Here is a 72,089-nt window from a genome sequence, read left to right on the forward strand (position 1 = left end):
AAGAAGACAAGCTACAACAACTTATTACAGCTCAAAGCAATACCAACAACAACTTTACAAAGCAACACCAACAATAACTTCATAACTATGCTCTATTTTGAGCTCAAAGTCACAGTAATATACATATAAAACATGCTTCAAACGGCTCGATTGTTTACTGCATACACTGGCATATTTAAGGCCAGATTTAAACTAAAGAAGTAAAGGCCTTGTTAACTGTTATACACTGCCAGATTTAAACTACCAAATTGTCTAATACAATATGTTACATAACAAAAACAAAAAATACCATCAAAATATACTACTTCCTCTTCTTTTTGTTTGCCATTTGCTGCAATTGATTGGTGGTGATAACATCTTTACTTTTTCATTTCAAGCCTCTTGGCTTATAACCAAGATCAACACCTTTAGAACTTGTATCCTTGTAAGTCGTACCACTTTGTAGGATCCTTTGGTTTGATGTCCCCGGTTTTTTTTTTTTTTTTTTTAAAGAAGGAACAATAATTAATTTATGTACTTTCTTGTTAAAAATCAATGGTTGAGTTAACTTACATTCAATATTTGGGTTCCCCTTGGACGTGTGTAGATTCTAAATTCAGCATTCTTTGACCTTTTAGATCCACCATAATCAACATTTATTGTTGTTTTAACTCTACCTCTCTTGTGCCCAACAGTTTTTCTATTTCTAGGAGGTAGTTTGTTTTTTATTCCTCCTGTAACAGGGATCCTAGTATCTCCACAAGAGGTAGATGTTGCAGCTACCTTCAAACTCCTAACTCTGCTTGTATCAGCACAAACGGTTGTTGAAGTTGCAGCTTGACTTGGTGCAGACTTACTTGAGCTACATTTTGCTAATTTTTTTGAGGTTGAACTATGACCACTAGGCTGGAACCCTTGGCTAAGAACTTGTTCATTTGGATCAGGAATCTATAAACACATACACAACAGTTAAATCAATATTCAATCAACTTTTAAAATTAAATTAAAAGTCATTGTTTTACCTTACAATATCTTCTGTTATGGCCATGTTGATGACACTTGGAACATGTTATTTTCACCATTTGTTTTGACAGCTTTTTATATTTCTTCTTTGGTTCACCTTTACCTCTTCTTCTATTTCTTGCAGGTCTGCCAGGCATTTTCTTAGGCCCAGGAGGCTCAATCTTTGGATTGTTTGTCTCAGGCCACATCTTCATATTGGAGATTAGTTGTATAAAGTGACTGTAAGCCTTCATGAAGGTTTTCTTTTTATACCAATGCTCCACATAAGGTTCAGGCTCTTGTTCAACATGATACAAAGCACAAATAGTATGTTGACAGGGAATGCCTCTTAACTGCCAAGTTCTATAACTACAAATCCTACTACTCAAGTCCATTGTATGCCTACACTCTCCTTCTCCAATTTCAAATCCAACATCAGTATTCCAAAGGACCTTGCAAGCCCTAGCCCTTTCCTTATTCTCCTCCAATATAAGTATAGCCATAGGTGCAATATCACAAATCCAAGTATTGACAAACTTAATCATATCCACAATTCTAGTCATGATTTTTCTCCTAATGTCCTCCAACATGATAATGATAGATTTGTCTCTAGGAATTAAGATTCATGAGTTAAAGGTCTCGCACATGTTATTTCCAACAGCATCACACTTACAATTTTCTTTAAAGAATGCCCTAACCCATGACTACCTAGGATAATGCAATAAATCACCAACAATATCCTTACCTTGCATACCAAGTTGTCTCATGTAATCAAGTTCCTCTTTGAACTTCACTTCAAAGCTTGCCTTTGAGCATTTCCAGAACTGTTTTCTCCTTTCAGAACTATTTTCTTCTCTTTTCTCCCTTTCACTATTGACTCTAATTGGACCAAATATGTCTAGCATATCTTCTTACTTCAGCATTTGGTAGCAAGTAAAAAACAACAGCAAGAAAACCCTACATACAAAAAACAGTTAAAGTACTAGACAAAGAAATCAAGTATTTCAATTATTGGCAGTTAAAAAAATAAAAATATTACCTTTCGCATATCAACCATCACAGTAAGACCTGCTCCAGTACCCAATTGCAAATCCTCTTTCAAATACTTGATAAAAAAAATCCCAACTATGCTTAGTTTTCTTGTCCATAACAACCCAGGCTATAGGAAACATCTGATTGTTACTATTCTTCCCAACTGCTACTAGAAGTTCACTCTTACAAGCACCCTTTAAGAAATATTCATCAAACCCTATAATTCTTCTACGTCCTTCCATCCACCATTTCTTCAATGTATCAAGACACATATAGAAATACACAAATAAATTTTTATCAGGGACAATTTCTGTATCCATTCTCAGCCAAACAGAACTATCGAGATTGATTTGTTTTATCATCTCAGCATAATCACATAATCTTGTAAACTCCAAGTTCCAGTCCCCCATGGACTCTCTTAGGACCTGTAATCTAGCCTTATAACAGATTATTCTACCTACATATAATTTTAATTTTTCTCTGAACAGTTTTTGTATTTCCCAAATCCTCAGAGATGGTTGTTTAATTATGTCATCTTTAAATCTATCAGCAACAAATTTAGTTGTGCACATCTTGTTCTTGTTTGATGTTGTGCACTTATGCACTGGATTATAGTTTTTAATCATGAAATTATCAGAATTTCTGTCAATTGCACCATAACACAACCAACTGCATTTTGGCTTATATTTGCACTTAGCCCCCACTCTACGAGTCTCATTAGGTCTTAAAATAATTTGAACTCTGTTTTCTACTGCATACCTCCTCAATGCTTTTCTAAATTCCTTAGGACCATTAAAAATCATCCCAAGTTCAAAAACAACAACACCACAATCACATCAAATCTGATTTTACTACTTCTTTTTCTCCTTGGTAAGTCAGCACCCACAACAACATCCTCATCTACCAAATCAGTCCTATCAATACTATTACAGTCTGAACTATCAATGAACTCTTCATCACCTCCTAATCTACCCACATATATGTCTTTCTTTTTTCTGAAAATGTCCTGAAAACCTTTGTTAATATCAGTTTCACCTACAGGTATTTCTTCTCTAGCTTTTACTTTTTTTAGAGGGGAGGGAGAATTTTTTTTGCTTTTCAGCCCTAAAGGCTCTCAACTCTTCATCTATGTTTGAACCATCATCATCAGGGATTTCAACATCTGAATCAGTACTGGGCCATTCAGATCTTCATCAAGACCCCTACCTTCATTATCATCATTGCCTGTATCATCTTCCTCAATACACACGGGAGACCCTTCTAAAAGAAGGAAAGACTTTGATACAACCTCAATAACTTCATCAATGTCATGAAGAAGAAACACATCAAGCTCATCACCATCTTTCAAGTCCTTCACAAAGTCTAATAACTCCCTATCAGAATTAATTGAAACTAACTCTTCACCATATGTATGTTGACAGTAGAACCCCTCAATATTTAAATACCCAAGATCTTTGGCGTAGGAAAAAAACTCAAAAAGATTATAGTGGTCTTTATCAATAGCAACAACAAAGACATCAACCTCACCTTTATAACTAAGCTTAGGGCTGACTACAACATTTTTCCTGTGATGAAAACATGTCAAAATATAGTTGTCCATTATATTTCCTTAACAGCCTCCAGAAGATTCTCAACAAAAAAAAATACCCAAAATATCCTTGAACCAGAAAAATACCGAAATAACCTTGTATTTATTAGTGAATCTAAAAAATAACACAGAAATTAGTCAAATTCCCAAAAAATCCACACAAAATTCTAACTTTGTCACTGAAATCCCTAAAAAAAACTAATAACGAAAATTCAGAAAAAAACTACAAATTATTGGGATAGAATATCCACACAGTAAGAAAAATAGAAAAAAAAAAAGTAAAGAACAACTTTAGTTGTAGCTCAAATTTCGTCAATTTTTAAAAAAAATCTTCAATTTCGTCGATGAACATTAATCAATACTTCATTGCATGCATTGTACCTACAAAAAATACCATTATTAGCTAGATTTCTCTACGAATTAACGAAAATCGAATCAAAAGTAAATATAAAAAACAAAAAATTACCGGAGCTCTTCAATTAGGTTTGAGAAATGATATGGAAATGAAAATTTTGTGGAATTTTACCTCTTAAATTTTGATATGCTGATGTGTAAAGTAATTTCTACCGTGATAAATTTTAAATTGCTTATAAAATCTACATAATGCATTTGACACACATGCACCTCACCTTAATTTTAATAAATGTAAAAAATATCAAAGTAAGACACTTTTAAAATGAATATGATGTTTCTAAATTAAAGATGGTGCAAGTTTGGAGGCACCGGTAGGTTTGACCTTAAATAAATGATAGGAAAGGTAATGAAAACTCACTTATTACGCCAAAAAAAAAAAAAAAGTAAAGAAAGAAAAAACAGAAACAAATACTACTAAAAATAAATAAAGAAGCAAATAGTAATGAAAGGGAAAGTTAAAAGTCGTCTTGTTCTTCCTCGTCCTTGCAGTCCTTTCATTTGTGTGGTTACCTTTCCAAATCCAAAATTTTCATTCAACTTTCTTTAAGGTAACTTGTCAGTAGTATTACAATTTTGTGAATTTGATCAATTTTACTTATTGGGTGTCGCGAATTCAGCTTCTTTTGCTAATTAAAGCAATGTTTTTTATTTATTTATTTTAATAACTACAAATTGTTTTCTTTTTCCATTTTTCTGTTCAGACTTTGAGTATCTGTGAAGCTCTGATGTGGGTGGGTTGCAATTTAAGTTATTGGGTGTCGGAAATTGAGCTTCTGTTACTACTAATTGGAGTACTGGGTGGTTGTTTAAAACAAGTTGTTTTCTTTTTCCTTTTTGTCAGACTTTTTCGTATCTGCGGGACTCTGATGTGGATTGCAATTTAATTTGTTTGATCAATTTTAGTTATTGGGTGAAATTGAGCTGGGGTGTTTCATTACGGTGGGGTTTCAGTGCTGGGATTGAATTGTTATTCACAACTCTGTTTAATGTCTGCTTTTTATTTTTTGTTATTATTAGTTGTTTCTTGTGCTTATGTTCTTGTTCGAAATTGCTATGGACTGTTTTTTTCTTGAATTGAAGGTCTGCCTACACTCTGTGCTCCCCAATCCTCACTTAGTGGGACTACACTGGGTATGTTGTTGTTGTTGTAGTAACTTTGCTTAACAAACATGGAAATCATGGGGTTTAGTCTCCTATATGTTATTCTTCGAGCTGCTGCTGGAAGTTTATTAATCAAACTGGGAAAACAGCTGTTATTCTGGATACCATATTAAGCCAAAAGAATGAGACATTGTGTTGTCTGTGTAGCATTAGATTCTTACCTGTAATTAATTAGTCATAGTATCAGTGAAAGTGAGAGAAAGGTAATTATCTGATGTTAAGGGCTTTCGTTAGTTTTTTTTTTTTTTTTTTTTCAAATTTGCGTATGAGATTAGAAGTCAGCATGCTTGTTGCTTTTTTGGTTCCTTAATTAAGGTTTGGCTATATTTAAAGGTTTGATCTTTTGACAGATGGAGGAGGGCAAGATGTCTGAGGATATTTTAACTTCAGCTGCAGCATTTGTGGAAGGTGGAATTCAGGATGCCTGCGATGATGCTTGCAGCATATGTCTTGAAGCATTTTCTGATAGTGATCCTTCTACTGTACGTGTTGTTGGCATTACCCTGTGTTAGTATGAACATAATTGGCTCTGTCATCGAGTAACATAATGTTTCAATTTGCAGGTGACTGGTTGCAAGCATGAGTTCCATCTTCAATGTATTCTTGAATGGTGATCTAAACGATTCCCTATTAGTTAGATATCTCAAGTCTAAACTGTTCTTGCACTTATCTCTATGATGCATAATGCCTTACGACTTGCCGAAAAGATGGAATTTTTGTGGACATTGATGGCTGTCTTATGGCCTTTATTGTTCCTCTAGTTCTATAATGATGAGAGTTGTAGGCATTCTTGTGGAAAATTAGAATGCCCTATAAAGTGCCGCTGGTGGGAACCCATAAAATAGACAGAGAGTATTTTGACAACGTCAAAGATCAAGATACTGCAATGAAGAATGACATAGGGCTTTTGGAATTGTCTTTTCATGTGATATATTCCTCTGTTGTCTGATTTTGTATTGCATGGTTTTCTTGGAAGATCATATGCTCCTCTTGGAGCTTGAAAATGTAAGAGAGTGGTGGTGAATTGATTTCAGCATTGTGATTCTTTCTTTTAAGTAGCCCGTCCATAAATAAACTGTACTTTATGTTGCTCATACTTGTGATTGGATGATGTGGAACGTAATCACAATTGATGATGGAGAAACGGGTGTCACACCCGTAGTTTCTTCCATGATTTTATGTTTTTATCTCATCTATTTACCTTTTGTACTGGAATTCCCACAAAAGAGGTGCAGAGAGCAGGAGGAGGGGGGCTGTTGTTACTGTAGGTTCCTTGCTGGGTCTATTAGGAACAATAAAAAAGAGCAAAATAATAGAAGTGACTTGATGAATCACCAAATATCTCCTATTTACCATTATTCCAACCAAATCCATTTGGAGGTTAAAATTATGTGGCTCTGATCAATTGATCATGACTATATCCACTATTTCTGATACTAAAATTAAATAAAAGATCAAGTTGGAGAATTTTAATAATTTTTTAATTTCTGAACAAAGTTTTATTCCTTAGAAATGGTAATTGTCACTGAAGATTATCAGTTGATGGAGATCTCCGGTTGTATATGCTGCAAATACTGAGGCTAAAAGGCATGAATGAAGCATTATTTGACAGCACTAACATCTTGAATAATTCTTGAATGTATGTGATGTAGGTGCCAGAGAAGCTCTCAGTGCCCCATGTGTTGGCAGCCTCTCAGCTTGAAAGACCCTAACAGGTTCTGTCTTGTTTTTAGATCAGCCACTTGTTTATCTTCCTTAGTCCTTCAAGACTGTTGATAATGTGCTTCTCTCACAGTCAGGAATTGTTGGATGCAGTAGAGCACGAGCGGAACATCAGAATGAATCCTCCTAGAAACACCGCAATCTTTCACCATCCAACTCTAGGAGATTTTGAGTTGCAGCATGTTAGCATTTTTGGATTCCGTGAAAGTTTTTTCTTCTTATAGCTGTTCATGGTCAATTTTGTGACAAAATCTTGTGGCACGATTCCTTCCCAGTTACCTGCAAGTGCAACTGATTCTGAACTTGAAGAGCGGATCATTCAGCACTTAGCTGCCGCCGCTGCCATGGGAAGGGCACGCCACATTGCCAGAAGGGAGGGTCCGCGAGGTAGGTCATCAGCTCAAGGCCGTCCCCATTTTCTGGTGTTTTCAACTCATCCAAATGCTCCTCCTCCTGCTGGTGCTTCAACTTCTACTCAGAGGAGTGGTGGTGAAGCCACTCCTGAAGTCTTGGTATCTGGTCCAAATTCTGCAAATGTTTCTGGACAACCAGTTGTTTCCTCTTTTCCAGCTGATCCGGTTCCTGCCTCTGGGTCAGGATCAAATGCTGCTGTTAATCAACTTGGAACTTCCTCAAACAATAGGTAGGTCTCTGTCTCAAGCTTGGTTCGGAGTTTTGATGGTTTCGTCTTTTCTTTTGCTCCACATGAATTACACTGTTACATATTCACTGAATGAATCCTTCAAAAATGCAATGAGTTCACAATTACTACCACAAAATACCTCTGTCCTCGCCCTTTCGTGATAGGGGCACAGAAAAATTGCCTTCTCGTGGATTTTACACTTTTTGATGGCTATCTCATGCGCCTTAATTGTCATTCACCAAGAATGAGAAGTGGGAAAACCAGATGAAAACATATCATAAATGTTGAATCTTAGAAAAGTGGGGGGACGGGTAAAGTATAAGCCAAAGAACTAAAGACAAATATGGCCAATATATTCCTCTTACATTTTGCTTATTCTTGAATTATGGTATTGTAGGAGGACTCCTCAATCTTCTCCTAACAATCAAGACAGAGCCGGATCATCAGATTTTCAGTCGTTTTCAGAATCTATAAAGTCTCGACTTAGTGCAATGTCAATGAGGTACCTGGAAAACTCTATTATCTGCTCTTTAACTCTTCAGCCGACTCCTTCAACATCAGAAAATTATTTGCTTGTAAGCCTTATTTATTTATTTTGATTGTCATTTTTTAGATACAAAGAATCTTTAACGAAGAGTTCAAGGGGTTGGAAAGAGAAATTTTTCTCTCGTAATAGTTCAACACCAGACCATTGTCCCGAATCCAGGAATGAAGTCAGTGCAGCTGTCGCCACTGTAACAACCCTAATGGAGCATTTGGAAACAACAGATAGTAGAGCCAATTCTGCTGAATCAAATATATCACAGGGTACTTTAACCGTCGGACGTGCTGAGCAGCATATACCTGAGATTGATGATTCCCATTCTTTAAATGAGGACAATAGGCAAGCCCCTTGTGCTGCAAGTTCTGGTTCAAACTAAGTTTTGAATGACTCAGCGCTTTCTCTTAAAGGTAACTTGTCTTCTTCTAAGAGTTCCAATTCAACTTGTCTTCTTCTAAGAGTTCCAATTCATTTTATTCTCCACCCTACTCCAACCCCCAAAAAATAGAAAAAGAAGAGACAGACCCAACATAAAACAAAAGGGGAGGCAAACTGTATGAGAAAACGTGAGGGTTCTCTCCGTGAATATTATATGCTGATGGCTTTTGTCCTCTCCTATGAGTTTGGCACTTCTGCACCAGTGATGATAGGAGCTGCCTATTGTATCTAAAGTGCATACTGATTAGTGACGGAGAAAAGCCTTGTTTCAAAGCTAGTTCGTATAGCAGAATACCGTTGAGCACATCCACAGACCTTAGTTGTTACGCAACTTCTGCCACTTTTTGGAATATCCACATGACTAGAACGTATCTCTGTTATGAGTTGTATATTTTTGTCGGTGTGAATAGAAAGAAACCATAGCTTTTTGAGATCTTATATACCATAGTTATTTTGGGGTTGAGGATTGACGAAATTTTTTATCTTTGAGAAGTTCAAATGCCCGACTGAACTAGTATTCGAGGACTTCTTTCATGTATTAAGTCCTATAATTCCCTGATCATTTTTGTAACATGTTAGTACCTTCTTGGTGCCAAACAGATCGATAAAATATACTTCGCCGAATATGCTGCACTTCTTTGCCTTACATTCTATTGTAGTTTCTGGTTATGTTGCTTTTGTCAGCTTAGTTATCTGTTTATTACAATGAATTTGTTCCTGCTGCAGGTGGATACCCCTGCCAACATCAATGAAACATGATTTGCATCTTATTGGATCTGTGGTGAATGCTAGTACGTTGAAGTTCATCACTGAGTGTAGCCTGCTTCAATAAAATAGGAGTGATGGATGTCATCATTTGGTCCAAGTACATATGTAATGATAATCTAGATGTAAATTGGTCCATTCGGGATAGTACTGATGAATGCTGACTGTTTCCTTTTGGTTATCAAGAATACAACTGTTTTCTTTTAATTTAACATGCAACCCTCTTTATAATCTTCGTTAGAAGTTGTTGATCAATTTGCTTTGTGGAGATCTAGTAGACACTAGCATTGTACGTTCACTTTTAACACAAACCTCGATCTCGAGTTACGTTGAATATGTACATTGGTTTATCATTATGTAGGTGCATTTACTTCTGTAACGTTAAAATGTATGATTGCATTATAGACGCTAGAACTTATCCTATCAAATCTAATGGATTCATTCCTTTGTCTTGCTAATTTTTTGTTGAGAGATCTGTGTATCACTTGCAGTGCGGTTACACTATAAAAGCAAGATGAAACTAGCGGTGCTCCCTCAGTCGTCGTGTCGCGTAATCATGCTCTTTTTTGTCTCAGACAAGCAAACACAACACCACTTGCAAATAGTTAAATAACGGCATTCCAGTGCTTGGATTTCAAGTAGGAGAGAAACGAAACTCCTACTTTGTACACGATGATCAATTTTAGAAAGAGAACTGCCAAAAGCTGCATTTCTACTATAATAATTCAGTACGGAAAGACAAAACAGTCGATTCCACAGTGACCGGTTACAATTTGAACACTCTTATTCCTCAAAGTTCACTGACATTTAACACCAAAGCCGAGCCTGAAACTGTCCTTTAACCCGGGATATGATACGAGGAATTACTGTCCTTCAACCTTGTTCTGCCACCATTCCATGAATTTAACCTGAGCAGCCATGGTGTCCAGCCTATATAGCTGCAGCCAGTGGTTGGCAACTTCCTGTCCAAAGGTCCATCCAAAGACAGCTCCGGCTCCAAGAGACAGTGCAGTACCTACCGGGATGGAACATCAATAAACAACAAAGTCGATCATCTTAATCAGTCCAAGACTCTCCCAGACAAAAATTTAATACATTAAAACAAATCTACTTTTTTCTCCACAAAACTTTCCATGAAATCTGATGTATGTTTAAGTACAAATAAGTAGCAGAGACATCAAATCAATTTCTTTACAAGGCACTGAAAGTATGTCCTAAATATCAACTTAGATAAAAAAGGATCATAATGATTAAAATAGTCAAAATACTGAATATATGTCCTAAATATTGAAATTGTGAGACAGTTGGTCTATGCAAGCTTTCTTACTTTCTTTAGGCTGATCATGTTTGAACTTTGTTCACAAGGAAAATACTTACTGTTTTTCAACTGAATATGGGCAAATATGAGCGAAGAAACCAGAAACTAAGATCGGAAGTGGCACATCGGTGGAACATAGTTAAGCTTCCACTGTAAAAGGAACGCAGATAGATTCGAAGATGGAAACAGTCAATTATAGCCCACAAGTATGCAGTCAGAGATAGTAAAGGGTAGAGCACGAGAATCATCACGTGTAAAGGTTTTCTTATGGGGGACACACTTTGGGAAGACGATGAAATGGAATCTAATCTAGAACTTTCTTTATTTGTGATTGGTGGAATCTAACATAGAACTTAACACGTCAAATATTCTTTAACTGAAACATTTCGATAGGAACACTCAGCACTCTTAACATATCAGTACCTAGAAAATACATAACCTATTTTCAAGGACATCGGGTGGCAAAAGCTTCTCGTAAAAACAGATTACCAAAACATTTATGAATAAAGTTACAATACAAACTAACTGGGACGGTAATGCTTCAAAGGACGAGGAGAGATGGAAGATTGTCCCAGCATGTATATGGTGGACAATTTGGAGAGAAAGAAACAACAGATGTTTTGAGAATGTGCAAAACAGCTTGCAGAAGATCAAAATGAATTGTCTAGGCGTTTTTTATTTTTGGTGTAAACTTGATGTATTAGCTAGACAGAAGAAATTTTTGATGTGCTAAATTGTTTATAGGCACTAGTTAGCTCGAAAATATGTAACAGTTTTTGGAGGGGAACTACACTTTTGGCTGTAGTATACCTGTGGATATATAGAGTAAAGTTACCAATTTTTAAAAAAAAAACAATACAAACTAACTCCTGGAGCCTCTAATGCTCAAACACTGGGCAATGAATCAATAATATTACGACAGCAATGTGGGTGGGTGGAGTGGGGAATTAAGTTCAACATACCATGCAAACTCCTGGAATACTTCCAAGCAACACCTGCAGTTGAAACAGCTCCAATAATGCCTCCTACAGCACTAATCTTTGCTGCTTCCCTAGCAGTCTTCAGCTGGAAAGAAAAATAGAACATAAGCTTGAATTGCTCTGACAAACAGAATGGAAGCAGCAATATTACGATTAGCAGAGGGGAAAAATAGAAAAGATATGCAACTTCTTATCATGTGACATTGTCAATATATCCACACCCTCCTGTACACAGTGACAGAGTGTCCAATAAGCAGTTAACATGCACAAAAGAGAGAGAGAAAGAGAGAGAGAGAGAGAACAAATGTTAGTTTCATTCCAAGAAGAAGTGGTACTACATCAATACTAGTTTGAAAACTGTGCCCAGTAGCTCAAATCAAGACATAGAGAGGAACGAGAATTAAAACAGATAAGCTGAGGTTGGGAACAACTTCTCTTCTTTTTCCTCGGGAGTTGCTGGTGTGTCAGGGGAGAGGAGAATCAACAGAAATTGGGGATAACCCCCAAGAAGCAAACTGGCAGAAATATTAAGAAGCTGGTTTCCATTTGTATGCCTACTTCTCTTTCTCATTCACCCGCTCCCTAACTCCTCTCAAACTATTTGGAATAAGGGAAAACGAGACAAACAATGAACAGTTTCAAATTTCAAAACTCTTCTTTTTTGTTTTACATGCATTGAAGAAGAGAAAAAGAAAATGAAACAAAGGAAGATACCTCAACAACCTACACTATATTTGAAAAAGATAGAAATGGGTAAGAGTTTATATTTCTCAAACAATAAGTAAAACAAGTGTCATAGTTAACTTATTCCCTGATTAGTTATTAACTGTGAATGCTCAGAAGAGTTATAAGGAAACATGGAAGGAGCCTGATGTTTGAGTGCTCTGTGGTGCAGGTATGTGGAATTATATTTCAGTATCCTTCCATATGTCTAAATGAAAAATAGTGTTAAGTATAAAGGGGTTGTCAATGTACTTGGACCCTGCAAAATCTACTCCCAATTATAAATTCACCAACTATTAAGACAAAGCTAAGCAGGTAGGTGGCAGCAAGAAAAAGAAAGGAAGCCATGAGATTCTCCTTAACATTGCTCAATTTCAGCAAGCACAATGAAGAAATGCATTTCAAATTTATCACAGGTGCATGCGAGTGGTGAATCATCTTATACACCAAATTCTAGAGAAAGCATAAAGAATATAAAGAAAGAATTAAGCACCGAGACAGACTACGACAACAACAACAACATACTCAGTGAAACCCACAAAGTGGATTCTGGGGAGGGTAGACTGTACGCAGACCTTACCTACCACATGGAGATAGAGAGGCTGTTTCCGAAAGATCCTCTGCTCAAGTGGAGCAAATCAAAGTACTAGAGAAAGGAAAAAGATAGCGAAGAAAACATGACAGCTCGCCGGAATGCAGTGCAGAGCATACATGCAAAGAATAGTGACATCAGCAACATAGTATGACCACCTAAACATAGTACACAACAAATGATAAAGGCATAATACATAAACATGCCTTTAACTTGGCCTCAATTCACATCTATGACCTCCAACTTTGGATGTGCACAAGTAGACACTTAAACTTGTATAAAATTGAACAAGTAGACACACATGTCCTATGTGACATTACACACATAGGACGCCATGTAGGACAAGAATTAGCCGTGTAGGATACCACATATGACACATGTGTCTACTTGTTCAATTGTATGCAAGTTTAAGTGTCTACTTGTGCACACCCAGAGTTGGAGGGCATAAATGCAAGTTGAAGCCGAGTTAAAAGGGCATATTTATGTATTATGCCAATGATAAACTACATGAGTAAGGTTAATATTAGGACAGACACAATCCTCTAGACTATCACCAATCCCTATCCCATCGAAAAGCAAGACAAACCTCGACTACCTACTAACCTTCTATCCTATTCCACGACCTCCACACCCCTCCTATCTAATATCATATCATCGGTAAGCTGGAGCTGCGTCTTGTCTTGTCTAACCAGTAATCACCCCTCCGCCCGAACTAATAACAATCACAAAATCACCCAACCAATCCAAATCGCGATACAACCCCAGCAAACAAAAACCTGCACAGCAATTGTCTCAAATCGAAAATCTTACACCATAAACCAAACAAATTAACCAAAAGTATGGATCAAAAGAGACGAATCAAAGAAGACCCAGATGGGTAAACGCCTAACTATAATGAAATGTAAGCATATGAGATAGATTTGAAAGAGTTAAAAAAAAAGGGGGGGAAAGAAATACAGTGGGTCCGTGAAGTGGGTCAGAAGCAATGAACTCTTCGACATCAGATTCAGACCAAGAAGGAAGTGGCTTATCGCGCTTGATGAATCTTGTATAGTTTTCCAAAAAGGAAAATCTTTCGCCCCAAAATTCCTTGTATCCTTCCCAATGTTTCCTCAAAAAGGACTGTGGTGATGATGATGAGTCCTCAGCCATTGTTGATTCAATGGAGTTGTTCTTCTTCTTCGCAAAAAAGTGGTCCTTCTAGAATTATTCCTAGGTTGGTTGGTGTGATGAATGATAGCGATAGTGATTGTTCTTGCATTTCAGCTGAGCCGAATCCGAATCCGACCCGACCCGGATCCTGACACGTGGATAAGGATTCGTTCGTCTGGACCCGGGTCGGCCTACTAAATTAATGTTCTCAACTACACCATCCGCCTGATATATAAGTCCACTTAACAAAATATAATTTATTTTATTAAATTAATCATAATTTAATAATAAAAATGATATTGAATGAACATAATAATATTTTTTTAATCTTATAAATTAAGCAACTAAAAAAAGTAAAAAACAACTAAAATGAAACGAAAAAAGCATCATGTAAGAAATCTGAAAAAAAAATTATTTTCTTCAAAGACATTTTTATAGCACTTTTTAAAATAAATAGCCCAAGTTTGAAAACTTTTCAAAAAGTGGTCAGTCGAATATACTATTTTCGCTTTATAGTCATTTTTCAATTTGGATCATTTTGACCTACGTAGTCCATATATAGTCCATATATTATACTGATACAGTCTATATATAATACTAATACAGTATTCAACTTGAGCAATTCGACCCTTTTAAAAATATTTCAATTTTTTTTTTGTTATAAATTTTTTAACTGATCAAATATTCTGTTTTTTTTATTGTTTAGAAATAATAATTAAATTATATAAAAACGATATAATTGTTAAATAGAATATGTATCTATATAAGATATATGTATAAAAATTGTATAGTTCTATCAAACATGCATATGTATAAAATATATATAAAAAATATATAGAACGTGCACAAAAATTATACAATTGTTGTATAAAACGTGTAAAAAAATATACAGTTATTGTGTAAATTGTGTATTAAAATTGTATAATTTTTGTATAGAAACTGTATAGAAGGTGTGTAGAAATGATATAGAACACGCCAGTAAATTAAAATAGCTAGAAAGTGAACTTTAAATTTCATGACCATTTTCAAGGAAATAGTTTAATTTGAAATGTCATTTCTGTCCTTTTCCCTAAATTATTTTCTATCTTACAATAATAACGATAATTAATCCCAGAATTAGTTATTCCCATGTATATGAGCTAACTCATCTCATCACTAGTGGGATAAATATTTTCAATACTAACTAATACCTCACATCAAACATAAAATAAAATAGTCAATCATTTTATTCCAAAACTATTTAACCCTTATAGCTCACTCAAAAAGATCCGGCGTGTCTTTTGGCAATTTCCCATCTTACCAAAAATAGACTCATTATGGAGTACATGATAATTTTTCACTACTCTTTTATCATTTTAACATGATGAATAAAAATAGTTTATGGCTTACGAAATATTCGCCAAAACTCACATGCACGGAGGGGTCCGTCAGTATGGGGGGAGCAGTTACTAACTTTACTACTAATATCATCACTTCACTCTCATGAAATAAAGAAAAAACCCCACAGCATTCAAGAATCAAGAAAGTCGTTTGCTGGCAAACTTTATGTGTAGCAAATCAAAAATCACCCTTATAGCCACAAATTTCCAGTACCAAAAATTCAAAGACTCAAACTGTTTTGTCTGCAATGAGTCCGGGGGGAGTATTTGCTGGAGTATTCTTTTTGTTGGCAGTGTATTGTGGGGTTGACCCTTTTAAGCATAGTGCAATTTATGATGTCAAAGATTTTAAGGCTTACAGAGTTGATGTCCCTCACTGGTCTGAAATTCCAGTGGAAAAGGATACTCAGAATTTGCTACAGAAATCGGAAATCAAGTTCTTGAATGAGATTCAGGGCCCGGAAAGTATTGCATTTGACCCCAAAGGGAGGGGACCTTACACAGGTATAGCTGATGGGAGAATTGTGTTGTGGGATGGTGACAAATGGATTGATTTCGCTTATACCTCTGCTAATAATAGGTGAGTTGTGTTTTTTTACTCGCTCAGTTTCAATTTGTTTATCTGATTCTGACTTGACATGGAGTTTAAGAAGCGAAGAAATACTTTTGTATCTCGTATCAACAACAACAACATATGCAATGTAGTCCCACAAAGTGGGGGAAATCTTGTAGCGAATGCGCTTCAAACTTGTGTATTAAACATGTCGTGTAGAAAATTAGGACTTAGGAGTTGCAAAAGAGGCATTTTTTTAAAATGAACTAAAAAGGGAAGTAAGATAAACAAATTGAAATGAGGGAATATTTCTCATATCCATTTTATTGATCCTGTAGAAATATGCTAATTTCTCTGGAAATATATGATACTTAATTCAACATGCAGATGCGGTATTTTTTTTACATACATTAAAGTTTATTTTGATTTTAAGGCCTACAGGATGTACTTGTCTATGGAAAAATTAATGTACGTAAGACACAGAGTTTCACCAAAGATTTCAAGTTCAATTATATTACAAATTTCATGTCGAATAGATTCATTAAGTTCATCCACATTAAAGCTAGTGTATCACTGTTTACAAACTATTTCAGGTTTTTAATAAATTCAGTGGCGGAGAAAAGAATTTGGTTTAAGGGTGTGCAAGTTTTCTTCCCAGTTGTGTTAAAGTGAGAGAAATTAAATATACTCTCACAATATCTAACATTTAACCTATGTACACCACATAATTTTCGGCGAAGGGTGATCGCTAGACCACCCTTTGCCTAAGGTGGCTGCACCCAAGGCTCTTATTGAGAACCAGCTACATAAGTATCCTTTCGGGCAAATGCTTGAATATATAACAACCACAAGTACCATAAACAGTAGGTATTAGATCTTCACTACTTTCTAAAACAAAATGAATGAAAGAAGATATTAAAGCCTTTAAAGAAGTGGACCTTAGTGTTGAGCATATGATGTATTTGTACATTCACTTGAGCTTTCTCCACCTTATTTATCTTCATAGTAGAACAAGCTTATAATGTAAGTTAACTTGATAACCTTGAGTCGCATTGAGGAAGTTGCAGAAAGATGAATTCCATCTCTCAATAGGTTATAAGCTTGTTTACCTATTATTGACTGATCTCCAACATAAATTTTATTATGGAATGTTGATTTTAATGAATTTCTTAGTCAAAACTTCAGCTTTTCGACTCAAGCTTCAGGTAGTTATGATTCGATTATCCTTTTGATTCCTACTTCTCACTTTGTTAAGGCAGCTTAAGAATTGGTTTAACAACTTCTAAAGAATGATTACTCACCTTATTACAATGATAGTCCTTGTTGCTATGCCCTTTTGATGAAAGCAGACTGAGCGCTGAGATATGCTGCATTTCCCTCTTAATTCTTATCATTTCTCTTAAATTCTAACTTCTAATTTACAACATTTAATGCATTGTTTGCTCAGTAATGTAGGTTCAGAGGTACGTGCTTAGAGCAAAATATTAGGCCACTTGAGCATACTAACTAGCGTGCAAAATTAAGTACCTAAAGTTCAAGGGGCATATCCACATATATCCAGCACTGAGATTGTTCTTGTTTAAGGGACTAGATGGAACATTCACAAACTATGACTAAGGAGAAGTAGAAGTTGTGTCAACCCACCGTTTACACTTATCGTTCCAGAGTCTATCAACATTATAACAAGGGAACATAGTATATGCTAACCTCGGCGACATTTCCATCCCAACTATTATGATTTGGCTCGATTAATATGCCTGTTCCACAAGCTTCAGGAACCCAAACCTCTACATAAAGCATGGTCTTTTTTATATGATGTTAGCGTATTTAAGCACTGGAATCAGATGGTAGTAAATCCCATCTTCACAAAGCTTCTTGCTTTGGTCAATTCGGGATAGTATGAGAGCACTGAGCACATCTGGAAATGATCTTCAGATTCTGATAACAGGAATTGAATTTCTAACAAAAAGCTACAAAATGTCTCAGTTTTCTAAGCTATCTGACTTGAAATTGTCAGGGAAGCTGAAAGGACCATAAGTTCCTGCTCGACAGAGAGAATTAATATTTAGTCCTGGACCTAGCATGAAAGTTTCATTCTTAATTTGACAATAGAGGGAAATGGCTATTGTTTCTTTATCTTATCGTTTCATCTGACTTAAGTTCTATGATCCTTGTTAATTCTGAACTATTATGTAACTGAAATTATAATTGTGATATGTTAATGATGGTCGATCTTCCATTCTAAAATTTTGTAAGACCGTTAAGCCAATCTAGTTAAATCAAATTTTAACATGCCATAACTTCTCCTGCTCTTGATGAAATTATCTTCTATAATTGTGCTGCTTAGTCATTGTATAAAGTCTCAACTTTCTCTGACTTTCTAATGCCTTCTGGTAATGTAAATTTTCAGGTCTGGCTTCTGTGACCCAAAACCATCACCCCTGAGCTATTTAAAAAATGAGCACATCTGTGGCAGGCCTTTGGGGTTACAGTTTGATAAAAGAACAGGTGACTTGTATATTGCTGATGCATATTTTGGGTTGATGAAAGTAGGGCCTGAAGGTGGACTAGCAGAAACATTGACAACTGAGGCTGAAGGAGTGCCTCTGGTATTCACAAATGACCTGGATGTTGATGATGAAGGAAATGTCTATTTTACGGATAGCAGCACCAAGTACCAAAGAAGGTAAATTGTGAATTTATTGTTTCTTTGTTTTTATGTAGATCTCTTGATATAATTAACCTTTGATCCCAACTCAAGAATGAAACTTTGTCCTAAATGCATTGGGCTATTCATAGATTTAAACGGCTAATGTTTGGCATGGTGAAACTTGAAGTTGTCTACATGATTTGAGAATGAAGAATGCCATTTCACTATTAGTTTTGATTAATGCCAAAGGGGAACTAGACAGAGGGCGTCATATCTTAGAGGGAGAAAAATGGTTTCCTTTAGAAACAATGCATTTAGTACAGAAAATGAAAGTTGATAATCATCAAGAAGCTTAGATTTCAACATGGTTGCACCTAACTTTGCTAACAGTTCTTCTTTTTGGTGAATAACCATCTCTACTAACATATAGAATATGTTTTATGTCTAGTTTCATTAAGACTTTGTGTTGCAATTTACTAGCATTTACTTCAGGAGTTAATATAACACAGTACAAGTCTCATAGTGTTCCTGCTTTGAATAAAATTTTAATGTCCACCCCATCATTCTCAGGAATTTCATGCTGCTGGTTTACTCAGCAGAAGATAGTGGGAGGGTTCTGAAGTACAATCCTAGTACTAAACAAACCACTGTTCTTGTTCGGAATCTCCAATTCCCAAATGGTCTGTCACTAAGCAAGGACCGTTCCTTCTTTGTATTCTGTGAAGGTGCCAAGGGCAGGTATGTTTCTTGACCTGTGGTGGAGGTATGTATACAGTATTAAATAGACATATATAAGGACCCAATACATTGTTATTTTTCTGAATTTGTAAACGAGTTGGTGTATCTTCAAGATCTATAGGAAAAGTTACCTAGGATTCTCTTTCCTGTTCTGTCCGCGGTTGCAACTTCTGTTGTCTTTTCAAAAATGATCTCCCAGACATGTTTGCCAAACAGTAAGATACATGCACAAACACATGAAGACAATAACTGAAGCAACACTGCATTCATTTTCATACACACACATGTGATGTCATGAAAAATTAAGGACATTCTTGTGGATTTAAACAGTAGAAGCTTCTGAGTTCAAATTTCTCTTTTTCAATCAACTTTTTGTCCTAGTTTCCGCTCCAACATCAGTGTTCTCCATTCTAGAAAAAGTTTTGTGCGCGCTGAACGTTTAGGCATAGACATGCCAAGTACATTCATCCCGTCTTTATTGCCTTTCTTAAAGAATCCTGTTGCTGACTTCACCTTAAAAGTTATGGTATTAACGTGTAATGAAATGATGTGTTTCTCTTATAGGTTACAGAAGTACTGGTTGAAAGGCGAGAAAGCGGGGACCTTAGAAGTGATGGCAGTCCTCCCAGGATATCCCGATAATATCAGTACAAATGAGAGAGGTGAATTTTGGGTAGCAATCCACAGTCGCCGTACCACTTACAGCATTATAAATTCCAAATACCCTCAACTTCGTCTGTTCTTGCTGAAGCTTCCTATCCCAGTAAAGCTCCGCTCCCTCCTGCAAGAAGGCAAAGCGCCGGCTATTGTTGTGAAGTATAGCCCTGAAGGTAAGTTGCTACAGATATTGGAAGATGGAGAAGGGAAAGTTGTTAGTGCTGTTAGTGATGTTGAGGAGATAAATGGGAAGCTTTGGATGGGAAGTGTCTTCATGCCTATCATTGCTGTTTACCAACTAGAATGAGCTAAAAGAGTTATCCTTTTTCTTTCTTTCTTTCTTACATTATTGATCACTTTCTCCTTTGGATACTCTCTCTCTCTAACACTCTGCTTGGATGGTTGTTACTTACGGTTTCGCAATGTATCGTATTGTATGGTTAGAATTATTCTGTTGATAACTCTCTTTCTAGTTCCCTAATAGTTTTGATGTTCCTGTTGATGACAAGAATGCATATAGGAAGTCTTCTCTAGTGGAGCCTCAATTCTTTGATATGTCATTTTTTCCAACTCTTGTTAATGTGTTTTGATACAGAAAATTGAACATGTCTCACAGAATTTGACAAACGAAAATGTACACGCCGCGGTAGAAAAAATGCCTCCAGATACACTTTTTGAAATAAGCAAAGTTTGGCGAAATAGACTATAATAAATTAGACATCTTAATTTACTATGCGCATTTGTTTTAGTTGATGGACTAATTCACAATCAGAATGTTCTCTTTAATTTCTGATTCCTATAAGGTGTCACAATAATTTCTCAAAATTGGAAGCTGAAATTTTCCTTCTAAAATTGATTTACATCACTCTCAAAATAATGTAAAGAATATAACCAACCCCTAGTCTAATCAATTGAACCATTACATACAAATTCTTCTCACTTTTCAGGTGACACATCCACATTGACTGTAATAGTTGACTTTTGAAAAACTAATTGTGTATAAATTCTTTATAAAAAAAAAAAAAAAAAAAAAGATCCTTTTCAATTCCAGTAGATAAAAGTTAAAAACTTTTTTTTCTCTTTAATGATGTGAAATTAGTGGAAATAATCTGAAGTCATTTTCATATAATCAATTATTAGCATTGTATGTCACTATGCATTACTCCCCCGCTCCATTTTGATTTTCGTGTTTTTCTTTTATTATACGGTGGTCCTTAAAGAAAATATTAACTAAAAAATAGTACTAATATATAATAAATCATTCTATTTATCCTTTAATCTCAGTTTGATACTATTTTCTTTTTCACCATATTTATTAAGTAAGCTAATTATATTTTGATTTTTTAAAATAGCCACTACTTGGTTGGGATCAACTATTTTTATTAAGCATGCTAATTATTACATATTAAAATGAATAAGAGGGAGTTAAATGTCTAATGTAATTATTTGAACAGTTTTCCTTACATGAACTAAAAGGGTCCTATATACCCTACTTCAATTGAAGTACTAAGCTAGATTTTAGCTCACTTTAATTAATTGTCTTCACATCATTAACTATTTAATTTTCCAGTGTTTTTTTTTTTTTTTTGTCATTATTAGAGTACAGAGAATCATTTGGAACATGATTCTTCCTATCTTAAGTACCATTTGCCAATCATCCTTATAGTAATAAATATTAGTAATAGTAATATCTAAGTGTGTGTTAGTGTTTAATTTTTGTGTGTGCAAAAGAATTTAATTGATTATGATGAGTAGCAAAATGATGCATTCATTTTACCAAATGCAGTACACAGTAGTGTCTTCTTCTTACCTATATGATTTGAACACTTAGACTTTTCATACCCAAATACAACTTACAAACAATTGAAGACTATATAATCATTGATCTTTGTCACCTTATTTATGGTAAATTAAATTGACACCTTCTTTTCTATTCTTTTATTTTATATCGAAGCTAAGGATGACAATGATGCGGGGTACGGTAAATTTAGTCATAATGCAGGTGCGGTGGGACGACATTACTAGCTACTAGAAATAAATTATTTTTTTCCACCGCATATCAATGAGAAATTTGTGTTGTAAACATACTTTGCCCATTCATTTCTCATCGAACCATCTTACTTATACGTGAGCATGGCCATCTATATATGTTAATTTATATAATTAAGACAAAATCTATATGACTTGGTTCCATCACATGATAAATAAATAAATAAAATAAAATAAAACTAAAGATGAAAAATGAAAAATTAAGAAAGGTAATTTTTGGGACAAGCATGTTGATTCTTGGAAAGCGTCACCATCGTAATTTCCAAATATGGAAACAAGTCAAAAGTAAGGGAACTCAAATTGATAAAATTCAATTTTCTAATCATTTTAAAACTATTATTAAATAGGTTTTTGTAATTATGTTTAATTAACAGGACTCCAATTAGAAAGCATTTCAAATTTATTATAGGTGGTTGTTTTCCTAATTTTTTGGCTTATTTGGCCATTTTAAAAATCAAACATGCAACACATGTGTAATAAAGAATATTACATTTTTTATTTTTCATTTTTCAAATAAAAAAAAATAAAAATGAGAGCCACCCTCCCCCACCCTTCCAAATTGAATTCACTATTCTACAAGAAGAGGAATTACAATGTCAAACAACTTTCGTTGCATTTAACCAATCAAAATTAGAATTAGTACACCTATAAGTAACAAGATTACATTTTTTAGTTTTCATTTATTTTGGAAACTAAACTCCAATAACCTTCAAGGTGACCTAGTAGTGTAGCGTACGTCCTTTACGCTATCAATGCATATATACTATATAGAAATTAAACTCAAAGTCTTGTTAGATGAAAATCTTTATCTCCGAATAAAATATTTTCTTTATTTTTTAAAGCTCTCACTTAGTGTTTTATATTTGTATTGAAGCCATGAACTGTCGATTAATTTGAGTTTGTACGCTGCTTATAAGCACATAAAAGAAAGAGATTAAACTTTATATTTATTGTTACTCTTCGATCTCCAAATACTTTCTCTATTTATTCTGATGTAATAAATTTTATTTGGTTAAAAAAAAAAAGAAGAAAACGATAACCCTTCTCAAGTTGATCAACGGATAAGAAGAAAATAGACTATACTAGTAGGTAGGAGATTGTACGGATTAAGATTTCTTCTGATCCTCATCATTCGGTGTTCGACACTCACATTGGATTCGATTAAATTTAAATTCAAGCACTGGAAGGCTTATTTCTGTAAGCGGTACTTTCAACATAATTCTCTTCATTTTCAAGAACCGAATTCCCTGATTAAGAAAGGAGAAATTCCAACCACCCCACCACAAATCACGTCGGTTCGAATGAAGATATATATAAACTAGGGTTAGTTGCATTTTGGGGTTAAGGTAGAATATAAAGGAGTACCAAAAGACTTGTTAAAGTGGTCCAAATAATAGTGGACACTTCGAAAAACAATGCACTACCTCACTGTTTCTATGCATGGTCCCTTTTTAAACAGTAATTTGTTTGCTATCGTAGGAACAATTCCGAGAATGTTGCGGGAGATCGATTAGATTGAAGAATATATATAATTTGCAAATATCTTCTTATTCATTTCAGACTTATCTATAAATATATATATATATTTTTTGCATGTCTTTTTGTTCATGAGTTTCTATATACTTCAATAACTCTTATCAGCAGTCCAAGATCGAGGAAGTTGTTCGGATTGTAAATATTTTTCAGCTTCAGCTTTGAGATTGTGGGTTCAAGTCACGCCGTTGCACCTTATATTAGCGCATCCCTTTTCTTCCAGGAGTGCTAACGCACAATCTACGTTTTCTTCTACTTGCTCTGCAGTACGAGCCTCATACAGAGTCCCGCTCCTTTAATATGATGAGAAGAAGCTAAGCTAAGGGGGGCTGGCCCAGAGAAACTTGCCATATGCACAGTTTGGCCAAATCGTTATTAATATGGATGAAATTTAGTTACTATATGTACAGTTTTATATTTTAATATATAAAATCTATATATTTAATGAATATTAGATCACCTAAAGATATTGAACTGTAATATTTAATCTTAATTTTAGGATTAATTAGGTTCTTTCAATCACTTTGGTTTATACGATGGTCGTAAACAGAGTTTGAAGGACTTCACTAAGATATAGTATATGTTAGCCGTAAGGTTGAAAAAATTAGCTCACAGAAAAATATGACCCCTTTAATCTTTAAGTTAGGGAGGGTCCACTCTATATGTTTAAAGTTGGCTATCAAGCTGCAAATTTGACAAGTAAATTAAAGTAATGTAATAATAATATGAACTGAATAACGGGAACCATAAAACTAAATCACAAGTCACAACTAAAGTTAAAACCAAAGGATTTTCTAATCAAACGTCCTTGTAATTAAGTAACGTGTAACATATGTGTGTGCTGTCAAAGTCAAATAAAAAAAAAACAAAATAAATTAATTTGCTATTTGCATGTATACTGAAAATACTGTCCTATGTTTGGTACAATTATACAACAATTAAAAGGTTTCAATTTAAAAGGTACTATAGTTAAAAAAAATAAATTATATTAAAATTCTATACATAGCTATTCTCTCTCTTATTGTAACAGTGTTTTAAATTAATTGGTTCTTTTTACATTCTAAATCTATTGAGATCGGCTTGAACAACTTGACATTATCAAAGTATCCCTTGTGAGAAATATGTTGAAATTTGGTTAATGGTGAAATTGTATTTCTTTTTAGAGTGAAGTATAAAAAAAAATACCTAAATTATTTCTGTTTTTTTAGTTTTATAACTAAACTATTTAGAGTGTGAATTTCATACCTAAATTATTACACATAAGTTTGAGAAACACATCTCAAGTTCTCAACTAATATGTGATGGTGTGTGTAATACATTAAAAAACTGGGGAATAGTTTAGGTCTTTTTTCATACTTCACTCGTATTTTTATCATTATTTCATATTTGTGCTGATGAAAGGTGTTATATTATTTCAATTTGTCTGTCTTAATTTAATTTAACACAAAGTTTTAAAAAATCAAAGAAGACTTTCGCACTATCAGAAATTCGCTATTTTCCGATAGAAAAAAGTAGTCGTAAATTTCCAACTACTTCAGTAGGAAACTTTACTTTTTTTAATTTATTTTTTACAAAATATTATTTCGATACTATTTGTGACTACAACCGTCAGAATATTTGGCGAAAAATTACGGAAAATGTATATTCTGACTACTATAGTCGGAGCTAAAAATGATTAAATAAATATATTACTAAATATATAATCTGATCCTTATACGGATATTAAATAATTATTTAAATAAATTATTAAATATTTATTTCCGACTACTATAGTCGGAAAGGTAAATAATTAAATAAATATATTATTAATCAGACCCTTATACAAAAATTAAATAATTATTTAATTAAATTATCAAATATGTATTTCCGACTACTATAGTTGGAACTAAAAATAATTAAATAAATATATTACTAAATATATAATCTGACCCTTATACAGATATTAAATAATTATTTAAATAAATTATAAATTATTTTTTTCCATCACTGTAGTTGAAAAAGTAAATAATTAAATAAATATATTATTAAATATATAATCAGACCCTTATACAAAAATTAAATAATTATTTAAATAAATTAATATTCCGACTATATTGGTCGGAAAGTTTTTATTTATTAAATAATTATTTTTAATTATTAATTTAATGTTTTCGATTGTAGTAGTCGAAAATTTCCAACAAATATGGTTGGAAGTATTTTTCCGACAAGGTATTTTCCGACTACCACTATACAGTCGGAATGTGGTCGGAAATACCTTATTTTCCGACTATATTCCGACTACATGTGCTGTCAAAAAATACTGAATTTCTGGTAGTGTTCAAAATTATAATTTTAATTAAAGATAATATACCTAATATATCAAAATGTCTTTTACATCTTGTGATCAACCAACAAAAAGGTAAGATCTTTATCATTCAATAAAATGCTGAAATAGTCGAGATATACACAATATGATTGAAATATCATTATTATAAGCAAATGCATAGTTTTTGAAACGATTAATTCTCGTTGCAATGACATGTGTATGTAATATACTTATTTATACATAGGTAGGAGCCTCTAGTAAGGAGGGTTTGGGTGTGGTGGGTGTCTTTGGTCTATGAGTGTATGTTGCTACTAGGTGGATGTCCTATTTCTTATCTCTTATTCCATATTGTGATTATTTATCTTATGTCGTATTGCTCTGATTTTTATTTTATTATGTCTTATTCCTTATTTATGTTATGTCATCCATCCTGCTTCATGTTTCAGTACGCTCTTATTTACTATCCTTTATCTTGAGTTGGGGGTCTATCGGAAACAACCTCCCTACTTCTTCGGAGGTAGCGGTATGGACTGCATACATTTTACCCTCCTCAGACCCTATTTTGTGGAAATACATTGAGTTTGTTGTTGTTATACTTAGAAATGTCACTCTAAATTCCTAGTTCATGGTAGAATAATTTATTTGAACAATGAGGATCAACTATATAGCCAATTTCAAATTATTAAGATTAAGGTGCGTTCGTGGGAACAAAAAAGTAGTCATTTTTTCCATTTGATTCCATCTTTCTTTCCTCATACCATTTGATTTTATAATTCTAATTTTAGAAAACCTTTCTAAAAAAAATAAAAAAATAAAATACAATTAATATGTATTGATACCTTAGAGTTTGACCATACATTGTACATCAACTTGTCAAATTGCTCCCATGAAATGAACCTCACAGCAAAATGACATCAGCTTAAGCCAAAATTGTGGATAATACTGTATAAGGCCACCATCACTCTCTTTCTCGTAGTTAATTTTTTTTCATTTCATTTTATTTGAAAATTAGTGTTTGATTATGAAATTTAATTTAAAATTTAGAAAAAATGTTCTGTTTTCATCCTTAACTATACACGAAATTGCTGAGACACACCCAATCCCCTAGACTAATTAAAACCGTATTTTTACAACGTTAGCGCCTACGTGGATCTTCAGTGTGTTGATTCATTGATGTGTCACGTATGTGCCACGTATGCACTAAGGTTGCAAAAAATACGATTTTAATTAGTCCAGGGGTTTAATAGGACCCTCCTAAAGTTCGGATGTGTCTCAACAATTTTGATAGAAACTGAGCATTTTCTCTAAAATTTATTTCAAATTTTAAAAAATATATTTAAGATTTTTGCAAAAAATTATAACTAAATATAACTCTATCTTCAATTTCGACTCCGGACTATTCAAATAAAGTGAAAACCTATGGGCAAACGCCTAGTAAAGGTAGCTAAACATTCCGAAAACGTTAATATATTATATCGCCCCCCTAGTCCGCTTCACATAAAGCAGAGTGGTCACTTAACCAGATGCCCTCCACCCACGCATTCCTTCAATCATAACACCCCCACCCCCACTCTCAAACCCCCCCACTCCCCACCCACCCCCACAAAAATAAAAATAAAAAATTGAAGAATTTAAGTTATATATAAGTTGATTAGGTAAAGATTTTTAATATGTCCGATATAATTTAATTTGTGATGACAAGAGTATTTACTGTTTTAACCAAGTTGAAATTAATGCAATTATCATAAACCTTTAATTAGTTGCAATTGTCTTGTAAATTAACCTGCTCGTTTAGTTTTTGTACTTTTAGCGCAGAAATTAAACTTTTCTTTTAAAATAGTGTATAAGAGTATCGCGTATTAGAGAGATTAAAATCATATACATTGTGCGGTTAAAGTTGTAAATTAATTAGTACTAATAATTATACTCATTATCAGAGCCAAAAAAAATTTAGAATTTGAAATGTATGCATGAGTTTTTAATCTCAAATTAATGTATGACAATAATTGTTCAATGTACAGTCACGTATTTATAAATATTTAATTGATATCTTAATGCATCTACAGAATATTAATGTTGATAATTTTTTTTGAATTGAATCTTTAATATTGAAGCAGCAGTTCTTTTTAATACAACTCAATTCTAAAAAGACATATCTATTACTACTAAATAGGGGTAATTTAATAAATTATATCTTAATTTCTTATTTTTGTTAATAGGAATGAAATGAGTTAAAATAAGAATAAAAATAAGGCGGAGAGAGTAATAAACTTGTGTATGATACAAATTTGTTTGGTTTCTCATCCGATGATTAATTTGATATATGTATTGAGATTAAATTAAATTTGAAATTCGCATTGCTAAATCCCATATTGAGGATAAAACACTATATGATAATGACAACTTCGAACCACTCAAACTTAAAATCTCTAATTAAAATGAAGTTGTATTTATGACTCTACTATAACCTAGTTAATAAAAAAAAACACATCTTGTAATCTTTTTGTGGCTGGATAATTAGGCACTTTGTGCAAGTAATTAATTTTTGATACTCCATTAATTACTCTAGGTATAGATATGCATGACAACAATAATACCACTATATATGATGAAGATGATCCCGTACTCCCACTACTTCCTTCACTCACTTCTCATCCTTCAACCCTACCCTACCACCCCAACCCCAACCCCAACCCCAACCCCACCCCTATCCCAACCCCACCACCCCACCCCACCCCTTTGCCCCAATACCGACCAGACCAGTCCAATCCCATCCATCTCTTCATCTCTAATATGTGTTGTTTTGTACTCTTTTCTTTCATTCATCTCTCCAAAGTCCAAACTCATACCCTTATTTATCATCTCCCCTTTTCTAGCCTTTTTCTTCCCCTTTCCCTTATCTTTTTTAGGTCTTTTCAACTCTTTCTAGCTAAGCTAGAATTTTTCATAGCATGATGAACATTGCATATATTTCTTGATTTGGACATCTTATTTTTAGCTCGATTCTTCTTCTTCTTTTTTTTTTTTTTTTTTTTTTTTCAGTTCACAGCTCCTTGTTGATCCGTCTCTTCTTCGATCCGTGATTCCAGGGCTAAAAAAAGAAAAAGAAAAGAAAAACACCTTTAAGAAAAATGTCACTAGACATGACATATTCATCTTCCTTGGAACGTGTTTGCTATGTTCATTGCAACTTCTGCAACACAATTCTTGCGGTACACTTCTTTTATTTTAATTTTTTCATCCATCTCCTTCAAAAATTTTAAAACCCTTTATATATGCTAAGCTGGTTTTCAAATGCATGATCGAATCGTTTGAAGAAATTAAGAGCCATTTTTCTGAGCTCTCATTTTGTCTATGATGATGAATACAAGTTCAAAGTTTAATTTTGTTCCACTTTTTTCTAGATTTTTTGAAAGCAAATCTTGTGAAATTAAACCGAAGTCTTCTTTTTCTTTTTAGTACAAGCCATAAGATAGGGTTAGAAAGATGCCGAGATGATTTTTCAGATGGTCATTCAATTAATAGTAGTTATTTTCTCGGAAAATTGTTTTCTTTGTTGGAAAAGATTGTAATAAAAAAGAAAGATAACAAATTGAGATAATAACTATATATTACTTGAGTGACCATTTGATAAATCAACCGTAAAGATGTGATGTTTCTAGAAATTTTGCTTCAAAGTGTTAGAAAATTGTCATATTTTATGCTAATTTTCAAATAATTTAAAACAAAGTGTTTCACTGTTTTCTCTTTTTTCCTTGATTGATTTTTGAAGGTTAATGGAAGTAAATATGATTTTAGTTCAGATCCAGTTAATTTTGTTCAAACCCTATCCAACAAGTACCTAGGCAGAAATTAAATAATACTCACGCTTTAAATTAAATATTTAATTTAATATTTATAGAACTAGATCTCTATACATAGGATAGGACTAGGGTTTCTTGTGAATATAATATTTTTTTAAGGATTCCAATAATTATTAGTCCACCATTTAACAAGTTCGTTAATTATTCCTCATAATTTGGTTATCATTTTCCTTTTATTTCCTCTTCCAATTTATTGGTCGATCCTCATCAGGTTCTACTACTGCACTGCACTGATCATAAATAATTGTACTAATCTTGAAACCATCACATTCTTTTTTCTGAAAATAAAATAAGTAGGTTATAGGAGTATGCATTTGTCCACTGGATAATTGACATAATCCTCTCACAAGTCACAACATATATATTTTGCTTTAATTTTTTCCTCTTCATTGTTATTAGTGTGTACTAATAAATTATTTTTCTTTTATCAATCTTTTTCCTCCATTTATATAATATAATGTATGTAGTTACGTTATTTGATTTGAAGAGACAAAATAAAATGATGATGCTAGAGTGATTACATCAGAAAATTTACTTTGGATATCACACGTTGAATTTGTTTTTTCTCTTGATTTTTTTTTTTTTTTTAAAGATATTTGAATTTGCTTACTCTCATATTATGTACTTCATGATTTTAGTTGTGGTCATGTCATTTTCTTAGTTTACTGACTTTTCTGTGTGACTGAACAATGGTCAGAAAAAGTCGAAGATAGAGCACCGAAAGGCAAAAGAAAATAAAATAAAAGAGATGAGTCCAAGAGGCTACTTTACTCCTTATGTTAGTTATTACCCATGAAAAGGAATTCTAGTCTCTCTTCATAGCCTTTTTATTACTAGTGATAATGCTAGTAGAGAAGAAAAGGAGGAGAAAATACCATGAAGGGAAAGAGGAATTTCTATTGTCAATGTTACACTAACATGAGCCGAGGGGTCTATCGGAAACAACCTCTCTACTTCATCTGAGGTAGTGGTCGGGATGGACTGCGTACACTTTACCATACACTGAATATGTTGTTATTGTTGTAATGTTACCCTAACAAAACAAAATACTAGGAATCCAAGAATTCCGCACCAACGTTTCCATCACAAATCACAATGTCATAGGTAATTTGGGGTCCTTAGAGAAAAATTTAGGGTTTGATTTAGTTATTATCTCTAAAGTCATTTTTTCTAAGTCAAATTTTTTGTTCAACAAAACAAGTGATTTTCTGAAATATCGACTATTAGAAATACTGACTATCTGAGAGATCAACTCAAGAAAAGTTCGTTTGTGGAATACTTCCACAATTGAGATGGAGTACATGGCTTAAATTATTTAGTAAAATCCACCCCCATTTGCTTGTTCCCTCTTTCTCAATTGGAAATGGGGGCGGATCTACAATAATGAAGGATGTTTAACAGGATCGATCTCTTTTATCAGAAAATTATACTGTGTCAAATATGATATAAATAAATTGTTGTGTTTATATTTGAAGTAGATCGCAAATTTGAATCTCATTATATTTCACATACATTCTAGCTTGATCCTCTTTGAATCCCCTAATATATATATATATATATATATACATATTTTTTGGTTAAACTACCATCAGGTATCGTAAGTTATATTCCAACAAAGAATCCCCTAATAAGAATGCGCGGACTTACTAACTCCTAGTCAAAATTACACAGAATTTGTCTTTAATTAAATTTGCCAAATGTGACTGGCTCTTTTACTGCAAATAGTAAAATCTGTTGATTCTTTAAGGATCATATAAGTATATTTTTTACTTACTTTCTAGACAAAAGTGAGAACTTGCAGGATGTTATGTTTGTCAAGAAAATAGCAAAACTCAATTTTGTTGTTGTTGTCAGGTTAGTGTTCCATGCAACAGTATGATGACAATTGTGACAGTAAGATGTGGACACTGCGGAAATTTGCTTTCTGTTAATATTGGACCTTCCATTCAGTCTCTCCCCCTCCAAGATTTACAGGTAGTATAATTACTATATACTAGTTATTCCACCATCTTTTTAGTACGTTTATTGCCTTCCCCTTATTTGGTTAAGTCTTTCATTTGATGGTCAAACAAGAATATGTGTAAATAATAAGTACTAATTTGTAGTACTTTTGAATCCTTCATTTATAAGTTAGAGAGACAAATTACATTGTTGAGACATGATATAATTTTAATAGTGTGCATTCTAATAGCCTCTTAAACTTTTAGATGAAATGGTTGTACAACTCAACAAAGACTTAATAAACTAGTACTGTAATTGTATTTGTATGATTATCACTTGTCATATATATATATATATATATATAGCTAGCGTAATGTGTTATAATTGTGTTAAATTAGCAGAGACAGGATCAATCAAGTATTGAAGATGGGAGTAGAGGCTATGGATCATCATCCTCTTCTACCAATTCATATCACAGATTTTCTCCCATTCCTACTGATCCTGATCTACCTAGATCCCCTCCTATTCGCCGTAAGCACTTCTATCTCTCTCTTTGTCTCTCAATAAGAAGAGGACTTGTGAAGATCTTCACGTATGTGAGGACCAATCTGATTTTTTTGTTAAGTATCCCACATCGAAAAAGGAATGGGTAATTAGTCTCCCTATATGAATTTGGGCAATCCTCCCACTAGCTTTTGAGGTTGAGTTAGACCCAAGATCCATTCTTTGCATGGTATCAGAGTCAGGTTCATCCCAAATCTTTATTCACCAATGTTGGCCCCAATATATATTATTGTCCATTGGTAGTACTTGAATGATCTGATAACTTGAAATTCATGTCCATCTGTACACCACAAATTACATAATTAAGAGATTGAATTTGGATTCAAATAGAACTATCTACTGGATAAAAAGTCCTATCCCTTCTCAACTTTACAATTTGTAATTCCAAGAACTACTATAACAATTTAATTTAGAACTTCAAACCTTTCTTCGTCCTATAAAATTACAACAGCGACATACCAGTGTCTACATTGTGTGAGGTAGAGAAACTGTTTCCTATAAGATTATTCAAGCATAAAAAAAAGGAGCAGCAAAGATGAAATAGAAATAATAGGTAACAGCTATGTAATTGAAGTTATTTGTGGATTTTGAACATCTTTAACAAAACAAGAGCAATTTAGCCATATGTAAAATTGTGTATCATCTAATGAGCTGGGCCCCTTTGTAATACAATGAAGTTTTCTACTTACATGATCTGAGTTTGATTGTGACACTACACTTCTACCCAACTCATCTGTAATCCCAGTATCTTGAAACATAGGTCAAGTACTTCTGTATGCCTTCTTGGCATGTTGCACCTTTTTTTTGCTCTTAATTTGGTCCTTTCTTAGAACAAAAAGGTTTAGACGTTAGTTTAAATTACTCACCCCAATCCCAATGACAGAACCAGAAATTCATACACAAGAATTAAGTGTGTATGTCAACATAGGATTCACAACTTTTGAACCTCCCACATGCCACTACAGACTACACTAGATCATCTTTGGTTTGTGTCAAGGGAATTTAATAAACTATATATAATATAAAAGTAACAGCCCCTAATTTTGGGTGCCAGATGGTTAACCCCCCCACCACCACCACCAAAAAAATAAAAATATTTAGAACTAATAACATAAGAATAATGGTGGAGCCATAATGGCCCTAAAGGGAGTCCTTTTGCCAAGAACTAACAGTGGTACGTAGAGCCATAATAGCCCTAAATTGAAGTGGTTTATAATTAGATTTGTCTCACTTGAAAATTACAAAACGTGAATTATTATCTTTAATGCATTTGTATTGAATGTTGAGTCTCATTTAACACAAGAATAGCTTCTATCTACTCTAGTGACATGGGGGTTTCAAAAAATGTTTTAGGTTATGAGTTCAATTTCTACTGAAATGCCTATAGGTGTCTGAACCAAGAAAAAAATTTATTCCAACACATGGCTTAAATTAGGTTTTTTGAATTAACCCGAGGTATCTGGCTAAGGGTTGATAGATCTCAAACATCCACCATAATTCATGCTGGTAAGAAGATGAGTACTTATGTTGGTTAAAACATCTTTAGATTTTTGGAGACATGAAATCTATGTAATTTACCAACACTTAGTTTAAAAGAAAAAATCTGACCATCCAATCTACCAATCCAAAATCTTGAGACAGTGACATTATAATTCTTTAAACTAACATATGCCTTATTGTGCATAAAATTTCATGGTTTAAGACAATAAAATTATGTCACTATATAACAAACTAATGTTATCACAAGTCGTCTTAAAAGCATATCATCTGATCGAACTCTAAAATTAGATTCTTTTTTTTTTCCCTAAAGCTAGATTCATAATTTGAATATAATTGCATAACAGCCAGCCGAAAAACGTTAGATAGCTAGACTAGCTCGCAATGACTTTCTCTAATAGGGGCTTGTTTCTTTAAGTTCCATCCAACCAATACAAGATGTTGCTCGCTTCCTCTCAGCCATTAGCTAGTGGCTTACGTAGCAGTCGGTATATATTATTCTTACATGCTCCTGACCCTTACCCCCCACCCATGAGCGGAGCTACCCTTGGGCTAGGGGGTTCGGGAAAACAATGCTATATATACATTGTTAAATTTTTTTTTTTTATGTATATATAGTAGACTTTGAACCCTCTTCAATTAGTTCGTATGTTCAGTACTTATGAACCCCTTAGAGAAAATCCTGGCTCTGGCACTGCGACCCCACCCCCCACTTAAGAAAGGGTTCGACCTTCAAAGTCTTACCTGGGAAAACTCAGCATTGCACTAGTGAAATCATGTGTTCAAATGTTTGTTGAAAACTTTGCAGCACCGGAGAAAAGACAACGTGTTCCTTCTGCCTACAACAGATTTATCAAGTAAGTACAAAATATTGTAACTAGCATATTGTCAAGTAAGAAATTAATGTGTGTATTTACTTATGCATAAATATATCCTCTATGATGTTGTGAATTAATTCAATGTGTATAGGGAGGAGATCCAAAGGATAAAGGCAAGCAATCCTGATATTAGCCACAGAGAAGCTTTTAGCACTGCTGCCAAAAATGTAAGCTACCTATCGATCTATATGTACCTAGATTTAAAAATAAAAATACGTACACTGATATTTTCATACATGAGAATTGAAAATAATTATTTCAGCTCAAAATAACCTTTGCTGTGTGGATTTATAGGCTGCCATATGAAGAAAATGAAAATGAAAATTAAACTAGACCAAAACTGTATTACTAATATTCAAAAATTAAAGTAAATACGTGAAGACTGGATGTAGGGTGTATTTGATATATAATGATAAATATTGTCTAGGAAAATAAGCATGTTTCTTACCCTTTTTTGTGTTTATACGTAATCAAGAAAATATTATCCTGAAACTAATTTGTATATAATCTAAACAAATACTATGGAAGGTCGATGGGGTGAAGACGAAGTGTGTTGAAGGATAAAAATAACGTAAAATGCCACTTGTAGAATTTGTTTTCCATACTTCCTTGAGTTTTAGCTTACTGGTATTTACTCCAACTCAGTAATTTTAGGCCTACTATATATGTGGATATTTTGAGACTTTCCACAAGAAATTTATGGTAGGGTCAAACAAAAGAGGCACTAAATAGAATAATGTGACTAAATAAAGCTTTTACTATGTATCTGAAGAATTTAATAACCTTTTGTGTATTTTACTGTAATAGAATAGTGTGAGTAAAAGCTTTAATGTATCTGAAAAATTTAATAACTAACCTTTTGTGTATTTTACTGTATGTTTTGGCAGTGGGCACATTTCCCTCATATCCACTTTGGACTAAAGCTGGATGGCAACAAGCAAACCAATAAATTGGATCATGCTGTTGCAGGAGAGGCTCCTCAGAAATCTATTGGTCTCTATTAATTGAAATAATATGACCAACAAATACTATATATACGCATAATATAATATTATATAGGTGAGATACTATATATATAAATCTCTCCAAACTAATAAATTGTTTAGCTCTTTTCAGCATATATCATCCCTTTTATTAGGGCCTTGGATTCCTTTTTATTTTTAATTCGTGTTATAAGTTGTAAGTAACTATTTTCTGTGTTTACTCCAATAATATACGCTTGTTTATTATTAGTAATACTATTATTTTCGTTTAATTTGTTGGTGTGAGCACACTAAGGTGTGTTCGGTATGAATTTTTGTGTCGACAGATAAACAAAAAATATTATTTAAAAAATATTTATATATAATCCAGATCGACAAATGTTGTGAGGGGTGGGTCAAGATAAGGGTGCATGCAGAATAATTCTAACATCAAAGAGATTCAACAACTTTTATATACAAAAAAAAATCATTTTTACCCTATTTATGTATAGTATAATTTTTTAAGAGAGTTTTTGAACCCCCATATACCATCTGTCTCCACCCCTAACCTAAACTAGGAATGTTAGCACTTGAAGTGTGGGGTGATCTAATTTATGTTAGTAATTATCAGATAACTCAGTTTATTATCATAGAGATTCATCAATTATCTTATAAATAATAACTTAATTCTTAATATGGTTAGTACATAGAACTAAAACTGTTAGGGGCTGTTTGATATAGTGTTTAAGAATAGTATTGAATGAGATATATTAGTAATGTTGGAATTATTTCTTATCAACTACTATTTGATTTGGTGTATTAAGAGCAATTTTGTCTTAAATTATGCTAATTAATGTCTTAGTTATATACTTATATCTATAAATAATAAGAAGGAATAGGATTTATAACTAATACACAAAGGTTGAAAATCCTACTAAACAAAGAATTAAATAATACCATGACTAATACATATATACTCCCTCCATTACAATTTGTTTTTCTTTCATTTTTAGCCCGACCGTCTTGAAAGGTTGTCCCATTTCTTTTTTGGCAGCTCTTTAATCTCAACTTTTCACATAACATGTTTCAGATCATACGATTAAAAGATATTTTGGTACGTTATATACCTTTAATACAAGATTATTATAAAGATTTAAAAGTGCATTTTACTTTCTTAAGCTCTATATAACAAGTCAAACCCATTTAACAAATTAAAATAAAATGAATATTATTTTTTCTAATACATTCTACGAGACGACCCATAAACTGTAATGGTATCAAAACCCAAATACGGTTATAATCATAAAAGGTGATATGAAATATAGATCGCATGACATGTCATATCATTGGTGTGCAGTGCCCTCATATTCCCAATATTCCCTCACTGCCCACAAACTAAGAAATAAAATATTTCGAGGGTATCAAATAAAATTACGTTGTTGGAAAAATATGACTCGTGGAAGTGAATTTCAAACACTAAAATTAAAATGGTTATACAAAAAACAAACATACAAATAGAGCAAAGCAAGGGTGGCTTTAATTTTTTGGGTGATATTTTAGACATATGGTATTATCAAACGCTAAAGGTCCGACTAATTCAGATCACGATGAGTGGACCTCACTTTGTAAAACTATACTCTACTAAATATGTTAATTAACCCGAGATTTTTTACTAAGAGTAAAGAAATCTCAATCATCCGATCAAACACCGACTATAGTACACTCATGAATATAGATGCACTCACTCACACACAAAAAGAGAATGCTTAGGGGTGGTGGGGGCAGAGGCGGAGCCAGACTAGTCATAGGTGGTTCGTCTGAACCCCCTTCGACAGAAAATTATACCATCAATACATGATTAAAAAATATTTTTTATGTTTATGTTGTAGATGTTAAACTCCCTGTGATGAGTTTTTGAACCCCCTCGACAAAAATCCTAGCTCCGCCTCTAATGAGGTGAGGTGGGGGTGGGGGGTGGAGCAGTTGATAGTAACAGTTCATGTTTTCATGAGTCACAGTCAGATCAGATGATGAAAAAAAAAATATTGACAAATGAAGAAAAGGGGACCAGTAAATCATCAAATTTGATGGCTCTGGTAAACTAATGCAAACCTTTATTAATTTATCTCCCACAAAAAAATAAATCCAGAGCAGCTTTAAACGAGTATGTATGTATGTATGTATATTTATTATTGTTTGGTTTTGTGGCAGCAAAAGTCATGCACGCCATTACTTCCATATATGGGATGAATGATAGTGAAAATTCAGTTATAAACATTATATTTGGGGATATGAGTCCATTGCGTCTCCAAAAACAATTACACCTTTTTGGGTACAGGTCATTCCGTCTTTATGTGTTTCTCTACGTGCCATGTGCTACAGTCAACCTAGTTCCGTGGGCGGACAGCGTTTGTTTGAAAATTTTATGATCGTAAATACTGAGTGGGTATTATATATGTACCAAGATAAAGAAAGTACTTTCTTCGTTTGTTTTTACTTGTCGGTAATTTCCTAACTAAATTTCTACTTTTACTTGTCATTTTTGACCTATCAAGAGGAGACAACTTCTTTTTTCCTATTTTATCCATAGCATTAATTATTTTTTCTCCAAATCGATTTCAAGATACAATGTAAATATTATTTAATAGGGATGATATGGTAAAATAGCTATGTTATTAATTGTTTTTCTCAATAGATGTGTCAAGTCAAAATGTGACAAGTAAAAACGAACGAACGACGTACTTGTTAAGCAATTGAACCCAGAAAATACAAAGAGTAGGATTGTCAAAAGGGCATAAACACAAGTAATCTTTCGTCATGAAGTTATGACCATAATTAATAGTATACAATTTTTTTCTTATAGATATATTTACTTAATTAACTATATGCATGACATTAATGTTATTATCATAAATATTTTAGTTTTCGTTTTTCGTGATCAAACGCGCACCTAATAAATTAACTGTGTAAGCCAGATGATTACACAATTATATTTCTTAGCGTTATCCCCCTACCCCACATTGGATGTCTCCAAAATAGATAGATTCAGGTGGAATTGCAGTATTTTGAAAACTAATTAATGATTTACTGACTTCAATTTTAATTATTAGTGCGATACGAAGGAAAATTGTTTTTATAGTTTTCCTAACACTTTAAAGTAATAATAATTCTGAGCCAAAGAAGGGTAGACCAAATAAAAAGTATTTGAAGAGAAAATTGGAACATTAGAATGTGATATGCATGGACAAAAGTTATGTGGTCACCAAATTATAACCCTAGATATTTTTTTAATTATTATTATTATTATTATTATTATTATTACTACTATTATTATTATTACTATTATTATTATTATTACTATTATTATTATTATTATTATTATAACCCTAGCTAGTTACCAAGATTTATAAGTATAAGCATTATTCAACAAATGAAAAGACCACGTACTATAAAGTGTCAATGACTTCTGACGAGGGTGGACACAATCATGGAACCCTCATCATGTATGAAACTCAATTATTTGAAGAACTTTTATAATTGCAAATTTAAAATTATATATGGTCTGTCATTTGTGTTCATAGTGAGTTAACTAATATGAATCACTTACAATTACCCTCCTCAAATCTCACTTTGTAGAACTATATTGGTTATGTTGTTGTAGACCTGTTGTTACATTTAATGTTTACAACAATTGCAAGTGTGGAATTTTGTCTTAATCATCAATTAGCGAAAATCTCCTCTAGGGGTATGTTCGGTACGAATGAAAATATTTTTTGAAAAATGTTTTTAAGAAAAATAAGAGGTTTCCTTACTTATTTTCTTATGTTTGGTAAGTACTAAACTAAAATATATTATTCTAAAATCATTTATATATAATTTAGACAAATATTATGATGGAGGTTGATAGGGGGTGTAGGGGCATGGGGGTGTTGGGATAATTAAGGGGGTAGAGGTGAATATGATCCAGGTATGTTGGAGGGTAAGTAGGACACAATTAATATGGAATGTCATTTGTGGAACGTATTTTCTAAAAAAAAATTTAACCAATTGAATATCGAAAAATCCTCCATACACCGAACACACCCTAACTGATTCATTTTTCTTCAGAACTTCTGTTGTTGTTATTGTCACTCAAAACTCATTGGCGCGATCAACTTAAATTTGCATCGAATGTATGAATTTATTAAAGGAGTATGAAAGTATACTTTCTCCAAAAAGAGTTAATTTCAAACTTTAAACTTGAAAGCTGTTATTAAAAGAGAAGGAATATGATTATCCAAGCATACTCTTGGTTGTTATTTTATTGACTTTATATTTAGAGATGAATTAAGTCCCCTGTGAAGGGCATGTTTTTATAGGTGTGACATTAATCATAAAGGGGGTGCCGTGGGATCATTCAGATATCTTTGTCATTAATTTAGAAATTTCAAATTCTAAGTCTTAAATGAATCATACTACAATTCTTAGCATGTAGTATTTTACCTCTTTAGTTGGTCTATCCGTCAACAAATTTAAATTGATCGAGTCAATACGCTTCAAATATCAAATAATAAAAAGAAAATCACCAAGAATTATGGTATATAATGGATAAGAACCTTCAATTCTTAATTAGCAAATTTGTTTTGATATAGGAAGATGTGGAGGTCGCGAATAAGGGTAGAAGGCTAGCGGGAGGGTGTGGGTTGTAGCAAGCCACCAGGAAAGATCTTGTGTAGCTGGGTTAGTAACCTTAGGTCTGTGTCTATAGGTGTCTATGGCGGCGAGTATGTGCTACTTATACATGGGTGTCCCTTTCATATTTTCTCAGTTGCTATCTGCTTATTTCGTGTTGCCGTATCTCTCGTATTTTCGTATTGCTCTGATTTACTTTTTATTATTCCTTACGCCTTTTCTGTTATATAATCCATCTCCTTGTCGCCTATTCTTTATTTTGAGGCGGGGGTCTATCGGAAACAACCTCTCTACTTCTTTGGAGGTAGCGGTATGGACTGCGTACATCTTACCCTTCCCAGACCCCACTTTGTGGGAACACACTGGGTTTGTTGTTGTGTATTGTCTTGATATAGGATGGATAAGGTCTTCAATCCTTAACTAGAGATCTTAGATGCGAGTAGTCGGGTTCAAAACCAAATAGAAACGCATAAAAAATCAAGTTTCTTAATTCTTTTTTAATTTTTTTTTTAAAAAAGGGTATGGGGTAGCTAGGGTGCAGAATCTGTAACGTCAAATCATGTAGTTGGCATTTTGGAAGTTAATGAGGGGAAGTGGGGAAGATATAGTACTGATTACTGAGTCTGAGTTTGTAAAAAGATAGGTGGGTTTCTGATGTATACTTGCTGTGCCATTCATCTACTCTCTACTCATTTAGCTAACGTGATTTGGTACGTGAGATAAGAATATAATACTTTTGTGATAAAGTGCGTCGAAATAAAAACTAGCTCATCATTTGTATTAAAATAATGAAATTACTATATGATAGGGGTAAAATAATTTTATGAAATATCTTTATTTATCTCATTCAATGTGTCAAATGACTAAACATTTAGAGAGTCAGCAATAGTCTGTCATGTCAAGACAGTAGCCCAAAGGAGTATAGGTAGCCAGCTTTTATCCAAGTCTTTTACCATTTGCCCACTTCATTTCTATGCTCTTTTTAAATCTGACTTGTTCAATGATTCCTCAGTTTCTCTTTACTACTTTACAGTATTTAAGCATGAGGTGAGTGAGGGGTTCTTTTCCTTCCACTCTAGCTTGGATTAGATTCTTTATGCAAGTTCATTCTTTTCTAGCATTACAAACCTTTGATAAGGTGTATAAGAATAAATACTGAAGGAAGTATACTAGGATACTGGGATTCACTATCCTGGAAATTTCTTATGCTGTTTGTTTTGGTGCATTAAGCCGGCGTGGTTCTATTATTAGCCATACTTATCCATATATATTAATAGTGTTTGTATTGCTAATACATCTTATAATATTGAATAGAGAGTATAACTAATACAGTTATACATGCATAAAATTCAACCCCTTAGGGATTGATTGATTAAGAAACAAGTTATGTAGGTATTATAGTACGTTACAGAAATTAATAATGTAATAAAGAGATAAGAAACTGATTCCAATTTATAATTTTTTCAATATTATCCTAAAAGATGAACCCCAACAGGAGTGTAGGTACCATGCCTAAGCCTAATTCTAACAAAATTGCCTCAAGACTATAGAGTAATAGAGCAGCTACCACCAAAATTTGTGATGGAATAGTAAATACTACTTTTTTTATTTTTAATAAAAAAATGTTGATTACGAGCTCCGCGTATAGAATCACCTTTGATAGAGACCTAGTGCGTTACCCCACAAAGTGAAAAACTTTTCGGTGTAAATTTGAATTAGTCAGAAAAGATACAGCGGCGGCAACATATGTGGATGACTAATAGAGTTGTCTGTGATCATAATTGTGTAAAGGAACTCACCCAAATACTCCACTATTTAATTAGTTCAGCATTTGTACAAAGATAAAATCATCGGAATTTAATTGCTTGCCTACTTTACTTTGTTATCATTTCCATTTTTGTAGTAGTTAGTAACTTAGTATATAGTGCGATGATATTATTAACACTTAGGATCACTTCGTAATTAGATGCATTGATGCTGCTTAGAGCATCCAAGTTGTCCATATAGGCTGAGAGCAATCATAAAAGAAAAGAGGAAAATTAGATGACTAAACACGTCAAAATAGATTGAATTAACAAATTGATGGATCTAAAGCTTATTTGGTTGATACCCAACTCATCAAACTCTTACCAAATTTTAATTTCTTTGTTTCTTCTTTTATAATTTGTTTAATTGCTTAATAAAACCTTTTTTTTTCTTCATTATGACTTTATATAGCATATCTAACGGGAAAAAAAAGTACTTTAACAAAATCCTATGAATCAATTTATACTGTATATCTCGACTTTTAGACTAGTTAAATTGAGCCCTAGTCTTGTCACCTGTAACCTTTTCAAAAGATCCTTTGCCTTTTCTGCTTGTAAACAGTAGTATATACTGTGTGGTTGGTATTTTTACTTTTCAACAGACCATTTTAAGATGCTATTGTGTGTGTGTGTGTGTGTATTCGCCCCATGATGTTCAAGATATGATTTCACATTTCTTATATCAATGAGAAAATAGCCTCTTGGAGGACACATTGGAAAATCATATGTAGGACTGGGGTTCAAAATAAAAGTAGGATAGTAAAATAAGGTAGGGATGTTGATATGTTTTTAAGTGCTCTCATTCACCTTCCTATCTTCATCTATCCTCCATTGGTCCATCCACCCTTAACCAAATATCTCGGATTGGATTCACCTGGCTGACAATGGAAAACCTTTCACTAAACTAAATGGCATTTTGATCCCATTAGGGAATTTACTCTACGTGGATCACATTAGTAGGATCAATGAATCCAAACACCAGATGGTTAAGTTGGAAAAAAGAAATCTTGACGGCTTGTTATTTGTGTTAGAAGTAACTACTCATCCCCAGGCCCAAGCCATACCCTGAAATCGTGAGGGAGGGGGTGGGGGGTCCCATATGCATGTTACCCAATATCAAGAAGGGTGTGGTCCAGTCTAAAATATTTAAAGGACAGTCAAGAAAAATAAAGAATGTAGTGCCTTTTGGGGTTTCCTATTATAGTATAGACCCACCAGATATTGAAGATAATGGTTTAATGAGATTCAACAAGAACCACCAGTCTAGCTGATGTTCAATCTCTTTCACGTACGTATACAATAATATAGACGTATATATGGTATACATGCATGTCTACATGTGATGTACCTCCAATCCGATATCTGTAATGAGTAAAATGATCATATTCATCCCACCACAACTACTCTCTCTTTTTCCAAGTAGTATGTATACCTAAATTTCACTTCATCCTATAGTAATGTGACATTTTTAATTTGAAAAAGGTAAAGTACAACTCCACTTTAGCTACGAAACAACAACAGCAATAGCATACCCGGTGTAATCCCGCAAAGTGGGGTCTAGAAATTGTTGAACGTATGTAGACCGTACCTCTACCTCAGTTATTTCTGATGCACCCCGGCTATACTTACACATTCCTTTATTTTTTACTTGGATGACCGCTATACCATATATTTAATGTTACAAAAGAAGCACAGAGAGTTGTAACAAGAGCAATGTCAAACTACAGACAAGGATTAGACAAACAGGCCTAACCTTCATACTAACTCGTACTTGAGAAACTTTATGATATAGGTTCGTGATGTGCCTATATTAAATGTGAAAAATGGAAGCCAGAACCCCCAAAGCATAATGCACTGTGAAAATTATCACTAAAATTGCAAATGAAATTAATATAATTTCCTATCTAATGACATTCAATAACTTCATGTCATAAAAGACCTTACCTTTTTTGTTTCCTCTCCTGTGCCTGTGCATAAGCAATCTGTTCCAAACTACTTTCTGATCTGCTTGGATAATAAAAGAAAAGTATCTTCTATTAAAAACGGCTATGCAAAGTAAGAACTTTAAATTCTTTCCCTATTTGCTACAAAGCTACATAATCGTTATCACCACTCCACTAGATTCCTTTTTACCCAAAATTACAACTAAACTGGATGGATGATGCCAAAGGTCAAAGAATGCTGTAACCAACCCCATTCCTATAAGGCTTTGCAAAAAGATAAATCAAGCCTTGATGTTTAGTAACCATCATCTATCGTTGGACTTCTTCTACTCGTCTATAAAACAGAACATAGGCCGCCGAGGTTTTGATCTTGTCCGGGCTGATGGAAGACACATGGCTGTCATCGAAGTCATACCACCGATCAGCACCTTGCTAGATTATTCGAACAAGAAAAAAACACAAGTTAGAATATTTGAAGTAAACTGGGAAAAATGGAAATGTCCTTTCTTGTATATTCTACATGATGCAGATGATGACAACAGAATGAAGATGCCTGACTAAAGTTCATTATACAATAGATACACATGCAATAAGCAATTAATGTAAATCCAGATGATACCTTGGAATGTAAAAATACACAAACCAAACACTCCTACGAAACATGACATTTTTAATGCTCTTAGATGGAGGTACAGTGACCCCCCACCCTCCCCTCTCCCCAAGTACTAATATTTTTTGGGGGGATAAGAAGGCTTTTTTCAATGTTTACCGATAGTGTGAGTTAAAATTAATACAAAAGGCAGGACTGGTTTTACGTTACATATTTCAGGGATTCTAACAAGTTCAGCATATCATGCAAATCCAAAACTAACTTCCCTTTCATCCTGAAGTACAACTTTTGCACACATCTATATTGATCATTAGTATTCCAATTTATCAGGTTTAAAAAATCCCATTTTACCTTGGAAAAGAATCGAAAAAAAGCAAAAGAAACGAGGTAATCAAAGTAGCGGCACCACTTACATGAACAAACGCAGTATAGTGACCCCCTCCCATGCTTCCATAATGGTTGCTAATTGCATAAAGCATATACCGATAGGAAGATTTTCCGTCCTTGTAGGCCATATATGAGGATAAATCGAGATCATGAGTGGGGAAGTCAACATAAGTCTCCAACTTGTTCTTCATAAACCGGCTGTATGAGAACCTCTTCAGGTGGATGACCAGAATTTCCGGCAGTCTCCAAAGATCCAACTTCTTAGTGGCTTGGCGATGCTCGTTACATCCAGGGCAGAACCTAACGTTGGATACGAAAAAAAAAATGTTACGCAGATCATATTCATGAATGGCACAAACAAATGATTAGATGATAAGATAGCATATTAGAAATATTGCATGAAAGAAGTCTTTTCACTCCACGAATAAGGCTGCCATTGCAAAAAGTGGCCCCTGGTAAATAACTCAATGTTATTATCTAAAAAACTGCCTGTAGTTGCTCTGAATATACAAGAAACAAAGAGCCACACTGGAAGCACAGCAGAAGCACAATGTGCAAAAAGTTAATAGAGGTGTTACATGACAGCATCAGCCGATGTCGTCATTTCTTTAACATAACTGAACTAGAGGTTCGAAGGATCCAGCTCATGCCACGTTACAAAGACAAGGTCTGATTTGGCTGAGGTTAATAAGGATGGTTTAAGCAACATAAGTAATCAAGATGTGATGGAGAATGTGGACCTAATTGAGATAAAATTTGTATCACTGAGAGAATACAGTTATGCAATTACAAATGTTGAGGGTTTATAATTGTTAGCATAAACCAAAAAAGAAGCAAAAAGAGAACCTTCAAGAAATCTCTGAGCATTCGTACGTTATAATTTATAAATACATATGTGTGTAAATGGCGTACAATCACCGAGTAAAGGAGCTGCCTACTTACCACATATCTTCCGGCCCTAGAGGCTCTTCCTTCAGAAATGCCTCAAGACATTTATACAGTGAGACAGATTCCTGTGGTCTTTTGCCAAAAAACCCAGATTTGAAAACTTCTGGCAGTGAGCTGAAAAGGCTTGTATTGTATTTTTCAAGCATTTTAGGTGACCAACTTACAAGTACATTTAACCGTCCAGGGATATCTGTGGACTGTAATTGCTCATTCATTACAATTTCGGGACCTCTAGTAGTTGCCTTATCATCTGACAGGTAAAAATGAAATTCCATATCTAAATGTTCGGCAGCATTTTCTTCAGCAATGCTTTCTGGAAAAACATTTACTCTTTTGTTGTCAGGTTCCATGTCTGTACATACTTCAATACAACATCTATCAAAGTTAAGCGCGTCCGCTTGGGCTCCATTTTGGACTAAGAATGGTGTAAGTAACTGCAGATAAAGACTGCGGATATCAGATCCTTTAAGAACTCTACAATGTGCGGCAAGTGGAATACCAAAAGGCTTCCAATTTGAAGTCAGCCTCCCGTATGAATAATGCCTGCACATGCAGTCTTTATTAGATTGCTATAATGAGAAAAGGAAGCAAGGAAAAGATTTTTGCCACAAGAAATATCAGCCATCTAATTTAATTGAGTCTCAGACCACTATGATAATCTTTCCAGCTTAACAGATCAAAATTTCAAATAGCAAAAAACAAAAAAGCAGGAAATTCCACAACATGAACAACTTCAGCAGTTAAGAAGCATGAGAAAAGCAATAGTTTCCCTTTTGCATCTCTTCATGATTCTCCACATAATCTAGAAGGATAACACACGTCATTTAAAGTACATGTTGCTCCACAAACCATGTATAACGATGATTTGTGATGCATTCTGGTGAAGTGAGTTGAGGCTGAGCATGTTCAATACTACTAGGTAAACCACCTCACTTTTACTTCACACAAGATACGAGTATATGGAAAATATCAGAAACATTCTCTCTACCACATAAACATAAGAGTAAGGCCTGTGTACACCCCACCGTCTCAGACCACACTGGCTATGTTGTTATACAAGTATATGGCAACTAACAACCTACTCTTTCAATTATCTTGAGTTCTAGCAACCATGACCAATCACACACTCTCCGTAGTAAACTAATGGATTGAGAAAACTTTTCTGGGGAAAGGAGATTCATAATATCCTAATCCTCAAAGCCCAGGGCTTAGTTCAAGTGGCAAAGATTGAGAGACTTGTGGCTTATGTCACAAGTTTGAACCCTTTTCTATACAGAACTAAGCTTGGTATTTAAGTGGGAATGTTAGGAAGAGGGGCCCATTATCCCGAGTTCGAGGGTTGTGGTTGGTCCTAACCCAACCCTGCCACTACCGTCGGAGTGCTTTCTTTCCCCGACTTATGAAACATGTTTGTGCATGCAAGACACGTCCTTAAAATGACTAGTAAATGTTTGATGAACTCCAAACGAGAAAAAGATAATGCCCAAATTATGAGTAAAATCAGGACATACTCATCGATCTGCTGATGTGTAAACATAACCAAGGGGGCTTCTTCAGGACCCTTGTGCAACCGATAAGCAACAAGTCGGTCACCATCTCTTATTAAGGATAATGAATCGGCTGGCTCCTCAAGATAACGTATAATGCGGTTGCTGTATGTCTGTGACCAGTAAATGGTGTAAGAACAAGAAATAGAATTTTATTTTGAAATAAAAAAAAAAAATAAAGGAACTACTTGACTATCCACCACACTGTACATAAGAACTAGAAATAAGTTTTATTTAGAACACAGGAACCAAGCAACAACTTGAAATACATAGAAACCATTTCTCATCTTACTGGAAACTTTGCACAAACCTCAGCCACCAAAAGGGTCTCATCAGCCTCCAAAGAGCATGCAGTGCTCAAAGCACGAATCAGATCTTCAAGCTTACCATCCTTGGGAACAGTGATTGTAAATGCAGATATTTGAATATCACTGCCACTTTTTATAACTGTGAGCGTCATCGACCTCATAGATGTAGATGGCAGAGGCAGTGACAAATACATGAATGGATCAAACGTGATGGAAACCTTTTTGCAAACAGGACAGACCAAGGTTGAACGATATTGACCCTGCAACAATTAAATAAGCTCTGAGCAATAAGACTAGACAAGAAAATGGCATAAATACGCAGGAAAAAGATTCAGATGAAGTAGACTTCTAAATGCTCCCAAGGGCTGACCTGCTGGAAAACATTAACTCTAGGCTAGCTTGCACACACCTCGACTAATGCCAAAAGGTACCCGCAGGTACTGAGTAACATTGTCCAGCAAGGTCTTGGACAGATGGGAGGAAATCACCTAGTGTTTTTGCCTCTGAGAGGATTAGAACGTAATACCTCATGGTTCTTCCACCCACTTCATTGACCACTAGGCCACACCATTGGGTGCTAGAGTCAACTTTATTAATATAAAATAAAAACCTTAAATAATAAAAAGACAAGTGCTCTCCATGCGTTGTAGTTGACAATTTATCTTAGAAGTGCAAAGCTTTATCTCACAACTGATTGGTCAAAGATGAGTTTAGAGATTATTTACTGACAGAGACCACATAATTAATACAATTCACAAGGTTCAAATTTTCATGGGTTTTCCGGATAAGGTAGGCTCCAAGTTTTCATATAATTAAACTTGATGCTTGTAAAAGAACATATGTTTTACCTTTTTACCGAGGTTGAAGGCTGGATATTCTTAATTCTTTTTAGGACATTTAAGTAATACTCGCAAAGACATTTAAAAGAAAATGCATAGACCATTTAGAGAAAAGGGAGCAGTACACTTAAAACTACAGCCACATCATACCCAGCATATTCCCACAAAGGGGGGTCAGGGTAGGGTAAGTTTATGCAGTCTGTACCACTACGCAATACACATAAAACTAATTTGTTTTAATATAAACCTAAACTCAAAAATCAGCTCTTTGTTCAGGATTACATTATAGAAATTTTTCTTTTAATAAGATCTGAACCAAATTTTTGCATCAACAAATAGTATAAGATTCACTAAAAATATAATACGTTTGAATCTCAAAACAAATTGTGTCAGTTTCTTTTGGATAAAATGAGAGTTTTTATTGTTAAATAAAGCAGAGAATCTAGACAAAAATATCTGAGGCATTTGAAGCAAGCTTCATGAAAACTGGTTAAACTTCCTCAAACAGTTGCGATATCATTCAGCGTAGTTCCTGATATAGAAAATTATACCACTTCACTCTGATTGTTTTTCAAGTCAATGTTGAAATGAGATCAATGATTTCCAAATTTTGCCAGTGAGATAGAAGAAACCTTTAGTTGCTAGTGAGATAAAACGTCTCCTTACTTCTAGTGAGATACGAGAAACAAGTGTGTTACTCACTTGGCACACGTCCACTATGATGGAATCATTACGAGCCAGATGATAGTTCCAGTATTCATCAGCGATCTCTTCATCTGGACGATCATCTCCATCCTTAGCCTCAACATAAGGTTTATTCTTGACGCGGTTCAAATCTTCGTGGAGTCCATCCAATAGAAAAGCTAAGACCTCCTGCAGATATGTGTAAGAAGAATTAGAAGTCAAAAGATGCCCACAAAATGAGAGACACGAAAAGAGAGTACGAATAAATGATCTGCACTGGTAAAATAAATCCAACAGGAAGGACTGAAATTGAACCTGAGAATCATGCTGATTGAAGCCGCTGAACTGAGGAGCAAAATGAGCAAGCTTTGATTTGAATATTCTAGGTGCCACAGGAGTCGCTCCAGGAGCCCATAATTTCTTCAGAAGGTCACCAAAAGCAGAGGCAATTTCTCCCTGAAACAATTTAAAGAGAGAAACTAAGGGCAAAAAGAAAAGTGCAAGGAGACAGAATAGAACACAATGTTTGGTTGGGGTGAATTGAGGTGGGAAGGAGGAGGAAAAGTAAAAAAGGCAAGTTTATTTTCCTGTGCTTGGAAAGAAACAAAAAATGGAGAGATTGAATACCCTCTGAGCCAATTTTCTTAAGCATCTACGAAATTGAATGGAATGGATATGTATATCTTTTTTACTTTTGTCCAAGATAACCAAACACAATTGGAGGAAAATAATGAATTCTTCACCTTGGGGGTAATCAATTGAATTCCTCTCTTTACTTCTCTAACCAAACATAAAGTATGATAAGGGATGTTAACATTGAATTTTCAGAGAAAACTTCTAAAGCAACCTGCAATGGTCTTGAAATATTCAAGATTGCTTACATGCATTCCCAATGGGTTGTCATGATTTATTTCTTTCTTGTAGTCCCCAAGAAAGTAATCAACGAGCTTTGGCGTATGTGCAAGGCACTGAAGAGCACTGTTCATGAAGCAGGTGTTTCCTAGGTTCTGCAATCCGGTCAAACCCAAGGTACCAGCTTCACATAAACCTCCAGAAAAGGATGACGAAGTGCTCCTAGTGAGATTAGAGGTTATACCACTGCCAGTACCATTCATCAGAAAAGAAGAACCATTAAGGTATGGCATTGACATCTCGTCCTTTTTCCCTTTATTTTTAACAGAATCTGATAACCCATAAACCTGCAACTCCAAGAGCAGCTGCAAAGCAAAAAAAATAAGACAAAATAAGAAGTCTGTTTAAATCATTTCTTGCTTATTGACAGTATGAACCATTAAATACATAATTCTAGAGAGACTAATAACTGTAAGATGACCGATAACCAACTAAATGCCTTTAATGATAACGGATTACTACAAAATCTTAGTTAACTGGTAACATACAAGGAAAATAGAATGAAACAGCAAAATCTTTGGCATCCTTCTCATATGTTAATCAAAGAAACACCATACTAATTAATGGTGATGAACCAAACTGGTAAATAACTGCCACAAATGGAAGAAACAACTACCAAATAGTCGACATTTTCGTTATCTTATTTCCAGCTAAAAGCCGCATAACCTAATTACTCATTGATTCGGCAAACCAAATGGGTGTAGAAGCGGGTTGTTACCCAAATAGTCTCATTTATAGTGTGTTTCTCTTGTCCCACAGTAAACTAAAAGAGCTAAATCTTCTTAAAGTGTACGTCATTCAACATGCAAGGAAAGGGCTCATCTACTGCTATTGGATGAACACCTCCCTTACGACCCCTAAAATGAAGGAGATTCGCATATAACTGAATTTAATGGGCTAAGCATTGATCCATACTCAAGAAAGAGCAAACACAATATAGAAAACCAAATGATTTCCCAGTACGCTGGAGAAAATTCCTTTCATCACTTCAATCCTAGATGGAGTTTTAAGTGAGCAAATTCATCACCTTAATCACTGTAACCCTTTTTATGAAGCAAACACTTGATAAAGAAGTAGAAGAGTAAAAGAACTTAATTAGAAAACACCAGAAAAAAATCTAACCAAATTTGTTTCCTAATGCAAGACAGAAAAAGTAATGACAGATGGCACAGAAGCATTGATTGGCTTGTAATGGGTTAGTCATGAATTATGACAGAGTTGAAACTACATACATCTTGCTCTGACTGCTTCTGAGAGTCTTTGATCATCTTATTATTTTCATTTGAAAAAAACAACGCCGTCTGCCCAAATAAATCCCAAATCCTTGACTGCAAAGAACCAAAATGCCGTTGATCTTCTCAAACCGACCCTTGCAATTGATAAACAAAAATATTGGAACTTACGGGTTCTGTATCCACACTAAAAATTCTGCAGGCTCTTCTAAAGCATTCAACTGAATTGTCCTGAATCAAATGTGAGAAAACAAATGTGAAAACTAGAATCTAAAGGATATAAAGTAGTGCAACTGAACTCCAAAGCATAGGTGAGGATATATTGCAAGATAAAACAAGAAACATCGTCCAGTGAAAAAACTGCAAACATCTAATATGCAACAGTTACAAAATGTAAACAAGTTATTCCAATTACTTAGAAAAATGAGGTACTTTTGGAAGCTACATTTTTATAAACACAAGCTGAGGCAGTAAAGGACAAGACGACAATAACATGTTAAGAGAAAACGAGTTCAAATTAGCATCAACTTTTGGGTGAATGATAAATATGAAGTAGCATGGAAAGATCACCCATAGGCAAAGAAATAGTATGTCTCAACTGTAAGAGATTTTGTTCAAACGGACATATTCGTTTGGTCTATCTTCACATGTGACCTTTTTCTCTAATTATTCCTATTAGTTTGTTAAAAGCTGAAATTCTCTAGCTATTTTACTTCTTCACACTCCGATGTTGTTTCAATGCCAAATTCTCAGTTGTATCAACTAGCCTAGTTTATTCAAACCAGGGTTGGAATGCAACTTGCTTGGTACCATTTCCTCTTAGCCTTTAGTGATCAAGTAAAGAACCTGTCAATATAGATAAAGGTGGAGGATGTCAGGGCATCCTTGAGTCATGGTATGACTTCTTAGATTTATATTAAGAGGATGAAACTGTTAACTAAGTCTACTATGTCATCTGAAACTGATTGATTCCCAATTACATAGTTTCTTCTGCTCCAAACATGGAAAAGGGTAGGGGTGTATGGATCAGTGTACCAATTTCATGTCATAGCTACAGACATTCAAAAGGATATATTAGCACATCATGCTGAATATCCCACTGCCTTACATTGTTAGTTCCTGTCCATACAATTTAACTCTAGAGTAATTCACTTCACTAAAAAGACAACATAATGATGGAAAAGTGTCCTTTCTTATATCATTTTCACAAAGACTCACTCTCTCGAACTCTTCTTGTCGGTGGAATTTCCTGATGAGCGATTTTGGATGGGAACTACAGGCATCAAATGCTTCAAGTGAACTATATAAATAGCAATAGGATTGATGTTATTGTTAACGCATGCATATAAAACTGAAAATTACCATGCAAAATTTATAGCCCACTATATCAGCAAATAGATACATATCAAACTAACGTACTTGTCATCTATTTGAATAACCCAACACACACAGAGTATGTATTGATTAATATTTAACTATAAAACAGAAGTAGAAGAACTTTAACAGCTATTTCCCTTCCTAGCATTTCATATGAGGATGATGATAGAGGGATTCATGCATAACCCTTATTCTTGAAGTAGATATATTGGGCATTTCCATCTTAGTTAATTTTGAAAGTTCTAACAATCGACAGTAACAATAAAAGAGATGGATGAAAGATGGTGAAGCAGCTGATGAAAACGAAAGCCCGCTTCTTTGGGGTGGGACGACACTATACTGAAAAGATCATATGATTATGCACTCCATTGCTATTATGATAGTACAAATAATGGAATTCGAAATTCAACAAGTTATTATTAACCTTTTTGCTTATCCTGACTCCTAAGGAACTGGTTTCCCGTGAAACAGAAAGCCTCAGCTGTAAAGGATAGACATCCGCAATATCCTCATCTGTAGCTGAAAAGATTTTTCCATTCTTAGCAGCAACTTTAGAGTTACTGTGCCTGAAATAGGAGGGAGCAATTCCAATCAAACTAAATCAGACTCTATAATGAAGAGATCGACTTTTACGTGGTTCGAAATGCATGAAATCATAAATGTGCTAAATATCATTGTTACTAGATCCAAAGACAGATTCCCTTTCTTAGATGTGAAGAAATACCAAAAAGGAAAGTGAAATAATAAGTTAAACAATCCCGACCCCAAATAGAAAAGACAAAAAGAAACAAAGGGTATAAGGACGAGGATCAATTGAGCGAATTTAGCATTCTAAAGATGAAAGAACAAACGGTGATTCTTTCAGAAAAAATTCTAAAATGCTTTATACAATGAGTTTCCATATAAACTAACAAGGGATTAACAGTATATATTTACAAATGTGGATCGTCGTCCAAATAGAAGCCACAACGGTCTCGGAAATCTTGAGGCCTCTTTAATGTGAAATGAAAAAGCGAGTGGTCTCGAAAACAGAAGAAACCAACAAACTAACTGCAAGTGGTACTTGCAAGCAGAAGTAAAAAAGTTAAATCTTTTATTAGAAGCAGAAACCAACAAAGCTTTGGAGGATTTTCCTTAATTTAAAAGGGATCGTGTAGGTCATTCCAAGAGATACACTTAAAGTGATGGTGTGCTGGAACAAATATAGTACTCACTCAGAACGTAAAGAAAGATGGAAGATTGTCCCTGCTTGCATTTGCTGGACAGTTCGGAAAGAGAGAAACCAAAGGGGTTTTGAAGACAATTATAGCTCTACCTAGAAACTGAAGATGAAGTGTCTGGCCCTTTTCTATTTTCGGTGTAAACATGAAGATATAGAAGATACAGAATCTTTTGTTGATGTTCTAGGATCTCTGTAAGTAGGTTATAGCTTAGTACATCTTCCTATATTCCCTTGTAAGTATGAATGAACAGTTTTTCGCAGCAAATAGTTATACAAAAAAAGTTACCTTCTCAAAAAAAAAATCTTTTATTGGGAGTTAAGAAAGATCACAGTGCAAATGGTGTCCTTGGAATGCTCAACAGCTTCAGTTTTAATCTCCATTAGAAGAGGTTTTGGTTATATGCATTTCAAGAATAAAAAGAAAACGGAATTCTAAGTACTAACCATTTGAGTGCAAGTAGCCATATGTCGCCAGGGACCAATGCATAGTCCCGGCCTGATACCCCAACTTCACCACTCTCCTGACTCTGTGATAAAGATTCCTCCTCTCTCCTCAAGTTAAATGCAACATCTGGGCAAAATATGTTGTTAATGAGCTTCATTGGCCCTCCATAAGATGGAACTGGTGCTACTGCATACAAGATCACCGACTTCCTATCCGATGGTGCTGAATCCTGTGCCTCCTTCCACCACCTATAATAGTAAACAGACTTTCTCATGCAGTGTTATAAATATATGTGCCTTTTGGGGCTTGTGATATATGAGTGTAACAACTAACACGTTGACCCACTCCATGGAAATTCACGGAGACCAAAACATCTTAGCTAGAGAAGACACAGCAGACGATAACTTCTGGAAATTACTGCCTCCAGGATATTTACCCCATCCTACGCACTAAAACATTATCTTTCTTCTTACAAACCACTCTCAAGCATCAAGTTTCTGCTTCTCTTTCACACTTTCCTCTACACCCACTTACCAGTTACCACAGAGCAGTTTGTCAACTGATAAGAGCTATTTATAATAAAAAGACGCAACATTTCAACTGGAAACTTTTTTTTTGAACTTGAACATTTTCAACCGACAACATACGACATGATAAACCTATATCTTATGTAGATAGAACAATTTATCAAATTCTTTTGAGGTTGATTACGTCATTAAACAGTCTGCAATAACCAACATTGTTAAAATCTCATTGGCACTTCCCGATACTACTTCTCAATTATTAACAACTTAAATTAAATACAACAAAACCCAAAATCCAATGCCATTACCTTCTTATGCTAAAGTTCACATACAAACACACACACATACACCCACAACAAGATTCGATCCAAACGCTAAGAGATGACCAAAACCAACAACATTGATTAAAAACCAACAGTATTTCAATGTCATAATTTTCTTATGCTAAAGTTCACACACACACACACACACACACTCACACAACACGATTCGATCCAAGCGCTGAGAGGTGACAAAAACTAACAACATTGATTAAAAATCAACAGCATTCAATGTACAAAGCTCAATTACCAATCCAAATGAAGCTCATAAAACAAATTTACAAGCAAAAAAAACAACACAATTTAATCCAGCAGCAGATACAGAAGTGATAAAAAAACCTACAACATATCAATGTACTAAAGCCAATTCAGTTACCAATCTAAACCAACAAGTAAAACACACACACACAAAAAAAAATAGCACTTGTTTCAACTTTCTCGTTATCTTATGGAATCAGATTCAATTTCAGCTGAATTGGATCAAATCAAAACCAGCATCGCAAAAAAAATCAACTCAAAAAAAAAAATCAAAACCAAAAAACTCAATTCCGATTTTTAATTTTTTTAATGCTGTTTCCTTTCATATTAGCTATACAAAAAAAAAAAAAAAAAAAGACACTTGCATGAAGAATGGTTATACCTATAAGGAACAAAATAAACTCGCTGTTCATCGTTTCCAGAAGATTCGGTCTGCTGCTGTTGAAGAGAATCCGAGGAATCCTCCGATGGATTATCCATTTGAATAGAAGAGACACCGGAATTCTAGAGAGAGAAAGACTCGGTTAGAGAGAGAAAGAGAAACTTCACAAATGGCGGAACAGATTTTTGCAACAGAAAAAAATGCACAGATTATATATAGGGAAAGAGAGAATATGACGGATTTTATTTTTGCAGAGAAACAAATGGAGCTTTTTTCTGTGCAAAGAGGATTCAGGGAAAAGAGAATATTTATGAAATACTCATAAATATACACTAACTGACTTAATGCTTATATATTTTTCTAGTGTTTTTTATTTACACTTAAATAATTTACTTAATTAAATATTGTTTTCTGTAGTTTTTTTTTTCTTTTTTTTTTGGAATTTAAGAGAAATAAGAAAAAAGCAATTTAAAGACAGATCAGATGGATCTTGACTGTCCATCTTATCTTAAATACAGCTAATTCTATACTATATCTTCTTCTTTTTTTTTTTTAATAATTTTTACAATTCTTTCACTATCTATAAATAAGTATCATTTTAGCATACGAAATTATTTCAAAATAAATGTCACTTTAAAGCTCATGATAAAAATAGTAACTATTTTCAAGTGTACTCTTATATGAATTAACTATACTAAAATAAAATATTAAAAATATTTATTATAACTTAGTAACTGACATTTTATATTAATTAGTTTTCTAAATGAACTTGAAAATTTTTAAATACTACTTATTTTAGGACGAGGGAGTAATATTTATAATAGACAATATGTACAAAGTTGAAGGGATTTTTTGTATTTTGATGCAAATCAAGTTGGGAATTGAAATTGAATAAAAAAAAATATGTGTTTTATTTGTGAAGGTTTAATAATATTTTTGCTTTTTAAAAATGATTTAAAGGTACTTTTGAGGTACTTCTTATTAATAATATAATTAACAAAAAGTTTGTTCAATTTCATTTGACTTGATAGGTCAAATGTCATACAATTGAAATCTAGTCTTTTTAAGTCTAAAGTATTATTTTGTGGCAGATTTTATATCTTACAGATATCACCAAATAATATCGTCAATTTTTTAAAACAATGTGTGGCAATTACATTTTACTCAGTGTCTTAATAAATATTACTTACTATATGTTTATAAGATCTTACAAAATAGTGTAAAAATATGAACATTCAATAGAATATTGATGGTTTTAGTCAAGTTTAAATTTAATAAAAAATTATTTTTATTTTAAATTTATTCTTTTAACTTTTACTAATTTGTAAGACTATTTGACAGTAAAACTAATTCATTTAATCTTATAGTGAAATATTATTAATTGTAGTCAAGATTTCATTAATCTTTGATTTGCTCCTAAAGTAACAACCATGTGCTTTTACAAAAATATTAAATAAAATAATTCTAATTTTAAACATATCATGATTTGATTAATCACCTTACAACATAAATGCGTTATAGAGGCCCTAAACAGAAAATCATAAAATCCTAAGTTCTATCTAAAATTGATTCAAGCAATTTAAATGGAAATAAATAATAAATAATTATCTTTTATCATAATTACCTCAACTAAATTTATAAAAATAAAATAAAAATTCTGAACTATACATCTAAAAACAAACAAATTTCCAAATAAATCCTAGTCAAACTTCCAACTGAAATTATTGGCACGTAAGTATAATTAGTGACACGTAATTTTAACTAATGACACGTAAGTACAATTAATGACTTGAATACAAAATGCATGCAATGCAAGATCACTTCGGCCTTTTGTTCAACTTCTCCACATGGCATTTTATCTTTGAAATTTCAGTCTTAAAAGAAACACCAACTTTGTAGAAAAATACATTTTAAAAATTACAATAAAATTATTTAATTCAAGTTGCTATTTAGGTACATAAAATGCATATACTGTAGTTTTTTTTGTTTGAAATTGTAGAGATCATGATTAGAGAATATACATTTAATGAACTTTAATTTAGACTTCCCAAATTGAATTTTGAGAAGGCAAAATCGTATTTTTGAATTTGATGATGGGAATTTTGACTTTACACTTAACATTTGATGATAGACATTCAGATATAAAAAATCGACGACATATATTTAATCAGGATTATCCCTATATATATATCAGGACTATTCCTGTGTTGTATTAGCGAGAGGCGGAATCCTTCTTTCTTAATCAGACGATTTCTCTCCTATCATGTATGATTGATCAAAGTTTGGTATATAGGAATCAGAGTCTCAATCGCCTTCACTCCTAAATTCCTCAAGAAAGCAAGCAGCAAATCAGTCTACACATAGCATACTCTCTCAGTTCTTCTCATTTTACGATCGGTCGAAGGGGAATGGGCCAACTCGAAATGGACCAGCAATTCGAGAAAAGGGTTAAGATATGGTGTTGCGGTCAGAATAAGGAAGAAAGGTAATGCAAATTGTGATATGTCTCAATAGTTAACGAAAAGGAATAGGCGAAAAGAGAAGTGTTGTTTTCAAGCGAACTGAGTAATGCCACGAGGCGGAGAGCCTTTCGATAAAGCCTACACCCACTGGGAAAAAAGAATAATATACCTCGCTAGAGTTTCTCCATAAGGGGTCTTAAACAACATAAGAAAAAGTTTCACCGACTGCTTTATCCACGAGAATGTCATAAAGGTTCTCTCTGGTTTTCCTAAAAAAGACAACTTTACAGTGCAAGTCAAACTCATGATAGGCGAGCAATCACGCGCACATGATTTAGCGGTTTGTTGTACTCTGTGATCTTATTCTTCTTCAAGACCCGATGCTTCATCTGCTTCTTTAGCTTAATAGGACTTCAAACACCTTATTGCGTGAAAAATTTGCCAATTTCATTGCTATGGATCCGGCGGAGCAAACGGTTAACGCCAAGGGCGGAAAAAATGGGGAAATGCCTCTGCTAGGGAGGAATGGATCTTCTAACCACGTGTCCCAACTGTCTAGGGGATAGCGTGTAAATCAGCTCATATAGAGAGAGAGAGAGACACACACACACTAGAAAATGACACGGGCTCAACATTAAGATATTTTAATTATGTACATAAGTTAAATTGATGTCAATTCGAATTATGAATTATAAAACATGAATACACAAAATTAACATATTAACTAGTATTTGATAGTATTTTTCAAGGAACCAAGTCTCACAAGATAATTATGTATATTTTATTCATATAAATGACAAAATTCGGTGCATTTTTAAGTTTAGATCTTTAATCATATGATAAAGGGTTATCTAGTCATGCATATTACATCACATGTGGTTTGTAATTAATAACTCAAAATTGCATTTTACTCCCCTACTAAGTCGATATAAATATTTTTTGCTTTCGTTTTCTCCTTCTCTTTTATTTGTCAATTTATTCTTTGAAGTTAAGTTAAATTAATATTTTAAATTTAAATTTTAATTGTTTCAAAAATTGTATAAAAAATAAAACTATACGTTACCATTTTTCATAATAATTTAAGTTATTTGACTTTGAGAACACGATAAAACATATTTATGTAGATGTTTTATTGAATTGTGCTTTTATATATGTTCCTTCCATTGAAATATAGGAGTCGTTTGTTAGGGTGTATAAAAATTATTTCGAATAGAATGTATTAGTAATGTCTGCATTAATAATGGTTGTATTAGTAATATTGATATTATTTAACATTATTTCTTATACACTACTTGGTGTGATGTATTGAAACTTGCCTTTTCAATCCTGATATATTTAAACAAAAATTGCATATATATTCTGAGATTCATCCGAAATTTAGCACGGGCTCAATATATATATATATATATATATATATATATATATTTGTCTTAATTTATTTGACACAAATAAAATTTAGATAATCAATCATATATTTAATATGTTTTTAGATATTGTAAGTTGTTAGCTATTGTAATTTACAATATTTTTAATGTAATTTTCAAATAATATACGTTACTCTCTTCGTCCAATCTTTTGTGGCATTGATATTCAATTGTATTTAAAAAATAACTGAAGTTTTTAATAATTGTAATTTATAATACTTTTCTTCTATTCTAATTTAAACGACACTAATATAATTTTGAGAGTCAATTAAATATTTTATATCTTTTAAATTTTTTAAGTTATTAATTATTGTGATTTATAGTATTTTTTGAAATATTTAACAGATTAAATTATTTTTAAATATTTTAAGTTGTTAACTATTGTAATTTATAATACTTTTAATGTAATTTTTAAATAATATATGTTACTCTCCTTATCCAAATTTTTGTGTCATCGATAGTCAATTATATTTTTTAAATAATTTAAATTTTTAGTTATTGTGTTTATAATACTTTTTCTATTTCAATTTAAGCGGTGTAATGTTTTGATGGCCATAATAATTAAGTAGGGGTGATTTAGTAAAAACATGATTGAAGCAGTGAAACAAACATGTCTCGAATAACTTACAACAACTAACTAAAAGTGATATAGCAAAATTACTATAAACAAAATACTTATGATTTTTTTTTAAGTGGATCTCATATAACACGTCAAGTTAGTTTAAAACATCAAGAGTTAGTTATCATTTTATATATTCTACCCTTTTTATTAAATATTATTAATTTTTTAATATTTAAATGACTTGTAATAATTAATTAAGAGTGATATAGTAAAATCACGGTTAAAGTAGATGAAGCAGACATGTCGTAAATATCTATTTTACTTTTTTAATTAAATATTATTAATTTTTTAGTATATAAATAATTTATAATAATTAATTAGAGATGATATAGTAAAATCACGGAGCAAGCAATCTGCTGAAACAGGTATGTCGAAACCTTCTCTTCTCTCTATATATATAATTTTTAAGGAACGATTAAATGTGTAACTTTCCCTTTTCTAATTACATGTCTTGGTACATTGCCAACAAGATCCAAACAAAAAAAGAAAAATTACATATATACACAAGATAACTTTACCTTATTACATAAAATTCCATATTGAAACAAAAATTACAAAAATCTCAAAATAATTACTTAAATCCCTTAAATTCGCTCTTTCTCTCTCGTCCCTCTCATACATATCAAAATATCATATGTTGCTTCTATTTTAGTGCACCGATTTTTGCTTCATATATGTTCTCCTTTATTTATGCCCACAATCAAGCTAATGTAGATTGATGTACACTTTCAATTCACGTAATAAAGAAAATTGAATCATTTTTTATTATTATCGCGTAACCAATGTAATGTTACAATAACACTAATTTTTCCTTAAAATTATTATAATCTTGTAGATAATTAACGTATAAGGTGAATATTTTATATGTATAGTGCGATATTATACATTGTGGAAGATTATATTTTAATGTATAGGCTATAATATATCAGACATTATACATTAGTTATTTTGGAAGACTAATGTATAGTAAAATTCTTTTGCTATATATTTCATTATGTTATACATTAAGAAAATCTTGTTACATTAAGCGACATTTTATGTCTTATTTGGTATTGTACAATAAGAAAGCATTACTATTGTATAAGGTTACCTTATACCTTCTAATAAGGATACAAAAGTATACATGTTTAATGTTAATACTTAAATGTATACATTACTACATATTATTTTTTAAATGTATAATGTACCCACATACATGTACAACTGTTGTATAATGTTATCTTTAATACGTATCAGTTTGCTGCTATCTTTTTCTCTCTTAATTTTAGCCTGCTTTTATTTTTCAGGCATAAAATACCGTATTGACAAATTCCGAAAATTATTTCTTCAACTCCATGTAAACCCTCACTTGTTTTTCATTCCTTATGATAATTGGAGAAGAATTACCTTCAATAATGTATTTTACTTCAATTTTTTAACGAACTTCGTCAATATCAATTCCATTGTGATCGAAGCAATCAATTTCAAGAAAGTTATACTTTTTGAAATAATAATTGCTTCACTTTTGTAGGATTAATAAATAATTTTTGACTCTCAAGTACCCGAATGACGCAACAATATGAGGATATTCATATTGATATTTTTGAGAATTGAAGAAAGCAGTTGATGACCCTTTTTTTTTTTAGAACATAATTCAACAAAGAAGAAAATTTACTGTGATGTTTTAGATTTTTTTTAATTGAATTTCAATTACTATATTTAACCATACACCACATAATGATAGGTAATTAATGACGTTAATTAAGGAAGAGAAATATAGTATCTTATTTCTCTTTCCATAAATATAGGCTAATCAGTTTTCTGATACATTCAAACAATGTATGAGGGACTACCTAATGTATAAGTACATTTCTCAATTTTGGGAGAGAGAAAGGCAACCGGGATTTTAAGTAATTACTTCACTAGGGAAGAAATTTATGTGGTTTATACAACAAAAAAACAGATCGAAATTGGGCCCAGAGCATTTAAGGTCAAAATCAGGCCCATTTAATGTAATGAGCCCACTGCTTCTACTGGACTATTAGCTGGGCTTCTTTTAAGCTTTTAATGCGCAAACATGGGCTGGCCCACACAGCCATTCTGATATCTATCTCATTTTGTGTTATCTCTAGCTTTTTATTTTGGAAAAATAACATAAGCATACACTTAAACTGTTAAACATATCATATTTACACAAATTCTCACCTATATAAAGTAATTATAAAAATCTCAACTAATTATATATCTTCGTTGGATATATCGGGAGATAATTATGTATCTCGACAGATCCAAAAGCCAAAAAAAAAAAACATATCGGAAGTTAATTATGTATCTTTACAAAGGAAAAATATATTTTCGTTGAGTGTATTATGTATCTCGACAGACTCAAAATCTAAAAACATATATCGGTAGTTAATTATATATCTCTACTAAGGAAAACACGTATCTTCCTTGAATGTATCAGGAACTAATTATGTATCTCAACATACCCGAAATCGAGATTTTCAGTAATTATGAAAAATATCGAGATTTTCTGTAATTAAACTTCAAATTGTCGGAATTTATGTTGTTTTCCCTTCTATTTTTGATTTCTACCCGATATTCAATATCACGCATTGCAAAGCTCATTTCTAGATGCAGTATTACCAAATCTTAACATAATTTTTTTCATTTCTAAAGACTTGAACCTAATACCTCTAATCAAGGGTGAAAAAGTCCTAAACCATCTGTCACACCTTAAGTCGATCCGTTGTGTTATCTCGTATTCATCGTATCATGCAAAATCTTTAGAAAATATTACTATATCTAAATAATAAACTGACGATTAATAAAGCATATAAAATAATTTAGATAGTTTAAATTGAGAATTGGACTGGAAGGGTGGTTTATGATTATTTTTGTTTAATTTCTTACGAAAATTTTAAGGTTTTCTACCATTTTGTCATATTTTATCCTTAGATTAAATGTTATTGAAATAAAAGTAGTATAGTTTTAATTTTAAATAAAGCACAATTTAATGAAGAGGAATAAAGTAAAATAGTAGTAAAAACTATTTTTCATTTATGAACACGTAACGAAGAATGTTACAACTAATACGAGATGGAGGGATAGATTCTAACCGTAATAGATTTTGAATTAATAGCTAAATCCTGAATCTTACTATTTATATGAATATGACTTGGGCCTAATGCATGATTTCGATAGTTTAATTAATATAATGCACGTACCTTTCAAATACTATGCAAATTAACAAAGGTAAATAATGTGTTTAATTAGTAGCTAAGAGAATGTATTTTATTATATCCTGAAATAAGACAAATATACCAAATTACTTTAATTCCTTGACAAAACCTTAAACAATGGATTATGATGTTTCAAAAAACAAGATCAAACAGACAGACAAGACTCTTGGTTAAATTCCATTGGTTGAAATGACAAAAAGAAAAAAATGAAGAAAAAGAAGCATTCACATTATAATTTTGATGCAGTGAGAGACAGATATGACACTCCACCAAGACAAAAATAATTAGCTCATAAGATATTGTCTATATAGTAGCATCATTACCTAAAAATAAAGGTTTATAAAGATTATTGTATATACCACTCCATTAATTAAAGATCTTTTTTTTTTTTTTTTGATTTTTTCTTAGTAGACGTAAATAAATAAAAATTTAAAATCACCTATAACAAGGTTTCATATAGGCAGTGGCAAAATCAGAATATATTGTCTATATGATATCATCATGACCTAAAAATAAAGGTTTATAAAGATTATTATATATATCACTCCATTAATTAAAGGCCTCTTTTTCTTTCTGATTTTTCTTAGTAGACGCAAAAAAATAAAAATTTAAAATCACCTACAACAAGGTTTCATGTAGGCAGTGACAAAATCAGAATATATTGTCTATATGGTATTATCATGACCTAAAAATAAAGGTTTATAAAGATTATTGTATATATCGCTCCATTAATTAAAGGACCCTTTTCCTTTCTAATCTTTTTTAGTAGACGCAATAAAACAAAAAATTTAAAATCACCTACAACAAACTAAGGTTCCATACAATCAGTGGCAAAATCAGAATTACACCCAGGAATTCTAAAAGAAAAAACTAAAATGTTACAAGTGATATTTGAATATATTACTTATTATAACTTTTGCTCTCCCGTTAGTACTACAAGTGAAAGTTTCATTCACTAAAATGTCACAAGTGAAGTCAATAGAGTTTCGAAGAAAACAAACACGAATCTTCATTCTTTAGTACTATAAAGTGTTTACCTTTTCTTTTTTTCAGATTTCATTTGATTTATCGTGAATTGGATGATTCAATACGCAAGGATCATGATTGAAAATAGTTTGATTGTCTTTCTCTGAGGAAGTGTCGAAATAAAATATTTACATATAAACAGTTGATCAGTTTTATACTATTTACATAACGTATTTTTTCAACAAAGCAAATTCATTTTTATCCCGGCCTCCACTACACTAATAAGTTGCATTGCGGGTTGTAGTTTGGACATGGATAATATTTTAGTATTGTTCAACAATTCAAAATACTGATTTGACTGTCAATATTTGTAAATATTTAACTTCACGAATTGAATTAGTTGTGAAATATCTTAAAACTTATTTGAAGCTAGAGTATTTTAAGTAAGATAACTATTTTCATTCGCAAATTAAATCTTCAATTTTAAATTTCATCTTTTTTCTTTCTCAATTCCGACCAATTATTGTCAAACACTTATTGCTCGTGCTTTTCTTTTTTCTCCTTTTAAACAGGATGTTCAATAGTGTTCTCACTTATCGTCCAGCGTAACTGAACATTCAACCATAAGTTGAGGGTGAAGATGCTGAATTACTTAGAATTAGTTTTTTAAAATTTTTTAAATGATGCTATATAAGGAAAAATGGGATAAGGCACTTGAACAAGGGGGAAGAAAATGACTCTTTAAAAAAGAATTATTAGTGAAATAAATGAGACCAGAGGTTATGGATAGAGAGCATATGGTTCTGTCCACTATCCATTACAGCTTTATAACACAACTCTCCACATCACCTCTTGGCCTCACTTGGAATAATTCTTGGATGGAATAAGTTTATAAAATAATTTGTTCCTTTTAGATTTTGAAAAAATTATATATGAAAATTTTAACATGCATTTTTGAAATGTATTTTCTAGAAAAAGATGAGGGTGACAGAATCTAAGAAAATACCATTCATTAAAGATGGAATAAATTTAAAGAGTAGTTTAACATGAGAATCCCTCTAAGTATAGTCCCCACTATGATCAAGAATAGAAATGGACAACAATCTATACATTAGAATATGTGTGTATTTGTGAATGTAAATTTGAATATGAATTTCTATGTATAGTGACATTATATGGATTGAGGATTACTAGAATAATATTCAAGAATAACTGATTCATAATTGAATATTTATAGATATCAAGGAGTTTCTATCACAACGGCTTTAATTCTACATGCCTCACAAATTAGTCCTTTAGGCTACACTATCATTGAGTCAAAAATACACATAGCATGTGAACTTGTAATATGTCGTAAAATTTTTTTACTTTTTCCTTTTCAGCTGTGATGTGAAATTGGCCTAAGATGTCACATGCATCACTTCTTTAGAAGCTTGTCAGCCGAAAAGCCTATAAGTCCTTCTTTGTGACCCGCGAGCATCATATTGTTTGGACTATTGATACTATACTAAGTAGGTGAATCCACATATTACATTGTAACTCTACCATAAGTATAGTATAATTTGGGATCTTATAATTCTCATATATATATATACTTGAAGGGAATAATTTATGTGAAAAGAATACAAGAAATCACTTCTGTGGATCCTTCATTTTTCTCTCTTCGAGATTCTTTTTTGTATGTTTGTGAATTGTGTGATGTATATTAAAGGACAACCGTAGAGCTCCAGTACAAATAATTCTAAGGGGCTCTCAGAAGACGGTTCATTCGAAGCTCCTTTCGGGATTTTACCCACTATTTTTATGTATATATATAATAGATATTGAATTTCTTTGTGTGTTTTACCTCTTTGAATCCCTCAGTGAAATACCGACTCCGCAGCTATATTATATAATAATTTTTTTGATGCTGTTACCCATACCAAGTTGAGAAACAGAGTTGAAGGACTACCAAGTAGAACATGCATATTTACCACTTGAGTGTGATGGTGACTAAGACCTATCTAGAATTTAATGCAGTATTTCGAATTTTGAAATACTATCGTATTCTATTTGATTTACTTGATTTCGAAATCTATTACTTACAAAATTTAAGTACGACAAGGTGGAAAATGATGCAATTCACATCTCGAGAGAGAGAGACACATAGCTATAGAGAGCTAATTAAGTTATCTACACGGACAATTGTTAAAAGTTTATATTAGTATTGTGTAACTAATTCTGATATGTAATTTGTCTTGCTTTTCAAGTTATCAGTTTATCCTTTGTCGTTAAGTTCTACGTATTATAGATGTAGAATGTCTTAAATAAGTGTGTTTTGACAAAATAGAACACTTTAAACATTAAACATTGTTTCAACAATATTCTAATAGTTCTCATTACATATAAATTCTGAAGTAAGCTTTTCACTTATTGTCCACCTATAGATTAAATTAAAGTATGGCCACCCAATTCCTTCACCTTTCATTGGAATGACAAAAAGCTAAGGACAAAAGGAAGAAGAAAAGCAAAGGAGAATTCCCATTTGATACTAAGACAGACAAATAAACATAGGCATGACACACCACCAAGTCAAACTTGGCTCATAATTAGTAGTTTTGTCTATCTTAACTAGTAGCTCTATTATAATATCATCATAAACTACAACACACACATTTAGGCTTAAATAAAATGAACTTCACTATGTTTTCCTTGTTCAAATCACTAATAATCAAAGGCATTGATACTTGATCCCCCTCTCTCTTTGTTTATTTGGCTACTGGAAACTCTTTTTCAACAAAAGAGTAAAAACTAGACTTAAAACTAACAAAGAGAGGAAAAATTACATTTCATATGATATTACCCCCATTTTTATTGTGATATACTATACTATACTATACTTAATGTGATTATATGTTATGATCTTCTAGTTAATTAAAATCAACACTGGATTATTAGGAGGTGGCAATGCAATATGGCTCCCAAATGAGTAGAGACCTCCTTTGTTCCTTGCATCCTTTCAACAAAGGCACCAAATAATTGATGTCCCCTTTGTTTCCCCTCATTAGGACCAAATCTTGCTGTTCATATGATGCTTTCTTTGTTGTACTTTTGTCATTGTAGCTATTGACAATGGTCGTCACAGTTGGATTTTTCTTCCAGAAATAGTCACAGGCATTGAAAGAAGATGCTTCAGGTGGATTTGGTGATGTGATGAGTTGAGAGATTTGTGGAAGTGATTGAGGAATTGGGGTGATTTCATTCTCCTCTTCAATCAATTTGATTGATTTGTTGAACTTTTTAGGCCATGTTATATGATGATTCTTTTTCTCTAGACCTCCCATGAGCTGCTTCATCATCAATGTTGTTGTGTTCACATTTATCCTCCCATTTGACAATCTTGGTTTTTGCTCAAGCACAATTTGCATCCCTTTTGTCCCATTTCCTTTATCCTCCACTTCATCATCATACTTGTGATCAACTTCTTGAAAATCGTCGAAGGCCTGCTCGAACTCTGCCACTTGTTGATGAATGCCCTCTGATGAAGTGGTGATTAAGGTGAGAACAAGGCGACCTTCAACGCGCCGAGAGCGAAAATGGTTCTGAGGAGGAACAGATACAGCTTCAACAATCAACCTACCATTCTGTCTGCGAGATTGCATATGAACAGAGGGCTTGTTGTCTTCTGCAGACAAGGAAGAAATTGGTGGAGGGAAAGACTTGGGAGGAGATGACATTTTTTTGTTGTGGTTAAACTTAATAACTGGAAATTCCTCAAACGATTGAAAGGACAACTCTTGTTTTTCTTCTTGTTGTTGTTTTTGAGGATGATCATCTTTGTCTTCCTCAGTGTCAGAAGGAGGGTAAGAAGAGAGGCTAATCTCAGAACCAGTTTCTGATCCAAGACTTTCGGTACAAATTTCAAGACTTTTTTCAGTTAAAGAGCTAGATGATTTTTTCAAGAGAGGGTGGACATAAGGAGGTGGAAGTGTGGAAGACTCCTCTTGTTTCTTTTGTGTTAAAATTGAGCTCCAAACATCAAGTGATGTTGGCTCAGCTTTGTTAGTACCATTTTGGATTGATTTCCAAACATCATCTTGTCCAAGAACATCAAGTTCTTTTGAGGAAGCAATCTTCTTGATAGGGGTGAAACCATTTTGTGATAGCCATTTCTTGGATGACATATCAGCTGAAAGGGTTCTCCTAATTGAAACAGCTGCAGCAGCCTTGCTTCTTTTGTCAGAGTCTGATCCAAGAATGGACACTATGCCTTGTTTCACTATCCCCATCTTAGTGGGGGGTAGTGGGATACTTTGTGTTGTTGCCTCCTTTTCCATCTTCAATGTTGAGTTGAAGTTCTTGATGCTCATTGAATTAGCTGCTGACATCTTCACAGTCCAAGAAACAGACTAGAGAAGAGGAGAGGGATTAAAAACAAATAGGAGTTGTTTGTTTTCCTTCTGCAAATGAAAAGTTAAAAGAGGCAAATTAGGACAAAGAGCAATAAGAAAACAAGATAAATTAACAAAATTTTCAACTTCCAAAGATATGGTATAACAAATTAATGAAGTGATAGTTATTACCTTAAGCAAACAACAACATCCAAATGAGGGATGATAGTTGAAAGCTAAGAGAGGGGGAATTGGATGATGAATATGATAGTTGTTTTGAGTATGGTATTGAAATAAGATGTATATTGTGTTTTGATTTGCAATTGCAAGGAATGGAGGTGTCAGGGTCTTTATAAGAGCTATGGAACCGTGTGCAAGGGACCCACTCTAAAGCAACCATGCAGAAATACTCTTCTTTTTATGCTTCTAATTCGATGTCCGGTACTCGCTTTGAGATCCTAATTAATTCAAATTTAACTCACAAAACCTTATTAAGGAGAGAGCGCAACCTATCAGGATTTCTTTTATTCTAATAATGACTCGCGTTTGAGACGTCTGATTAACCGCACAAGAATCATATTCATCCCACTAGGCACTACCATCCTTGGTGGTAAGCAATAGGCTCAAATTTTCCTTGTCTCCTCTCTGCTTTCACACTGTTAATTAATTAACAGCGTAGTAATTTTTTCTCCCAAAAAAAATAATTTTAAAATAATCATGTTAATTAATCATGCTCAACCTCAGGTAATCCTCTTATAAATCTGGTAGCTCAATCTCCTGGGCTTGTAATATTTTAGAATTATGAATAATTGTGATCCATACTTGGAAAAAATGGAATATGAAAAGCAATATTATTTGGTTATCTAGATAAGGGTAGTCACTCTTGTGAGCCTAATTAGGTGAAAAGTACCAAATCGAGTGGGAAATAAGTAAGTAAATTTCATCCATATATATTCATGGATCATAACAAAGTCATTTTTCTATTTTTTGTTGCACAAAAGTCATTCAATTTTAAGGGTTATTACACAAAAATCACCTTCCTATTTTATATCACACAAAGTCATCCAACTTAAGTTTATCAATTATCACACAAAATGCATTTTTTTAAATATTTTTTGTGTTATTTATTATTACAGGATTGACGTACCAATTAAGTACGATACCAATTTTTCAAAAATGTTACCGTAAACATGTTAAATTCTTAATAAATAAACTACTACTTCAAAAGGATCTGACACACATCATTCAGGATTTTGTAAAAGTCCGAGCAGTATCGGTTTTCACCGTTGTATGTGATCTTTCATTTTCAGTACAAAAGAAGTACTGAAGTAGCAATTCCCATGGTTCACATTGATTTCGCCAGCCATGATTCTTTTGGTAAGTTACTAAGTTAAAAATATACTATCATTAGAGAATGTTGTGAAAGCTGCTTCCTCATTTGGCTTTTTTCACTTTCCTGCATTTCATAAAAATATTTTACTACCAATGGAGTAAATATTATTCTTTTTCCTTCTGTATTTTATTATATTTTATTTTTGTTTGCTTTCCACTTTTTCCTTTTTCCAATTTAACGTCATGACTTTCTATTTTATTTATTCAGCCTCAATAAAGAACTATTAGTGTGACAATAATTAAGTAGCTACGTACATTAAAGACATTTATGAAAAAGATATTAACGTAGTAGTGATCGATCTCAACGTCACCTTAAATTTTGATGATTAAATTCTTTATTTTACTGGTAGTTACTAAAAGTATATATAGATTCTCAGTGCTCCTAATAGCTCTATACAAAGTTGAATATTATGTTGTGTTCTTTGTCAATTCACTTTATTGATAAAAGATGTAAATTAGTTACATGAACTAAATATCACGTATGACATGAGTACATTAATATGAATTTATTATTAATAATAGATGTAGAATTTATACTAGCTACAATGCATGGAAAAAAGGGAAGCTTCCATCAGCAGAGAGCATTTAGAGAAAGGAAAATAGATTAAAAGTGTTTGTACAAATATGGGAAAAGTGAGAAAGAGATGGTGATTGGACGAGGAAAATGGCTTAAGGAGGAAGCAAAGGCATCGCACCATGATTGGGTGGTACATAAAACCCTATCATCACTATGTATAAAGTTAACTTCATCAAATTAGAATCATTCAACAATATCATCAATATCGAGATATTTAGTGTAATTTTTCACGTATGAAATATAAAACTTGAGGAGAGTAGTGTGTACATTGACTTTACTTCTGATCGACCCGTGGAAAAAATTATTTCTGTAAATCCATCAGCTCCAGTAACTCATGTCATAAATTAGAATCATTCGTCACCTTATCATGAATATCATGATATCTAGTGTAATTTCACTTATAAATTTAAAACTTGAAAAGAGTAGTGTGTACGTCGACTTTACTTCTGACCAGTGGAAAAAGTTGTTTTTGTAAATCCATCAGCTCCAACAACTCATGTCACAAATTAGAATAATTCGTCACCTTATAATTAATTGTATTAGTAGTCAATACTATCTAAGATACATGTATATATAACTAAAAATTATTCAAACAATTTTTGCGAGTTTATACATATATTATGTTATTATAAAAGAAATGTATTTAAGTGCTTAATAACTATATCAACTATCTTATAATATGATGGTTTCATTTTGGTAATTTTAAAATGTAGTACTTAATACAATTATTGATGTAGAGATATGTAGGGAATGATACAATTTAGTTACATTATGATCTCTTTAATAGCTTTAATTTTTTAGATGAGATGATGATAAATTTCACTAGAATATTAGAGTAGCCAAAAATATATCCTAGATTTTAATGTCAGTGTAGCATATTTTACAGTTTTTTAAAGGGATTAGACACAAGTACATACCTCAAAACTATATTCAAAATTTAGGTGACTAATCTAAGCTTTACGGGGCGGGGGTGAGGGTGAGGGGTGGGGGTCCCTATTATTACTCCTCTAAATTTATTTTTC

At 33.1% G+C, this 72,089-nt stretch overlaps 6 protein-coding genes across 10 annotated transcripts; 3 read left to right on the plus strand and 3 right to left on the minus strand.

The window, feature by feature from the left end:
* The first annotated feature begins 4,423 nt into the window (after positions 1–4,423).
* LOC107875696 (E3 ubiquitin-protein ligase RHF2A-like) lies at positions 4,424–9,499 on the plus strand. Of its 3 annotated transcripts, none has more exons than XM_047413354.1 (10): positions 4,424–4,563; positions 5,096–5,146; positions 5,527–5,658; positions 5,740–5,786; positions 6,829–6,891; positions 6,972–7,080; positions 7,174–7,541; positions 7,939–8,043; positions 8,155–8,492; positions 9,247–9,497. In XM_047413354.1, exons 3-9 carry the CDS (start codon positions 5,527–5,529, stop codon positions 8,459–8,461), a joined length of 1,131 nt encoding a protein of 376 aa, XP_047269310.1. In that variant the 5' UTR covers positions 4,424–4,563; positions 5,096–5,146; the 3' UTR covers positions 8,462–8,492; positions 9,247–9,497.
* A 466-nt stretch (positions 9,500–9,965) lies between these two features.
* Positions 9,966–14,268, minus strand: LOC107875695 (succinate dehydrogenase subunit 6, mitochondrial). Its single transcript, XM_016722508.2, has 3 exons — positions 13,856–14,268; positions 11,566–11,668; positions 9,966–10,300 (listed from the first exon to the last, which is right to left on the minus strand). Exons 1-3 carry the CDS (start codon positions 14,048–14,050, stop codon positions 10,149–10,151), a joined length of 450 nt encoding a protein of 149 aa, XP_016577994.2. The 5' UTR covers positions 14,051–14,268; the 3' UTR covers positions 9,966–10,148.
* A 1,058-nt stretch (positions 14,269–15,326) lies between these two features.
* LOC107875694 (protein STRICTOSIDINE SYNTHASE-LIKE 3) lies at positions 15,327–20,580 on the plus strand. Its single transcript, XM_016722507.2, has 4 exons — positions 15,327–16,009; positions 18,393–18,668; positions 19,203–19,370; positions 19,935–20,580. The coding sequence occupies exons 1-4, from the start codon at positions 15,678–15,680 to the stop codon at positions 20,332–20,334; spliced, it is 1,176 nt and encodes a 391-aa protein (XP_016577993.1). The 5' UTR covers positions 15,327–15,677; the 3' UTR covers positions 20,335–20,580.
* Positions 20,581–28,545: 7,965 nt separating this feature from the next.
* Positions 28,546–35,889, plus strand: LOC107875693 (putative axial regulator YABBY 2). Of its 2 annotated transcripts, none has more exons than XM_047414039.1 (6): positions 28,546–29,126; positions 31,632–31,751; positions 32,120–32,249; positions 34,588–34,636; positions 34,749–34,824; positions 35,545–35,889. In XM_047414039.1, the coding sequence occupies exons 1-6, from the start codon at positions 29,046–29,048 to the stop codon at positions 35,659–35,661; spliced, it is 573 nt and encodes a 190-aa protein (XP_047269995.1). In that variant the 5' UTR covers positions 28,546–29,045; the 3' UTR covers positions 35,662–35,889. The 2 variants fall into 2 exon arrangements, with proteins under 2 accessions (XP_047269995.1, XP_047269994.1); XM_047414038.1 differs by having other exon boundaries at positions 28,554–29,126; positions 32,117–32,249.
* An 8,189-nt stretch (positions 35,890–44,078) lies between these two features.
* On the minus strand, positions 44,079–56,352 carry LOC107875692 (ubiquitin carboxyl-terminal hydrolase 8). 2 transcript variants are annotated; one of them, XM_016722502.2, is made up of 13 exons: positions 56,034–56,352; positions 54,549–54,797; positions 53,307–53,448; positions 51,677–51,736; positions 51,506–51,601; positions 50,243–50,578; positions 49,677–49,817; positions 49,380–49,550; positions 47,823–48,098; positions 47,495–47,643; positions 45,978–46,526; positions 45,062–45,335; positions 44,079–44,470 (listed from the first exon to the last, which is right to left on the minus strand). In XM_016722502.2, the coding sequence occupies exons 1-13, from the start codon at positions 56,129–56,131 to the stop codon at positions 44,348–44,350; spliced, it is 2,664 nt and encodes an 887-aa protein (XP_016577988.1). In that variant the 5' UTR covers positions 56,132–56,352; the 3' UTR covers positions 44,079–44,347. The 2 variants fall into 2 exon arrangements, with proteins under 2 accessions (XP_016577988.1, XP_016577989.1); XM_016722503.2 differs by having other exon boundaries at positions 47,841–48,098; positions 56,034–56,351.
* A 10,875-nt stretch (positions 56,353–67,227) lies between these two features.
* On the minus strand, positions 67,228–69,964 carry LOC107875691 (protein FAF-like, chloroplastic). The gene is made up of 2 exons (XM_016722501.2): positions 69,291–69,964; positions 67,228–69,167 (listed from the first exon to the last, which is right to left on the minus strand). The coding sequence occupies exon 2, from the start codon at positions 69,093–69,095 to the stop codon at positions 67,662–67,664; it is 1,434 nt and encodes a 477-aa protein (XP_016577987.2). The 5' UTR covers positions 69,096–69,167; positions 69,291–69,964; the 3' UTR covers positions 67,228–67,661.
* Between the last annotated feature and the right edge of the window lie 2,125 nt (positions 69,965–72,089).

Source organism: Capsicum annuum, chromosome 6 (assembly GCF_002878395.1).
Source record: "Capsicum annuum cultivar UCD-10X-F1 chromosome 6, UCD10Xv1.1, whole genome shotgun sequence".
NCBI classification, from domain to species: Eukaryota; Viridiplantae; Streptophyta; class Magnoliopsida; order Solanales; family Solanaceae; genus Capsicum; species Capsicum annuum.

Bases quoted from the DNA above. Each gene is read 5' to 3' on its own strand.
- LOC107875696 (XM_016722509.2), top strand. The intron at 5,787-6,828 runs GTGATCTAAACG...TATGTGATGTAG, and splicing joins CTTCAATGTATTCTTGAATG to GTGCCAGAGAAGCTCTCAGT. The intron at 6,892-6,971 runs GTTCTGTCTTGT...CTTCTCTCACAG, and splicing joins AGCTTGAAAGACCCTAACAG to TCAGGAATTGTTGGATGCAG.
- LOC107875695 (XM_016722508.2), bottom strand. From the start codon at position 14,050: ATGGCTGAGGACTCATCATCATCACCACAGTCCTTTTTGAGGAAACAT. The intron at 11,669-13,855 runs GTATTTCTTTCC...TTTTCTTTCCAG, and splicing joins ACCCACTTCACGGACCCACT to CTGAAGACTGCTAGGGAAGC. The intron at 10,301-11,565 runs GTATGTTGAACT...CCATCCCGGTAG, and splicing joins GTATTCCAGGAGTTTGCATG to GTACTGCACTGTCTCTTGGA.
- LOC107875694 (XM_016722507.2), top strand. From the start codon at position 15,678: ATGAGTCCGGGGGGAGTATTTGCTGGAGTATTCTTTTTGTTGGCAGTG. The intron at 16,010-18,392 runs GTGAGTTGTGTT...GTAAATTTTCAG, and splicing joins TATACCTCTGCTAATAATAG to GTCTGGCTTCTGTGACCCAA. The intron at 18,669-19,202 runs GTAAATTGTGAA...CATCATTCTCAG, and splicing joins AGCACCAAGTACCAAAGAAG to GAATTTCATGCTGCTGGTTT.
- LOC107875693 (XM_047414038.1), top strand. From the start codon at position 29,046: ATGTCACTAGACATGACATATTCATCTTCCTTGGAACGTGTTTGCTAT. The intron at 29,127-31,631 runs GTACACTTCTTT...TGTTGTTGTCAG, and splicing joins TCTGCAACACAATTCTTGCG to GTTAGTGTTCCATGCAACAG. The intron at 32,250-34,587 runs GTAAGCACTTCT...AAAACTTTGCAG, and splicing joins TAGATCCCCTCCTATTCGCC to CACCGGAGAAAAGACAACGT.
- LOC107875692 (XM_016722502.2), bottom strand. From the start codon at position 56,131: ATGGATAATCCATCGGAGGATTCCTCGGATTCTCTTCAACAGCAGCAG. The intron at 46,527-47,494 runs GTATGTCCTGAT...CTGCATGTGCAG, and splicing joins ACACATCAGCAGATCGATGA to GCATTATTCATACGGGAGGC. The intron at 44,471-45,061 runs GTAAGTGGTGCC...CGAATAATCTAG, and splicing joins ACTATACTGCGTTTGTTCAT to CAAGGTGCTGATCGGTGGTA.
- LOC107875691 (XM_016722501.2), bottom strand. From the start codon at position 69,095: ATGTCAGCAGCTAATTCAATGAGCATCAAGAACTTCAACTCAACATTG.